Source organism: Alexandromys fortis, unplaced genomic scaffold (assembly GCF_014885135.2).
Source record: "Alexandromys fortis isolate MF-2015 unplaced genomic scaffold, M_Fortis_MF-2015_v1.1 scaffold_31, whole genome shotgun sequence".
NCBI classification, from domain to species: domain Eukaryota; kingdom Metazoa; phylum Chordata; class Mammalia; order Rodentia; family Cricetidae; genus Alexandromys; species Alexandromys fortis.
In genome coordinates, this window is record NW_026067974.1 from 11130255 (window position 1) to 11201582 (window position 71328).

The 71328-nt window shown below is 44.1% G+C and overlaps 2 protein-coding genes across 4 annotated transcripts; both read right to left on the bottom strand.

Moving 5' to 3' along the window:
- Nucleotides 1–23790: 23790 nt before the first annotated feature.
- On the bottom strand, nt 23791–43709 carry Smarce1 (SWI/SNF related, matrix associated, actin dependent regulator of chromatin, subfamily e, member 1). 3 transcript variants are annotated; one of them, XM_050156742.1, is made up of 11 exons: nt 43562–43704; nt 41648–41699; nt 41428–41471; nt 38149–38253; nt 33798–33878; nt 32746–32877; nt 32300–32471; nt 27913–28085; nt 27230–27331; nt 26075–26285; nt 23791–24073 (listed from the first exon to the last, which is right to left on the bottom strand). In XM_050156742.1, the coding sequence occupies exons 2-11, from the start codon at nt 41652–41654 to the stop codon at nt 23865–23867; spliced, it is 1236 nt and encodes a 411-aa protein (XP_050012699.1). In that variant the 5' UTR covers nt 41655–41699; nt 43562–43704; the 3' UTR covers nt 23791–23864. The 3 variants fall into 3 exon arrangements, with proteins under 3 accessions (XP_050012699.1, XP_050012702.1, XP_050012701.1); XM_050156745.1 differs by lacking the exon at nt 41648–41699 and having other exon boundaries at nt 43562–43709; XM_050156744.1 differs by lacking the exons at nt 38149–38253; nt 41428–41471; nt 41648–41699; nt 43562–43704 and adding an exon at nt 36364–38099.
- A 4610-nt stretch (nt 43710–48319) lies between these two features.
- Nucleotides 48320–55405, bottom strand: Krt222 (keratin 222). Its single transcript, XM_050156746.1, has 5 exons — nt 55000–55405; nt 52254–52474; nt 50207–50283; nt 49895–50027; nt 48320–49263 (listed from the first exon to the last, which is right to left on the bottom strand). The coding sequence occupies exons 1-5, from the start codon at nt 55249–55251 to the stop codon at nt 49035–49037; spliced, it is 912 nt and encodes a 303-aa protein (XP_050012703.1). The 5' UTR covers nt 55252–55405; the 3' UTR covers nt 48320–49034.
- Between the last annotated feature and the right edge of the window lie 15923 nt (nt 55406–71328).

Here is a 71328-nt window from a genome sequence, read left to right on the forward strand (position 1 = left end):
TACTTGTCCTGCAAGCCTGGAGACCTGAGCATGGTCTCCTGCGACTCATGGAAAGGTGGAGAGAAAATGGACCTGACTTCCACATTTATCCCATGGCGTGGGCACACCCACACTCACATATGTGCACGTGTGCATGCACACACAATAGTAACTAAAACATCTAAGAGGAAGTATAGAGAAGTTAGTTAGCTACAGTGTCATTTCTAAAACAACCCCTTCTTAAGGGAGAACGTGAGTCAGAATTACAGGCATGTCTATGGGTTCTTTTTTTAGGGATCCTGGCCACCATTTCAAAACTTATTGGAGTCTCACAACCCTTTAATTTTTTTTAAAGCCAGGCTTAGTAGTACATGTCTTTAATAGTAATATTCAGGAGGCAGAGGCAGGTAGATCTCTGTGAGTTGGAGATCATCCTGGTCTACCTAATTAGGTCTAGAGCAGCCAAGGCTATATGGGGAGACCCTGTCTCAAAAAACAAAAGCAGGATAAAAGCATTTAATTACATCTATCTATCTATCTATCTATCTATCTATCTATCTATCTATCTATTCATCTATCTTCTACCATCTACCTATTGTGTGTGTGTGCATGTGTATGTGTGTGTCTGTGTGTTTGTGTGTCTATTCTTAGGTTTGGTCTTTTCATGGTGTCCTGGATTTCCTGGCTGGTTTATGTTAGGAATTTTGTGTGTGTGTGTGTGTGTGTGTGTGTGTGTGTGTGTGTGTGTAGTTGCCATAGTGTGCTATGTGGAGGTCAGAGGACAACAAGCTTTGGAAGTCAGTTCTCTCTTTCTCCTGGATTGTCCTGAGAGCTGGAATTTACGTCCTCAGGCTTGCCAGTGATTGCCTTTCTACAATGAGCTATCTTGCTGGCCCATCACTATCCTTTTTTTGAACAAATGCATCAAAGGGAGGACAGATTTATTTTAACCAAGACTCGCTGGGAACATCGATGAATATTTACGAATCTACATATGGCCCAGAAGACCAAGATACATATGCTTCTTTACTTCTTTACTTTTTTTCCCCCTGTGGCGTGGCTCTTGTCCCCCAGCTGCGGAGAGAGAGGTCACCCTCTGTAGCCCCTTCTGTGATGCTTCAATTGATGATGGTTTGCGCTGGGGAGGCAATTTCATCAGCTGCCATTGTAAGGAAAATAGCAAGCCTGCCAAGTTCAGTTTACTGGCAGAAGAGGAGGAAGAGAAGGTGACTTATTAACCGTGCAACAAGGGCCAAGTCGTGATTTTTGTTTGATAATGCTATCCTTTGACTTTCCGGTGATTGCCGAGCTGTGATGCTTCCTTCTGGCAAGGGCTTTAACTGGCTCCCCTCCCTCAAGCTGTGGGTATGCAAAGGGTTATGTAAATGACTGCCATTTTCAGAAGGTACCAGCCACCCCCACCCCAGCTTTGGTGAGGATATTGGAAAAGTTAACTCAGGAGAGATGCAGTTCAAGCCTTTCGCCAAGCCAAGGCACGACGATCCAATTACGATCACTTGCTGTACACAATTTACCGCATTATGATTTGAAATCGGCCGCTTGCTCTTGTGTTTCAAAGCAATTGTTTTCCTTGGGATTGTACTGCATGCTCACCTCTGTAGGGAGCCACTTTGGCCAGGCTAACGCGCCTGCCTCCTTAGTCTAAGTGAGTGCTTTAGAATCTTTCATGCAGCCGTACCCTCAGTGTCTGCTGAGAGTCACGCCACCCACGAAAGCCGGGAATGCTGCCCAAAAACAGAACCCACACTCCAGGAGCCACTCAGCCTGGCAGCTCCTGGCTCCCTAATCTGTCCTCGCAAAAGGCGGTTGATGAGGACTAAATGATTCCGAGGGAAACCCAGGTAGCCAGAGCTACCAGTGAAACATATTGGGAGAGAACGGGATGCTGACACACCAAGGCTCGGTGTTGGCGAGGTACCCAGGGTGAGGGTAACTAGCTGTCAGGACATTCCTGTAGCTTTTAATTATGAAAGCTGCTCCCATTGAATACTTAAAAAAAAAATGGAGAGAGATCAGTTCTACTCAACGACAAAAGATATTGTCAAGTGATGGAGAGTGAGAATTGGGTGGGGGTGATATGAATGGGAATGACCCCCACAGGCTCATGGATTTACATTCTTGTTCGCCAGGGAGTGGCACTATTTGAAAGGCTCAGGAAGGAGATGGTGTAGGACAATTCTGTATTCTGTCAATTATGTTTTAAATAAACGCTGATTGGCCAATAGCCAGGCAGGAAGTATAGATGGGAAAACCAGACAGGAAGTAGAGGTGGGCATTGAGAACAGAAGTATTCTGGGGAGGAGGAAGTTCCTTCCTGCAGTCCTGTCCAGACACCTAAGAAGCAAAATGTAACTTACTCTGCTGCAAAAGGTACTGAGCCATGTGGCTAACATAGATAAGAACAATGGGTTATTATAAGTTATAAGAGTTAATAAGAAGCCTGAGCTAATGGGCCAATCAGTTTATAACTTATGGAGACTTCTGTGTGATTTTCTTTGGGACCTAATGACTGTGGGAACCAGGCAGGACAGAAACCCCAACAAGCAGCCCCTCATGCTGCAAGGAGGTGTGACCTTATTGAAGGAATTGTGTCACTGTGGGGTGGGCTTTGTGTTTCAAAAAGCCTATTCCAAACTCAGTATCTTTCTCTCCTTCCTGCTGCCCACGGATCCGGACTTAGACCGCTCAGTTACTTCTTCAGCATTGTGCCTGTGTGCCGTCACACTCCCCACCATGATGGTAATGGACCAGACCTCTGAAACTGTAAGCAAGTCTCAATGAAATGCTTTCATTTATAAGAGTTGCCATGGTCATGGTTATCTCTTCTCAGCAGTGGAACAGTGACCGAGACACAAGGTACAGTGTCCTTCAAATTTGCGAGGACGGCTGAAATGGTCCATTCTTCTGGTTCTGTTTTGGGGCACAAGCGTCTCTCACTGCTTCTCTTTGTGGTATGAGGATCACAATGTAGGGTCTTGCCCCAGGCACCCTGCCACTGAACTACTCCCTCCATTCCTCACTGTTGTTGAGAACACAGGAGCTTGAAAGAAACCATGTCACTAGAACTTTAAATCCTGGAGGCAGGTGGCTCAGGCTGTAACCACTTGGTTATCTACACCTATATCCACCTAACCATCCATCCCACCATCTATCTATCTATCAGCCAATCCATATATACATATATCCAACCACCCACCCACCCACCCATCCACCCATCCATATATACATATATCTACCCACCCACCCATTCACTCACCCACCCACCCATCCATATATACATATATCTACTTACCCATCCATCCACCCACCCACCCATCCACCCATCCATCTACACATATATTTACCCATCCATCCACCCACCCTTCCATATATACATATATCCACCTACGCATCCTTCCATCAGACTTCTTTGAAGATTCTGTTCTCTAAAAATGATGTATATTCATCATTGGGGACACAAGGATAGAAATCACTAAAACTTTCCCCCATCCCTGTCACGAGCCAGGTTACTGGGATGTATACTGACTCAGGTTGGGACCACATCTTTGGGTAGAAGACACAAACAGGAAACATCTCTCTGTAGTTGGAAGTAGAGGTTTGACAAAGTGTTTGGTTGTATCTCAGCATCAGGGTAACTGTCCATCAGGTTGTGGTGATTCGTATCCAGGCAGAATATCCACAGGTAACAAGGCCCAGTGTCTTTCAAAGGTGAGCTAGGGTCACCTTTCAGTTACAGCTCCACACTCATGGCCTTCACAGTCCCCCAACCCCTTGGGACACGTCCTGTCTTTCAGTTTGTTTTGCCTTGAACGCTCGCTCCCTGCTCTGCTCACCCTGGAGAATGGGTACCAAAGTAAATACGTACCATGATTGTTATGATTCACAGTAGATGGGGAATTCTTCCCTGAACTCCGTGGTACCACTCAGACCCTGTTGTAAGGGAAGCAGAGTGAGCTGGATGAGGGCATTCCTGGGCTCTCTCTGTGATTGAAATGCTAACACAGCCACACTGAGAACCAGGATGGTAAGCCTAGGGGGTTAGCATAGTTTTGGAACCAATGTCTTTATTGGGGCTGCTGGAAGAGGCTGTCACTCTCTCTCTTCCCAAGGGGCAGCTGCACTAGGGTTGTATGGTGGAGCATCAGAGAGACAGGCCTTTAGTTTTCTCCCAACAGCACAATTTCTTCTGACCCAGTGATTTTCTTTTGTTTGTTTGTTTTTGTTTCTATTTTTGTTTTTGTTTTTCTGAGATAGGACTTCTCTGGCTGTTCTTAAACTTACTCAGTAGTCTAGGCTGGCCTTGAACTCAGAGATCCACTTGCCTCTGCCTTCTGGGTGCTGGGATTAAAGGCGTGCGCTGCCACCACCCAGAGACCCAGTGATTTTTAAGACCTCCAACTAGAATCATTGGAACCCAGTTATGGGAAGGCTATCAGAAAATATTGGGGAGGGGAGAAATGCGACTATACATGTCTTGTTTAGATTATTTTACATTAGCTCCTGATCCTTAGGATTTTCCCCTTCTTGGGCCTAAGAAAAAGAAGGGGAAGTGAGAGCAAGAGGGGAGAATTCTCCCACAGTACTTCTTGCCTTGCAGACAACAACCAAAACCCCCCTTTGGGTTTGAGCAGGGCTGCGGGCTTTTCTGTAGCCTGCTCCCATTCACGGCCTTTCTTGGTTCTTGGTCCTTAGAGCTCCCCCAGGTGGGAGGCAGACTTCTGATCTGGCCCAATTTTACTTGGTGTTTTTTTTGTTTTGTTTTGTGTTTGTGTTTGGTTTTTTTGGAGGTAGGAACATTCCTAGGGCTGTAGCAAAGGGTCCAGGACAGACTGTTTGGGAAGGAGCGAATGCTGTAGTCATTCTGAGGAGACTCTTGAATTTCTGAGTTTCTGTCCTTGTCTGGGGCAGGAAGGCTCGTTAGGGCAAAGACCTCAGTCAATTCTCTTCTGGGTGGAAGGAGAAGCTGGGCTTCCTGAGCCTGAGACACCACCATCTGCTCTCATCTCCTAGCTACAGGACTCCCCTGGCTGGTGGGATGCCCCCAACCCCCAGCCCAGTGGTAGCGTCTTCCAGGAAGACAGGGGTATTGTCCCTCAGGTCCAGGGGGGAACACTTCCAGCCTTTCTGTTGTCTGGTTTGTTTGTTTGTTTTTGTTTGAGAGAGACTCTCTTGTAACAGAGAAAGCTAAAGATGACCTTCATCTTCAGATCCTCCTGCCTCCACTGTTCAAATGCTGGGATTTGAGCACGTGACACTCACTACACAGGGTTCCTACTGTCACCTTCCCAGATGTCACTGATAGTCTGGAATGTGTGTCAGGCTGGAGGAGCAGAGGATGGAGGCCACCAAGATGGAGACAGCCTTTGTCCTTCAGAGACTTCAGTTCTGGTGCAGACAGGGACGCAAACTCAACACGAGACTGAACGGCAAGAGGCCCCAACATGGAATGGAGTGCTAGGCAGGACCAGGCTAGCCTCAGAGTTGTCGGAGCTCTGGACCAACTCCAAGGACAGTCCCTTCCAGCCCAGTGCCCTTTGCTCTTGTGGAATGTTATTTTAAGACGTGTTACATTTGTTTAGGTTGTGGAACTTTTGTTTTAATGATGCAAAATGTGTTGCAGTCTTTTCTGTTGTATTTGTTTAGCTCTGTGAAGCCATGGCATTGTGCCTGTCTAAAACACCTGATTGGTCTGATAAAGAGCTGAATGGCCAATAACTGCAAGGCAGGAGCAAGGATAGGTGGGGCTGGCAGGCAGAGAGAATAAATAGGAGGAGAAATCTGGAAAGAAAAGATCGCAAGGAGCAAGAAAAGAAGGGGCCAGTCACCCAGCTATGCAGGGAGACACAGAATGAGAAGGAAAGAAAAGATATTCAGAAATAGAGAAAGGTGAAAGCCCAGAGGCAAACCGTAGATGGGATAACTTAAGAAAAGCTGACTGGAAATAAAGAAGCTAAGGCTGCATTCATAAGAAAGAATAAGCCTCCATATGTTTATTCAGGTGCTGGATGGCGGGGTGGGGGCGGGGAAGAGTAAAAGAGTGAAAAACAACAACACTTTGCCTTACAAGGCTGAGGCAGGATCAGACGGCTCAGAATGCCCGGGAGGGAAGGGACAAGTCAACAGTGGGTTTTCATACATTCCAGTGTCACTGTTTGGGAAGGACGGTGATGTGGCCTACCCGCACTGAGAGTAAGGGTCTGTGGCATGGATTGTAGATGGGACTGGCTGGGAAGGAGACAGCGGGATGGCTTTCTCTTGCTCCGGCTGGGCTTGGCCTTGGTTGGGGTTTGGAGACTAGAGACCAGAGGAGAAGCTGGAGGTCAGGGTGCCAGATGCTCTGCTGGATGGAAATGGAGTGCAGCACCATCGGGCACCCATCCAGGCTAAGGGAAGCTACAGGGGCATGGTACTCACTCAGGGTCCCTCTCCCACCCAAACTCCAAGATGGGCCCCTGGGCCTGCCAGGCAGGCTGACTGCTCGGAGGTCGGGATTCAGTCTGGGCTGAGAATCGGAACTCCCCCTCCCCCCACATCACTCCTCCTTTTCCTTTCCAGTTTAGGCTAGGCCCAGCTCCTTCTCTCAGGGCCCAGTACTACCAAAGTCTCCCCCAGCCTCCTCGCTTAAGGGTGCTCTTCCTCCTAACCCCCACCCTGGCTCACAGGTCTACACATGGAGTCTCCATCCAAGGGTCTCCACTTACTTCTTCAGTCTTCAAGATTCTTCTTCCCGAGGGTCGGGCCCATGACTCCCGCTGCTCAGGGTTTGCCCCTCCCCCCCGGCTCTGTGAAGATGTCAGCAGATCCGAAATGGATACAAGGAGAGGCAAATGCGCCATCCCTAGATCCGAGATGACAGCCGATCTGTTTTTCTGTGCTGGAGAAGAGGGAGAGCGGGGAAGGAAGTGGTGGGAGGGGGCTGTCATGGCAAACTCCTCCCAAGGGTCTGGACAGCCAAAGCCTCATAGGGTCAGGGTTATGGAGGCATCTGGTTGTTTTGGCCTTACACAAATGCTCTCGACTTCTGTGAAGTGCCATGAAAAGGTTAGTGGGGCTGTGGTGTAGGACTGGCTCTGGTTGGCACTGGGTCTGTCTTGGGTCCCTGTCCTGGTGGCCCCTCTTCCTCAGTTATCTGGGTCCCATCTGAATACTGTTGATGTGAGATTTCCCTCTGTATCCTGTGATTACCATTAAAGAATAAAGAAACTGCCTTAGCCTGTTGAGAGGGCAGAATTTAGGTAGGCGGGGAAAACTAAATGGCATGCTGGGAGAACGGAGGCAGAGTCAGAGATAAGCTGTGTAGCCCTGCCGGAGACAGATGCCAGAATTTTACCCGATAAGTCACAGCCTCGTGGCAATACACAGATTAATAGAAATGGGTTAAATTAAGATGTAAGAGTTAGCCAATAAGAAGCCAGAGCTAATGGGCCAGTGATTTAAATTAATACTGTTTCTGTGTGATTGTTTCGGGGCTAAGTGTCCTGGAACCAACAAACGGCCTCTCTCCCTCTAACATACTGTGAGGTTGCTACCTCTTTATGTAGAGGGCAGCCTGGGTTTGTGGTCCTATGATGATCTCCCCTTGGACGGACACGGCCTCTTCTTATGGGCTCAGCCAGCCCAGACACACGAAGCCTGGTCTGGAAGCTGACTCCAGGCCTCGGTGTTCTGATGCCTTCACTAGCAACAACTGGATCGGGAAAGAAACAAAATAATGGAGCTCCATGAGTCAAGCAGGATTAGTTTGCGTGGATTCCCCACCACTTGTCCCCCCCCATCCCCACCCTTGATTCTTCAAAGGACCTGCCATCTTTCCTTTTGGAAAAGGTCTAATTTATGGTAGTAGGTAAAGCATATATTTTAAATGGGCGTGGTGGCACACACCTTTAATCCCTGCACTCGGGAGGCAGAGGCAGGAGGATCTCTGTGAGTATGAGGCCAGCCTGCTCTACAGAGTGAGTCCCAGGACAGCCAAGGCTGTTATACAGAGAAACCCTGTCTCAAAAAACCAAAAAATAAACACACACACATACACAGAGAACTGTTTAAAATTGGTGTTCAATAATTACACACATGCAATGGTTTCTTTCTTTCTTTCTTTCTTTCTTTCTTTCTTTCTTTCTTTCTTTCTTTCTTATCTCTCTCTCTCTCTCTCCTGTGTGCATGAATGTGGCAGTCAGAGGAAGACATTAATACACAAAGTATGGCCAGGCGATGGTGGCACATGCCTTTAACCCCAGCACTCAGGAGGCAGAGGTAGGGGGAATCTCTGTGAGTTCAAGGCCAGCCTGGTCTACAGAGTGAGTTCCAGGACAGGCCTCAATGCTATAGAAAAAACCCGTTTTAAAAAACAACAACAACAACCACAAAACACCAAAAAAAAAAAAAAAAAAAAAAAACCCACCAAGTATGTTTAGTATCATATTTTACTTATCTATCTTTCTGTGTCTGGAATTTGATCATGCTTTAAAGCAAGCGATTTATTCTGTTTTATGGGTTATTGTGCCTGGGGCCGGGCAGAGACAGTCTTCATCTTTAGAGCTGGGTTCAAATCACTCCTCTTTGCCTTCACTCTGATTCTGGACTGACCCTTGTTGAATGTGTCCTGCTGTGGCCAAGGGCTATTGTCTAGCTCTGGCTGTCGTGGAACTCAGTACAGGCTGACCTTGAACTCAGAGATCTACCTGCCTCTGCCTCCTGAGTACTGGGATTAAAAGCTTACACCGCCACTGCCCAGCTGCCCCTGTCTTTTAAGGACATTTCTAGGGCACATCTGTGGGTGTGTTTGCCCATGGGATGGAAGTCTTATGTATAAATAGCTCTTTAAACTAGACAAAGTACAGGGACCATGTCATAATAAATCTCCTATCATTGGTCCCAAGTAAGGCCCTTGGCTGATAAAAAGATACATAGTAGCCATTTGTTGAGAACGACCAACGATTAATGGCTCGCTTGGTCCAGGCTCCACTGCAGAGGCTGACACAGCATTCTCTCCCCGCGAGACTCTGACTCAGAACTTACCCTTTTTCGCTCTCCTCATTTCAGCCATAGATTGATGAAGCGTGGGGATGATACGGGTCCCTGTCAGACTCCCCGCATACAGCTTTAGGCTCATCTTTACATAGCGTGGTGACCAATTTGTTTCAGTTAACCCTGGGGCTTTCCCAGGGTTGTGTAAAAGTCCTTCCTCAGTCTCAGGCTAAATGGAGTCCGATTTGTTCCTAGCTCCCTGATGCCAGTTCTTGTCGAGCTCCTGTAGGGGGCGCTGGAGGCCAAGCCGAGGAGGCGGTGCCAACCTGCTCAGATTGAAACTTCCAGGTGGACTGCAGGAGCGCATCACGGGCACCAGCCGCCTTAGGCTTCTGTTTTCGCTTCTCTCCTAACCTTCCCACCAGGAACTGCTGGCAGAGACGATGCTTGCTGGAAAAGACGCAGAAAACCTGATGCTAGCAACCCTCTCTCGTCCTTCTCTCTCCTTTTGTCCTTCCTTTCCTCCTCCTCCTCCTCTTTTTTTTTTTTTTTTTTTGAGACAAGCTGGCTTTGGACTTACAGCAACCTTCCAGCCTCAGCTTCCAAGTACCGGGAGCATAGATAAGAGCCAGCAAGGGGAGGCTTATTTTCCTTTCTTGATCTTAATGAATCAAATTGCTTGTAAACAAACTGAGTTGTTACAGGCTACCAGGCTTCCAAGTGTGTTCTTGCTCTAACTATCCCAATGGCGGCGCCCGTCCAGCTGCATTGACCTAGAACAACATAGATTAGAGAAGGCAGAAAAAAAGCCGATTTTGTAAGCAAGGGAATCTCCTGACCCCACCCCCTTTAACCTGTTTGGGTTCCTGTCTGGAGTTTTGTTATAAAAGACAGATTAACGAGAAAAAAAAAAAAAACATGCAAACTTTAAAATGTTTTATAGAACAATAGAACCTTGTAAGGGATGAAGACTGCGAGTTGGGGGTGCAGGACAGAAACAGTTGACATGACCACTCCTTCAAGAGAAACATTTTTAGTGAATAGGAGAGAGAAAATATTCATAGGCATCAGGAAGAGTCCAGAGCAGAGGGAAAGAGAAACAGATTGGATAGGGACAGGGCTAGAGGGCAGAGAATAAAGAGTAACGAGAGACGCGCGAGGTGTGTGTGTGTGTGGGGGGGGAAGCCTGGGAAGAGAGGGGAGAGAGCATGCAATTGTGGAGGCTTTGCCATGTGCACCAAGTACTTGTGAGAAGGGACTGAGAGGGCTGGAGGCCCGCACCGGCTTTGAGAGGCGATCACAGGTATATATCAGTGTTTGCTAGGCGATGCCAAAATGTTGGAACTCTGTCAAGCAGCGAGCCGTGTTCCTTCTGCCAGAGGCATGGAAATGACTCTTTTTGGGGATGGAAAACCTGTTTCGCAAGTTCACGAGGAAAGCCGGCTTTTGTGTAACCACCAGGAATTCTTCTTTAGTCTAGTTTGAGCTTATTTTTACACATCTGGACGGTCTGAGACCTATCAAAGACCCCAAGAAACAGTTAACTCTGAGCATGCGTGGAACAGGTGGGTGGAGAGCGCAGGTCTTCCCCGTCCCACAGGACAGAGGGGACTGAGGGGAAGAGTAGGAAAACCGGTGTGGTCAGGGGGACAGCAGGCCTGTTTAACCTCCCCTCCCCGTGTCCCTCCTGGGACAAAGATGTTCCCTGAGCCATAGGGAGGACACCTCTCAAAACAGTCTCAAGACTTGGTTCAAGAAGAATTCAGGAAGGCCTTTTCTCAGATTCCTTCCACTTAAAAAAATAGTCAGTACTTTGATGTGGGATTCCCCTCTGTATGCTGTGAATACCGTTGGTTAATAAAGAAACTGTGTTGGGCCTGCGCGGGGAATAGAAGTAGTCCGGGGAAAACTAAATGGCATGCTGGGAGAAAGGAGGCAGAGTCAGGGAGAAGCCATGTAGCCCCGCCAAAACTGAACAGAACTTTAGCCGGTAAACCACAGCCTCGTGATGATGTGCAAGATTAATAGAAATGGGTTAAATTAAGATGTAAGAGTTAGCTAATAAGCAGCTAGAGCTAATGGGCCAAGCAGTGTTTTAAATAATATAGTTTCTGTGTGATTATTCCGGTTCTGGGTGGCCGGGACGAACACGCAGCCTCATGCAACGGTCCTTTGGGGACACCATGTTTTAAAAGCTTGTTTTTGTTTTGTTTTAAAAGCTCATACGGAGCACCAATGACTCCACTTGGGTTATGATAACATTACTCAGTGGGCAAAGCAGCCCCACGCCAGGGCTGTGCCCAAACTGTGGACACTGTTGGGTTGAGTGTCCTACTCTGCATAAGCCAAAGTGGGGTCAGGTATCCCAAGCTCCTCATCTACAGGAACATCTCTCCAACGTGGGTCTGGCAGCCAAAGGCTGATGCTGCTCTGTATGGAGCGAAAGATTAAATTCTGTCTTGTGGGGCTGGAGAGATGGCTCAGTGGTTAAGAGCACTGGCTGCTCTTCCAGAGGTCCTGAGTTCAATTCCCAGCAACCACATGGTGGCTCACGACCATCTGTAATGAGATCTGGCGCCCTCTTCTGGCGCGTGGGTGTACATGGAGGCAGAATGTTGTATATGTAAAAAAATAAATAAATCTTAAAAAAAAAATCTGTCTTGTATGACAGCCGAAGACCGACCACCATCCCCCCAGGGAAATCATCGAGACCATGGGAGCCTGGGGCAACCGTCTAAGTAGAGGGCACGTCTCTGCCCTTTGAGTGGATACATAAGTCATTTTGTTTCCATCATTCATCCTTCTCAGGTCTCCGATGGTGTTGAAAGCTAACTCTGGCTTTATCAACTTAGCAGTAGCTGCCTGGTCAATGCATTTCATAGATAAAAATCAGGCCTTACTTTTCTAGAGCTATATTAGGTCACCTGGTAAAAAAAGGCAAACTCACAGACAGGTTTGCCTCACCAACAGGCTTCATATTAAAGGTCAAGTAAGTTTCAGATGTAACTTTTACTATTTAAAGGAACTTGCTTTGCAAAGACTGCTCTCCGGAATCAACCAGTTATATATATATATGTCTAATGATAAATAATTGGATAGGAAGGTTTAAGGTTTCTATAAATTATGAAAGTAAAAAATAATTTAAATGATAAACATCTACAAATACAAGTTACTCTATGCTGTTTGTTTTTTGTTACTCTTCTCGAGACAGGGTTTCTCGGTAGCTAAGGAGCCAGTCCTAGAACTAGTGCTGTGAACCAGGCTGGCCTCGAACTCACAAAGATCCACTGTCTCTGCCTCCAGAGTGCTGGAATTAAAGGTGTGTCACCTTTAATTCCAGCCCCTGTGCTACTGTTACAATAAGGTTTCAAAAATTCAAAGTTTTAACATCGCCCCATGGAGTTCTAATAAGCTGGTAAGGTTCTGACTACTCTTCCGGTCACAAGCTCAAGGTTCCGGGTTTCCTCTGGTTGTTTCTAAAAGTAGACTTAGAGATGCTTTTCATTGTACCGTAAACACCTCCCTCCAATGTACATACCTAGCCCCCTGGACAGAAAAAAATGTTGTTGACTGACAGGAGTCCATTTGACCTGTGAAAGGTGGACCCTCCGGATAAGTACTCCTGTCGGTCAACAGCCTAAGCCTCCCTTCCTTTTGTCTGTTCTTGAGGAGGAAGCTCCAAATATTAAGGCTTCCTTTATGTTCTTTAACTTTTGTCTTTAGTCTCTGTCTGTCTTGGCGGGGTTCTACTCTGTATCTGTCTTGGCAGGGTTCTACTCAGCTGGTAGACACTATTTATAAGTCAACTGTGGACTACAAACTGTTCCAAAGGTGAGCCCAGTCCCACCTGCCCGAGGTAGTCCTACAAAACCAGAAAGCCCTGGACTTGGCTGAAAGCTGATGTAAACCAGTTCAGTTGATGTGATTGTTTCAGCTGGGTCAGCTAACTGGATGCTTCTGATAATACATGTCCTAATTCCCTACCAGGCTTTGACTAATATTCTAGCCTTCCTGGGCCCTGACAATGGTGTCCTAATTTCAGCAGGAAGTAGTTACGGAGGAGAATTTGTCACCCTTTGTCCTTAACAAAGATAAAAAATGCTAGAACCCTATCAAAGATTTGATTGGGACACAGAAGACAAGGGAGGGATGAGGAACTAGCCTGCCTCTTAGGCGTAAAGGCCATCTTATAGTAAAGGCAAACTAGGCTCATTCTTGTTTGTGGTTGAACTTTTGTTTCTCAAGAATTGGGCTATGCTCCACCTGCAACCTTAACTACAAATGGTTCTGTACTGCCTGTTATAGGAAAGGCCATCATGTCTTTGCTTCAAAACCATCTTGTGCTAGGCAGTGGTGGCTCATGCCTTTAATCCCAGCACTTGGGAGGCAGAGGCAGGTGGATCGCAATGAGTTCAAGACCAGCCTGGTCTATAAAGTAAGTTCCAGGACAGCCAGGACCGTTACACAGAGAAACCCTGTCTTTAAAAACCAAAACCAAAACCAAAACAAAACAAAAGAACCCAAAGCAAAAAAACCTCAAACTATCTTATGACCTTACCTCTGTTTCAAAAGGCTGTTATGACTACCTCATTGCAGCCATGTCTTTGTTTCAGGAGGTTGTTATGATTAACTTGTTATACCTACATTCTGCTGCTGTAACCCTGCCTATTTTGGAAACCCCTGAGCTATAAAAACCTTGTTTTCCTCACATCCAAGGCTCTTGAACCTACCTTAGGGGGAGGCAGCCTGGGTACATGAATACAAAAATCTTGCTTTAATTAATTGCTTGCTTTAATTAATTTGGCCATGATAATTTGGGTCAGTGATCTTTCTCCTTATAACTTTTTGGAAGCCTGTTCTCTCCATCCTGGGTATGGGTTCTGGGAATTTGGTTCAAACCATTAGGCTTGACAATAAGCACCTTTGCTGCTGTCTTTTTTAAAAAAATTATTTATTATTATGAATGTAACATTCTGCCTCCATGTATGCCCACACACCAGAGGAGGACATCAGATCTCATTACAGATGGTTGTGAGCCACCATGTGGTTGCTGGGAATTGAACTCAGAACCTCTGGAAGAGCTGCCAGTGCTCTTAACCACTGCGCCATCTCTCCAGCCCACTGCTGTCTTATCTCAGTGAACCCACACCATGTTTTGGGGCTGATGTTTCCCAAACCCCATCAACTTTTTTTCAAATGTGTCTCTCCACCGTTTCTTCCCAGGTTTAACTACCTCACTCGGGAAGCTGAGTGGGAAACTGAGTGGGGAAAGACAAAATTTATTTTCACAGTGCATAGGAAAAGTGAAAAAAAAACTTTATAAATAATTCCAGCAGGCAAGGAGACACAGATCCTTCTTTAGGCACTGACTTGGGTTAAGTTCACAGCAGGTGAATATGACTTCTGCCAAGTGAAGATTTCTTGGGGCTTCCCACGTGTCCAACTGTTGTGTGATGTTTTGATTGCATTCTGGCAATAAAGCTATCTTTGAATCAGATGGTGGAGCTAGCTACTAGCTGACCAAAATTAACCATAGAGGTTTTGGACGACTGAGGACAGATAGTCAGGTAGTAGTAGGGCAGGGCTTAGTGAGGGTCTTGGCCCTTTTGGATGGAGGACTACAGAGATAGGAGATCACTGGTTGGCTTTTCCGCTGCTTCTCTGATCATTCAGGTTCTCACCCCATATCCAACTGGTGAGTTTTTATTATTAAAGAATAATTGGATAAATGCACCATCCACCCCCAGCTTGACTGCATATTTTGTGTGGCTCAGGTCCTCAACTGGATTGTGGGTGCTGTGGTAGATGGCCTCATGGCTGGTCTTTCGGGGCTCTTCCATTCAGCCTTCCCAGTTAAAGCCTACGTTCTGTGTAGCAATAGCAGCAGGGTTAGCTGCGAGAGTCGCTCTGTAAGGAGGACCAGGCTGGAAACGCCCACAAGATGATTTCAAAAACACACACAGCTGCTGTTTACTCCTGGAAATGTCATCTGTGTTTTTGTTTCTTCCTTTGCTAAGCTCTGGGAAGCGGCTAGGGGACAAGAGTGTCTCTTTCTGTTCGGTAAGGAGAAGTCATTTGTGAAAGCCTTTCGCTCCCTGTCATGAGAGCCCTCCCAGCCAAACAGCCTCCATCTTAGGGATTCAGCTGGGCCTCCCTTGCAAAAGCATCATCCAGCTGGGCTTGTTGACTGTTAACACTCTATCTTAGGGGTTCTATAGCTGCCAATAGAAAGAATATGCCATGATTATGGCCACACTTAGGAAAGAAAACATGTAACTGGGACTCGCTTATAGTTCGGGGGTTTAGTCCATTATCATCATGGTGGGAAGTATGGCAGCGTGCAGGCAGACCTGGTGCTGGAGAGGTAACTGAGAGTTCTGTATCTGGATCTGCAGACAGCAGGAAAAACAAGTGAGCTATTGGTCCTGGCTTGAGGTCCTGAAACCTCAGAGCCCACCCCCAGTGACATACTTCCTCCAACAAGGCCACAGTTCCTAATAGTGCCACTCTCTGAGGGTTTATGGGGGCCATTTTTATTTAAACCACCACACGCTCCCCTGTGGAGGGGTGAGGAGGGTCGTGAGTACCCAGCTGCTTCCTACAATTTGCTTTAATTGCCCCTGCTGGGAAGTCTCATCCTTGCTGGTTAAAGGCTTTCCAGGTGTGGCCTGATGTGGCCAGGAATACACACTGCTGTACGTAGCCCACTGTTCCACAGGGAAGCCCAATAAACTCAATGGTTCCTCAGAGTGAGTTTTGGGAGACTTACGTCTTATGCCTTGATTTGTTTGTTGTTGGAACCTTAGGAGAGGTGGTAGATGTTACATCTCCTCCTGGGGAAGAATTTTCACAATATACTCTTAAACTTGTTTTTTAAAGGATTAGATAGGTTATGACATGGGTTTCTAAACTATGTACATTGTTTTATTGTTTATCACTGTGTATGTACACTGTTGTTTGTGTTTGAGACAGGATCTCACTGTGTAGCCCTGGCCTGGAACTTACTATGTAGCCCAGGCTGGCCTCGACCTCACAAATTTCCACCTTCCTTTGCTGCCTGAGTACTGGGATTAAAGACATGTGCCACCTTTCTTGGACAGAGGACAACTTTGTGGAGCCATTTCTCTCCTTCCATCTTTTCATGGATTCCAGGGATTGAACTCCGGATACCAGGTTTACATGACAAGTACCTTTGCCTCTTGAGGCATCTTAATAGCCTGGTTGATGGGTTTTTGTTGACGGAGTTTCTGTCCTGCCCAGTTCCCACAATCATTAAGTCCCAAAGAAATCACACAGAGTTCTACATTAGTTATAAACTGATTGGCCCATTAGCTCAGGCTTCTTATTAACTCTTATAACTTATATTAGCCCATTATTCTTATCTGTGTTAGCCACATGGCTCAGTACCATTTTCAGCGAGGCAGTCATATCTTGCTTCTTCTGTGGCGGGCTCACAACTGCAGAGAGAATGGGCTTCCTTCTTCCCAGAATTCTCCTGTTCTCATTGACCCACCTCTACTTCCTGTCTGGTTGTCCCGCCTATACTTCCTGCCTGGCTACTGACCAATCAGTGTTTATTTAAAATATAATTGACAGAATACAGACCATGGTCCCACACCAGGTTTTGCTTGTTTGAGACAGAATGTCCTGGCCTAGAACTTACTATGTAGCCCAGGCTGGCCTCAGACTCATTACTTAGCAAAGGATAACCTTGAACTTCTTATCCTCCTGCCCCTATATTCCAAGTGCTTGACAACAGGCCTGTACCATCATGCTTGACTAGAGGTAGGATTTTGAAGAACTTCAAAGAGTTTGCTATCATTCTGAGTTTGTGTCTCCTAGGCAGACCCAGTTGAGAATTCGGCATTCAACATAAGTCTTGTGCTCTTGGTTTCTTATGACCTTGATTTCTCCATCTGCAGAATGGGAATGATACTCACAGCCCACAGCATGCTAAGGTATGGGTAGGGTTCCATGGGCTGAAGTCTGGAAAGCATTTGGGTGGAGACTAGCCCCTGCAGGGGGCCAACAGCAACGGGAAAGGGGGGGGGAGCTGACTGTCCATCCTGTTAGCCCAGTGTTGCTCAAACTTATGTGGTAGCAGATTGAGTCCCGGCTTTCAGTGGTGGCATTTAGCTGCATAGGTAGATGGCGTAGATGGTTCTCAAGGCTCTCAGGAGCTCTGTTTTGAGCTGTCACCATCAGCCGGGCAGTGGTGGTACACGCCTTTAATCCCTTTAGTCTAAAGGTGACTTTAGATGGGATCAAGTTGGCAATAAAGACAAGATAAAACACACCCATCATAACCCACAACAGCAGCAATTCCCTCTAAGGGTCCCCAGATGTCTGCTTTATTTCAGGCCACGGGCAAAGCGCTCTCTGCATCAATCATTTTCTTCTCACGGTCACACTAAGGAGCGGATCCCACAGCCATTCTTCTCTCGTGTGTACACGGGAACACTCAGAGACCTCAACTGGAACTAGAAACCATACTGAAGTCTGTGCTCTTGCCCTGACCTCCTCACTGCCCGGCCCTTATATAGCCGAGCATGGGTTACATTTTATCAGTTCTGCTCTGGAAATCTCAGAAAACTGTAGTTCCTGGGTGCTGCTTTCAACTGGTTTTGGTATCTGCGACACTGGGGAAGGAATTGTGTACCACCAGCTACTGCAAAGCAGTCGGAGAGTGTTTGGGGGAGGAAATATTGAGAAGTCCCACGTGCTGGAAGGCATCAGACTCTTGGCAAAGATCAGCATGGCCAGGTGTGAACATGTGGTTCTGGCTTTGGAGATGTTCTCGCCCCAGGAGAAGCAGCCAGATGGAACAGTTCTGGCCTTGGCTCTGAAGTAGGTGGATTTGCAATGAACCACTCAGATCTTTTCTTTGGGTATCGACTTCTCCTTTGTTAAAATGAAGGGCTTTAGTAACAGTCAACGTGCTAGGTTCCTTGGCTCCGTCCTCACCACCTTGGATGAAGTAGTTGTGGGTGGGGCCCAGGCATCTTTCCTAGAGACGTGCTGACTGACATTCAGTGTGAGAACTTGCCACAGAAACGGCCACTGGCGTTTCATGGAGGCCTCTGAGCTCCATCAGAGCTAATATCTCAAGAGATAAGGTGGAGAGAGGTCAAGGAAGGAGGCCTACCCAGAGCGTACACAGACAGGAAAGGTAGGTCATTTTTAGCTTTTACGCTTTTGTGACAGAGTCTTACTATGCAGCCCGGGTTGACCTCAGACTCCAGATCCTTCTGCCTCCCCCTCCCAAATGATGGGATTATAGGCATGTGGAACCCCACGAGTGAAGAGTCACAGGAAACCACAATAAAGGTAAACACAAACAATCCCCCACCCCCAAACCCACGAAGATAGTTCTCTGCCTTGCCCATCTTGAATTATCCCAGGCTTTCTGAGCTGCTGGCTTTCTGTTCTGTGTGTGAGCACACTTTGGCTTTGGCCGTACAGACAGCACTGGAGGGCAGGAGATTCAAAGCGGAGTTGTTTTTACCAGTGCGTCTCTCAGTTTACCAAGAGAAGCTGGTCTCTGGGTGGATTTGTTTGCCTTGAATCTTTTGAATTACTGACTCACGTGTCCTGTCACTTGGCGCCTTGTGCTACAGCCTGAGGCCATTTTTCTCTTTCTCTGGGAAATGTGATAAATATGAGTTTATTTATCAACTCAGGCCAAAGATTAAGAACATAGATTGCCTTGATAAAGTGATGCATTTTAATATTCACTTCAGGATTTAGCCATTGAGTCAAAAGGGCTGGGGAGGTGGCTCAGTGGATAACAGTGCTTACTGCACAAATGTGAGGACCTGAGTTCAAATCCCCGGAACCCTGACAAAGAGCTGGATGTGGTCTCATGCATGAGTTTGTAAACCTAGCAATGAGGTAGAGGAGGACAGACAGGGGGAGCACAGGAACATCCTGGTTGCCATTCAAGACCCGAGTTATCTGAGAGACCCCATTTCTCCTAGGGCAGAGAGTACAGGGCACGTGCCTTATATAGATACATCAAACACATACCCACATACATGTGCAGGCACACAAAGTAAACTTTCCCCCCCCCAAGACAGGGTCTCTCTGTAGCTTTGGAGCCTGTCCTGGAACTCACTCTTGTAGACCAGGCTGGCCTCAAACTCACAGAGATCCACCTGCTTCTGCCTCCTGAGTGCTGGGATTAAAGGCGTGCGCCACCACCGCCCAGCCAGAAAGCCACATTCAAAGGTCTGGACCTCAGAGGTAGGAAAGGCAGAGTTACACGGTAGGAGAAGAGGGTCGTGGGCTCAGGCTCTCAAGGAACACTTGTCCTGAAATAGTTAATCTCTTAATTGGAAGGATATCACGTTTCTGTTTTAATCCAAGGTGTATTTGTAAGAAGATTTGAAAGTATAGGCAAGCAGGTTTTAGCTTAAAGAACATTTTTGTTTTGTTTTGTTTTAATTTGGCCTTGGAGGTAATGAGCTGTCATAAGAGACAGTGGGTTATCCTAGACCAGAGGTATTTATTTAAACAGAATATGGTGCCCTTGGGGGACCTATGGACCAAGTGCTTGGCAGGAAGTGACTCCTCTGAGGTTGCCTCGCCTGAATGTCACTCTCTTGCTTTCAAAAGGTGCATCAAAAGGGGCCAATATCTGCAGATACTATCTGAGTTTTGTGTAAAGAGAAAACTGCATTTGGGAATTTCCCCTCCCTACTTAACATTTTTTACTCTTTAAGTAAATGAAGAAAAACATTGTTGATAGTGAAACCAAGTGAACCCCAACAGGTGGTTTGACTACATGGCTACTGGAGTGTGTACACCAGCAAGTTAGGACCGGAGAGATGGCTCAGCGGGTAGGAGCCCTTGCTGCACTTGCAGAAGAATCAAGTTTGGTTCCTAGTACCCACATCAGGAGGCTCACGACAGCCTGTAATCCCAGCACAGGGGATCTGATGTCCTCTTCTGGCCTCTGGTGGTAACTGCACTCCCATGCATATACCCCTGCACATGCACGGACATAACACATAATGAAGATAAAAGATCAGGATGTTCAATACCGAGTACCTTGGGATTGGAATTTTACTCTGGGTTTCCTTGAACACTAAAGCTACAAGAGAATGCACATCAGTCTGGCAAACTGCAAATGTCATTTCTTTCTCAAAACTGCAGGCAAGCAGTTGACTTGTGGGGTTAAATGTGGACTTGCTAGCAAGCAGGTGGACCTGTCATTCTGTAGACAACATGGGAAGTCAGCAGTAGTTGGCCATGCAAGGTTGCTGCGGGGTGAATTCAGAGCAACAAGATAAACTCAAAGCAGGAGAGGAAACCAGGTGGAGACTCGCTGGGGTAGCGCTTCGGGGTGGGGAGGAACTGTTTCTAAAATGAGGATTTAACAAATTATGATCTCCGCTCCAGTGCTTGTTCACATGAAAAAAACTAAAGCTTCAATTTAACTGCAGGTTACGGGCGTTTCATCCTGTCGGAGCCAACCGTCTCCTTTCCAGCGGGGGTGGAAATGGGGAGGAGCTAAGCCAAAGATCTGGAAGCAGGTTAGCTATACTCTGTAGCCATCCGTGACCCAATTCTCTTTTTGGATAGTCCTCGTATCTACTATATATTTTCCATTTGGCCTTTACATTATCGTGCCGAAATGAGATAGCGTTTTGCTTCTCCCTAATTCCTGCTTTAAAGACTGTAACTGCTTGTCAGTGGTAGCATAGGCCTTTAATCCCAGAACTTGGGAATCAGAGGGAGATGGATCTCTGAGTTAGTTCAAGGTCAGCCTGGTCTACGAACAGCCAGGGCCTGTCTCAAAATACAAAATAATTATGTACAGCTATGTATCACTTAGTAAAAGAGACATTTAAAAAAAAATCTATTGTTGGATTTTTTTCACCAAGCAGACATCATGAAGTGTCTCGTAGCTGATATGCACCCTGCTACAGATGACTACCGGGCTACAACCTGTCAAGTCTATGAATGGGGAGACAGCTCCGCATCGCTGCCTCGAAGCCTGGGTTCTCTTATCTTTCAAGAGACTTGACATCTTTGGCTTGGGCATGGCAAATAATTTCTGGAGTAGACAGTATGAAGCCGAGTAGGGCTTATTACAGTTATCTTTAAAAAGGGTTTGAGGGTTTCGCCTGCATGTATGGATGCGTACCACCTGCATGCCTGGCACCCTCAGAGGTCAGAAGGTGGCTTTTGATCCTCTGTGAGCTGCCATGTGGATGCTGGGACTCAAATCCAGATCTTCTAGAATAACTAATGCTCTTATCTTAGTCACTGAACCAGCTGTCTTCGAGGTATCTTAGTTTAGATTTCCTAAGCTGCAGTCAGAGAGGTGTTCAGAAAGAAAATCCCGAGAGCACGTGTGTGGGCTTCTCAGGGTCACATGTCATCCTTTTTACAATAGTCATATAGAGAATTTGGGGTTTTGAAGCTATTATCTTCAAAGGGTTGTGAAGGAACCCAAATGAGATCACAGGGTGGTTCCCAAGGGGCACTGACAGGATTACAAACTGTCGAGGGAGAGGCAGGAAATCATTACTGTAACAAAGTTGGTGTTAAAATTCCTAGAAAATGCCTGGGTAAAGAAGTGGGGCCCTACAAGGCTTCATTGCTCTACATCCACATCCGAAAGGCATGTTATCTCTGTTAGTGGCCTTCACGGCAAATGTCAATTGTGTTCAAGCTCTTGTTTAGTCTTCAAGAGGCTTCAACCAGAATCCTTGGTGAGCACCCCCTTTCTGCTTCCATGACCTCATGATTTTTCTTTTGTCCTGCCTCTTAATTCAGTACCAAGTATCACCATATTCAACAATATAGGCCACCATAATCCAACAGGAAGCATTTGTGCCTAAACACCTGAGAGTATGGTGGAAATTCTAACAGGCATTTCTAGCTCCTGTGTCAGTGGTGGGACCAGTCTGACACCAAGCCTTTGGCTGACAGGAATGCCTTTATGCCCAACCTAGCTGTTCCGGTCAGTTCAGTTGTCTAGAGGAAGGCCTGTAGCTTGTCTAGGCAAGCTGCAGAAAATATGAATTTCCCACTTTCTTAGAACCTAATAAAAACCCTTAAATTTAGCACTCATAAAACAAGTACAGATCATGTAAGGGTAGAGAGGCTAAAGGTATTTCTGTATCTTATAGAGTTGATTTAGGCTCCTTGTCCAAGGCCTATGGGGTGCAGGACATCAAAGGCCTGTCATAGTCTGTGTTCTCAAATACTGGTATCTACCTGCACTAGCCTAACAGAAACCTCAGTTCAATCCTTCCCCACTGAGGTTCACTTTCTGGCCAGTAACAGCAGCCTCGGTCCGGAACTCCTTACCCAGTGCTGCCCTCAGTGCAGGCGGAGATGTCTCCAGGCTCTTGGCACCGTAAGAACCTAAGACTGCATGGTTTCCGCTCCATCTCACGCACCAGAGGATTCTATCTATAGCTATCCAATTGGTCTGGAATGAGACATTCTGAATTCTTGCTCTACCAGCTCAACACCCAAAGTAGACCAGTTGGTAACAAAGTTCTTTGATTCACAAGGAACTGTGCGAAAGTTCTACGGAGAACCATGGAAACATTGACCAAAGGATGCCCTCACACATTGGTCTTCCTCTCAGGAAGCTGAATGGCGCAGACTCGGACACTAGGATGCTGTGTGCTCAACTGCAGTGAGTTACTGTAACTGAGGAGTGCAGGGGGAGTGTCCCCACATGAGCACAGGCTATATGCATTACTTAGCCACACGTCTTACATGCTATTCAGACACCCTAGATTTCTTCAGTCGGATTAACACTGAGACTCATGAGACTTATGTATGACATTCTATGATGCTCATGTATCACAGGGGTCAAATTACATGCCTGTCTTTTATCTTCTATAGTGCAATAAAAACACTGAAACCTTTATCTTCATATCTTTATTGTGTTTGGACCTTTAAGAAACATATACCATAATATATACCACTATTCAGTAAAAATCTATTCTAGGTTTTAGGAAGCACACACCACAAACTATCTTGTTTCTGGTCTCTAAGACTACCAAGGATTTATCAAAAAGGTAGGCTCTGATCTATGGAATCTCAAGCCTTGAGGTTTTCATCACTGTAAAATATGTTCAAGTGGATAAACTTTATTACTGTTTTTCTTCTGGAACAGGCTAAGTTTTAAGTTTGTAGTCCATTATAAGAATATCCCATTCCTTAAGCTCTGTTGACTATCATGTCTTTGGAAAACCAACCTGGTTTTAAAAAAGTATTTCTTTTCCCCTGTACAGTGAGGATGAATTTCCCAGAACACATCCCATATTAACCAGAATGAAAACACTACAGATAAAGTACACGTGCTGTGCTCACTCTAACAACTATTCACACCGTAACTACTCTACCACGGAAACAATCGCACCAGTCCACCCTGGAAGAGAACTCCTGGATCTGACATTAGAAATACAAAGGGTAACAAGTTAACAAACGTACTCACATGACGTTTTCAAGAGGGTCCTCTGTACAAGAACACAGGACAGGGGCTCGGAAAGCTGTGGACAGGGCTGGGAAGGGTTAAAGCTCTGGCTTTGCTGAGCACCCCCGTGAGATGAAGGAAGGCATTTGTAAGAGTAGATTCTGCAGCATCGAAGGTAATTCTCGAAAAGAGCTGGGTGTTCTCAATTAATCTCAGTTCTGAGGCTTCAGAAGTGGAGAGCTACCAACAGCATCCAAAGGAAAGCCATTTCCGAGATGCTGAGAAAGGTGCGAGCCTGACATCAGGCTGTGATGTTGATGGTTGAAAAGACTTTGGTGGTATCAATGGAAAAGGAAATAATTAATACACAGACCACATAACACCATTAAAACCAAAAAAACATTTTTTTTTTTCCATTTAAAAAAGTTTTAGGACACATAAAACAAGGCAACATTTATTCCTTCTTCTCGTCTTCGGGCATGGGGTCTGTGGGTGGCTCCTCTACCGTTGCACTGTTGCTCTCTGAGCCAGTATTGCTATCACTGGTCCCTTCGACCTCCATGCTGTCAACCCCCTCCTGCCCACTCTCCTTGTCCTCAGGAGTAGATGTGCCTTCTTCACCATTCTGCTGGCTCTCTGTTGTTTCTTCCAGGTGTGTCTCCTCTGTAAGACACATTTGCAACTGTCAGTTCCAAGACAAACATTGACTCTTAACTATGCTGATGGCATAAGACGTTCTGTCCAATATGACAGCTACTAGCCAAACACAGAGAAGCCCCTGAAATGGACCAGTATGACCCAAGAATTTTTAAGCATATTTGAGACAACTTAGAATACAAAAATCTACATTTTTAACCTATAGGTTTATGACATTTAAATATAAGCCAAACACTTGTGAGAACTGAGCTTTTCAAAGTATGAAGTGTACAAAACACACACTGGATTTTGAAGACTTGCTATGACAAAAGAATATAAGAAAGACAGTTATGGTCGTGTGTGTGCAGGTGCACACACCATGTGTAGGTTAGAAGAGTGTTGTGTTCCTCAAGAACTGTTTACCCTTTGAAGACAAGATCTCTCACTGGCCCTGAAGTCACCGAGTAGGCTAGGCTGGTTGGAGATGAGCCCTAGGAATCTGCCTGCCTCAGTCTCCACTCCTGCTGTTTACACACAGGCTCCAGTCCCACCCACTGCGCGCTCTAGCCTAGAATGTTAATAATTTAAAGATGTTGATAACATTTCAGTATTCTGAATTTACTGGGTTACATGTAACATTAAAACTAAGCCAGAGACATGGGCACCTGGTGTTTCAGCTGCTCAGAGGGCTAAGGTTAAGACTGCTTGTGCCCAGGGCTCGAGGCCATCCTGGGCAATATAGTATAGCAAGATCCTGCCTGAAACACACAAAATGAGAGCACAGAGTGAAGATGCCACGCTCGCTGTCAAATGCCAGTCCTGCTGGGTCATTTCCTTTAGGAAGTTAAGACCATAAGGTTTTTGACAACTCATTTTTCCCCCCTTCAGTTCCCCCCTCCCTTTTCTTTTCCTTAAGTTAGAAGACAAAAGTAAACACCCTGTGCTGTCTGAGTAAGAGAGATCACATTCACGGGGAAACCACTCAGGACTAAGCACAGTTGCAAGCAGAATCTGATTCTCAAGCACCCGCTATAACCACAACAATGTGTTCCAGGCTCAAATTCATGGTAAAAAAGAGGTTCACAAGAATAGAAAGAGGCCCAGAAAATGAAGATTAAACCCAGACTTGTCAGAAAAGATAATCTGCTGAGTTACACACTGCATAACCGCCTGGCAGAGGTGCTGCTGTTCATTAAACCCTGAACAGGCAGTTGCTGTTTGAGTATAAAGTATGCCACGACCTTCTATTATTTCCTGTGAACTCTACTGGCATCCCCCGACTACTTCTGGCTTACTCCTGTTCACCCACAAGGCAGGACAAATGCTGCCAGAAGTTAAGCTGCTCTCAAAATTCCAAGAATAACTAAATTTATTAGTATATTTTATCTAAACTTTACCTTAAAAAAAAAAAAACCCAAAATGCTTTTATTTAGGGAAATTAGAACATCAAAAAGCAAACTGCTCTATGGTGAGGTCAGTTATCCATAGGCCTAGATAACTGTCATTTTAGGCTTTGTGGGCCATGAAGTCTTTGTTACAAGTTCTGAAAACTCACCCCCCCCCCCGCCCCCCACGTTATCACCTCAAAGCAGCTACAGATGAGTGTGGCCATCTTCCAGTGAAACTTTACTTACAGAAAGATGGAGGCAAGATCTGGCTTACAGCTTTTACTTTGCTCAAAGCCTAGGTACCAAAGACCAAACGAATCTTCGGGACAATGGTAAAAGTTAAAATATTATTACTGCCTATTAACCCTATGTCAAATCCAGTACCAGAATGCACCCAGAGGCAGGTACTTTTCAATGAAGAAACGAGCTCAGTAAAGTCACAGTGCCAGCAATGGGGAAATGGACAGGATCCCTTTCCATCTGTCTCCAGAGCCACATGCACCCACCTGGGTTCCACTATGAAGAGACTGGAAAGTCACAGGGATTAACTAACGGGAGTGGCCGCTGCAAAGCATCCAGAGGGAAAGGTCAGAAGGTAGCTATCAGGGCCCTCACATGTTCCTGCCAAGGAGCTGGTTACCTGTCTCCATAGGGATGCTCTCTTCATCCTTCTTCTCCTCGGCTTTGTTTGTTGCTTGCTCTTCCTCAGGGGCAATGGTGCCCTGACTGCGCTCGGCTTGCTCCGCTGCTTCCTTCTCCCGCTCCTCCTGCCTTTTGCGGGCCTGCTCCTCTGCCTGTGCAATTTCGGCTGCGATTTTCTCCATGTCTACTTCCACCTTCAGACCACACAACTAGTCAAACACAAATCAGACAACTCTTAGCAATGTGGTCTTCTTCGGACCTTGGGATCAGGTAAGTTATTTCTTGGCTTAATAATGGTATTTACCGCCGGGTGGTGGCGCACGCCTTTAATCCCAGCACTCGGGAGGCAGAGGCAGAGGCAGGCAGATCAATGTGAGTTCGAGACCAGCCTGGTCTACAAGAGCTAGTTTCAGGACAGGCTCCAAAACCACAGAGAAACCCTGTCTCGAAAAACAAAAACAAAAACAAATGGTATTTACATGGGCGAGTAAAATGTATCAGTGTTTTATCCTCAAACTGCACAGGACAAAAAAGCTGCTGTAGCAGCAAACCAGACATGGCAGGGCAGGGGTTGCTGGGGCACTGCCCAGGACTGGGCTAGCCTTAGGATGCCCACTCACACGTCAGCTACCGAATACTCCATTCATTCAATCTATCTATCTATCTATCTATCTATCTATCTATCTATCTATCTATCTATCTATCATCTATCTATCTGAGACAGGGTCTATGTAGTCCTAGACTTCACTATGTAGACTAGGCTGGCCTTGAACTCACTGAGACTCTCTAACTTCTACCCGGGATCAAAGGTGTGTGCCACCACGCCCAGTTGAGATTTACTTGTTTTAATACAAAGTGCAACTGAACTACATCTAATGAATATACCCAAGAATAAATTATAATAAAGTGAAAATAATTCACAACTACAAAGATTTTAAACAAAAGCACTAAAGGGATCTATCAGCTGTGGGCCTACTACTTCAATGTATACATGACACTGCAAATTTATTGTAATTTTTCTAAAAAACGGGAATAATTTTATAAAGACAGTACGAGTTATACTGTGATGTTAGAACTGTTTCAAACATCACTTTAAGAAAAAAACCAAAGCAACAGGCACATGATAAAGGCAGTCACGGAATGGAATGGATACCCTTTTAAGTTCATTGTTAAAGGAATCCGTGCTTTCCAGGAATTTCCTCTTCTTTTCCTGGTGTCGCTCCTCTATCTGAAGAAGTTCGGCTTCCAGTTTTCGCTGCAAGGTATCAGATCAGATTATGTAGTTATACCTTCTCTCTAGAGCAGATGTAAAGCACACCAAGTGTGTCATTTTAAAAAGCTTATACTTTAATTTCGCATTTTTAATTATGTGATGTGTATGTGGGTATGTGCACAGGTGGAGGAGCCCAGGGAGGTCAAAAGAGGGTGTTGGGTGCCCAGGAGCTGGAGTTACAGACAGTTGTGAGTAACCTCAGATGGGTTCTGGGAACTGAACTCAGGTTCTCTGGAAGAGCTATATATGTTCTTAACCACTGAGCCATCTCTCCAGCCCACTAATTTTGCATTAAAAAAAAATTAGGTATAAAATCTAGCTATTTTATAGCTAGTTATATTTTTAAAAAAATGTAACATAGGGAAGGAAAGACTACCATTAACAAGATGATAAAGGGAAAATCATTTCATAGTAATGCAGCAAAGGCTGATGGGGTGCCCCAAATCCTTCAGTGTGCACCTATCTTTTCACAGGTCTACTTAGAATACACTGTCTCAGAGCCACATCATCTGGGACGTGAGGCAGAGACTCCTCTTATTAGAATGAATGCTTTCTGCCCTTACCTGATGAACCATTAAAGACTGGACCTGTCGCTTGAGGACCTGCATTCTGGCTGTTGTGACAACCGACCGCACATCAGGGACCACGCTCTCACTGAGGATCTCACTGATGAGGCGGTGGTTTCTCTGGAAACGGGCGGTAGCTGTATGCTTCATTGAAAAGCCGTCATCATAATCTAGAAGGAAAGAAATGTTCTGGGAATCAGCTGGCTAGTCACCAGCACAGTGGTAACAAGAGTCACCAAGTAAGCGCTGTCCTCAACTGTCCTAGCAAGTGGGCTTGCCCAGCATTAGGGGAGTCAGGGCAGGCCACAGTAAGAACCACATAGAGACAGGAAAAAAACAAAAACAAAAACAAAAACAAAAACAAAACAGCTGAATGTTTCCATAAAGCTAGTAGGCAGGTGTTCTCAACCCCAGGGTGGGGTACCAAATGACCCTTCCATAGAGGTCATATATCAGATATTTACATTATAATTCATAACAGTAGCAAAATTAGTTATGAAGTAGCAACAAAAATAATAATATGGTTGGAGGTCACTACAATATGAGGAACTGTATTAATAAAGGGTCACAGCATTAGGAAGATTGAGAACGACTGTACTAAGGGATAATTCATATCTGAGGTTTGGTTAAAATACAAACAACGTATGTTCACATCTCTTTAGGCCCTGGGATCCATGTGAAGCCTGCATGTGATGGCAGTACTTGAAATTCTGCCACTGTTCCACTCTCCCAGTAGCATTTGATAAATGCTGGACTGTAAATAGGAGGTATCTTTATCATAGTTGTTAATATTAATAAAAATATCCATTTGTAAAATTAACTTATCACCATCCTCTCTAGCAGTATTTAGTTTTCCAGGCAGTACGTATAGTTTATTACATTAAAAAAATGGTCAAGTCCCAAACTAATCTCACAGAGAAAAACAACTTGATTTCAAGGCTGGGAGACTGCTCACATGAGGATCTGTGAGGCAAGCACGAGGATCTAAATTTGAAAGCAGCCAGTATCAAGTAAAAGCCCGGTGTGGCAGATTCAGGAGGCTTGGCAGTCATTCGAGCTAAAATAGCAAGCTCTAGGTTCAGAGAGGTACTCTACCAAAGAATAAAGCAGAGAAGAAACTGAGGAAGGATTCTGGATGTCACCCCCGACCTCCACATGCCTGCACAGGGAAGTACAAGGGCATATACTACACCCAACCACATGACGAAAAGGTGGAGACGGAGGAAGACACTCAACACTGACACACACAAGAACATCCACTACACACTCCGAAATACTTGATTATAATTTATTTTTAATTTTTGCCAGTTTAAACATGTACATGGCTGTTATGAACATATAAAGGTGCTACCCAAATTTAGGTACATACAGCACACAACTGTGTTATTTTTGGTATGTGTGATGCATGTACGTGGGTCTGCAGTGTGCACACATGCATGTGGAGGCCAGATTATGACAGGTGTCTTCTCTTTCTGCCTTATAGACAAGGTCTCTCACTGAACCGGAAGCTCACCATTTTGACTAGACTAACAGCCCACCACGGTCCCAGAATCTGCCTGTTCCAGCTCCCCAATGCTGGAGATACGGGTAAGTGCCAGCTGTCCTATGCTTGGCCTTTTATATGTGTGCTGGAGATTTGAACTTAAAGTCCGTGTGCTTGCACAGCGAAAGCCCTCAAGCCCCAGGATGTGTGATCTTTCTGAGACAAAAATCTACCGTGTACCCCAGGCTGGCTTTGAACCCGTATCAGCCTGCCTGCCTTAGTTTCTCAAGTCTGGGATGACAAGTGTGCCCTACCACACCTAGCAGGTGTGCTTATTTCTGGAACACAAGTATCTCCTTTATCTTGCTTTATCACCTTCACCTGGGAGTCATCTGTACTAATATCTACTTTTCTTTACACTAACTCATTAAACAAAGCAAGTTTTCCTTCCAATATAGATAAAAATAAAGGTTGTCTCCGAAACAGCCACATCCTTAGTGTACAGGGGCTGTGCTTAGGAAACCCTGCTATTCATGGAAGCCCGCATGCTACACATGATGGTCTCTGAAGTCATTTAAAAAGCCTTTGCTATCTTGCGTGAATCAAGGTCTGACTTGTGGACTTTCTCAGAGTTTTCTAAGGAGTCTGCAGATGTCACCCTCATATCTTGACGTATGGCTCCCATCTCTTGGTTTTCCCGTATATTTCTACCTCTCAAGTTCTAGAGCAGTGGTTTTCAACCTGTGGGTCTTGATCTGCTGGAGCAATCAAATGACCCTTTCATGGGGTCGCATATCAGTTATCTTCAATTTCAATATTGACATCATGATTCATAACTGTACTAAATTACAGTTATGAAGTAACAATGAAATAATTTTATGGTTGGGGGGGTCACCACATGAACTGTATTAAAAGGTGACCACATTACAAAGTTGAGAAATACTGTCATAGAGGGTCACATTATATTAATATAGCTTCTTAATTATTTCCCATGCTACTGCTCATGTAAGAGTCTCTCAAGCTTTGTTCCTGCTGTTATATTTTGCTTAGGAAATATTTTATTCTCTACATATGGCTTCTAAGATGCGAACCTTTGTTTCTACTGTTTAGACACATTCACTCTCGCAGTTGTTGCAAACTTGCTCTGTGACTGTTTTAGTCATCTTTCTCTTGTATCAATCACCTCATCCGGGTAATCCAAGTCTGCGTATGGACTTTTAGCAGTACTAATAATGCTTAACGCTCAATTTCTGTTTCTAGTTCAAATTTTATTACATCCTACTGTATTTATGAGAATTTTTTGCCAGTAACACCCCAATGAATCCTTCTGAAGCTCCTTTCTGCTCCTTCATCCTACTTGGCTGAATTTATTCCTGTCTTTTGGTGTTGTTGTAACTTCCTCCACTCTTTAAATCTCTTAAAAGTTCTTAAGAACCCCTCTGGTGTGTTAAAAATGGAATCTTAAATTATGATCCTGGAATTTTTGTGGCTGGTAATTGCTGCTTCCAATCCTGTTTGTTCAGCATGGAGTAAGACACAGAGACAAATAAACATTTACACAGCATGCCAAGTGAGTGGATGAGCATGCTCCTAAAGGGAGGGGACTATCTTGGGAGCACCTTATAGTTACAGACTGCCTGGCTGCGGAGGCCAGGAGAGTAATCTGCTCATCTGCACTTGGAATCCTAACTAGGAAGCCTGGCCATCTGTGAGTAATGTATGTGTGTAATACATGATACCCTGTCTACATGGAATATATGACACACTCAGGAGTGATCTCAAGTGGTATTCTCAAATTCATAGTAAATTTTGAAAAAAGTTTTATAATGCTTCCACACACTCATTAATTTTTGCTTCCAAGAGCCTTTAATTCAGCAAATTTAGGTAATCAGTAAGATTGGGTATGGCAATTAAGAGCACGTGCAGCTCTTCCAGAAGGCGAGCACTCAGTTCCCAGCACCCATGCCAGGGAGCTCACAACTGCCTATAACTCCAGCTCCAGAGGGTTTGGTACCTTCTTCTGGCCTCCTCAGGCGCTGGACTCACATGTACAAACCTACAGGCTTGCTACACACATAATTAAAAAAAATAAAGACTGGGTTACTTCAAATTTTTAGAAAAGAAGTTTTTTTTTTTTTTGTTGTTGTTGTTTTGTTTTGTTTTGTTTTTCGAGACAGGGTTTCTCTGTGGTTTTGGAGCCTGTCCTGGAACTAGCTCTTGTAGACCAGGCTGGTCTCGAACTCACAGAGATCCGCCTGCCTCTGCCTCCCGAGTGCTGGGATTAAAGGCGTGCGCCACCACCGCCCGGCCTTTTAGAAAAGAAGTTATCTGGGTGTGGTAGCACACATCTTTGATCCCAGCATTCAAGGCAGAGGCAGGCAGATATCTGTGAATTCAAAGCCAACTTGGAGTACACAGTGAGCTCCAGGACAGCCAGGGCTATGTAGATATCCTGCTCTCAAAAAGCAAATCAAACCAAACAACAAAAAAAACAAAACTGCAGCAAAAAAACAAACCAAAAGAACTAACCAACTAACCCAAACAAAACAACCCCCAAAACAAACAAAAAAAACCTCCATAATATCACTTAGGGTGTGCCACAGAAGCCTAAAATCCAGGGTTTGGAGGCCGAGGCTGGAGAAACCAGTTCAATATAAATCTGTGCAACACAGTGAGATCCTATCTTCAAAAAACAAACAAATCCTATATTGAGTATAAAGACAGTGAAAAGTAACACATGCAGCTGTTTTTCTTTACTCACTTTCCACACTCTAAAATCCTATTATTGAAATTAACTTAAAATTACGCTTTCCATTTAATAGAATAAAAGCCTTGAATTAAGATTTATCTTCTATTTTAATTCAGAGAGAATGCACACATAAACCCCACTTCCCTCCTTACCATCTGGATCCTCAGCAGGCTGAATGCTCATATAAGGTTCTCCTTTCTCCATGCGAGACTGTCTCTGTCGACTTTCTTCCTCTAATGCAGCTTCGGCACGACTTTTTGCATTAATATATGCAAGGTATGCAGGGGAATTGTGATAGGCCTTCATAGACTCATTGTACTCTATCTGAAATTGAAAGGGGTGTTGGTGTTTTATAATGTACGTCCTACAGGCTACCATGTGTCTGCCTCAGCCATCTGAATGTGGGGCAGGAGGCAAAGCACGGTGTCCTGACAGTCACCTCTCTTTCTGAACAGAGAACACGAGGTTCAGACATTAGGTGAGTGGAGCTTGGTGGACACGACTTCAGTGCTGCCTCAGCTTTCTGGTCAAGCCTTATGTTTCTTTCACAAATAATAAAATGTTTTATTTATATTTAAATATTTTATTTATCCCATACCTTTTCGGCTTCGTATTCGTTTAAATATTCTTGTTTCTCTTCATCAGTGAGATCTCGCCACATGCCACCAATAATCTTGCCAATTTCCCACAACTTTAGGTCAGGGTTAGAAGCCTTTACTTGGTCCCAGACCTTAAAAGTCAACAGTTAAAAATTCAATATTAATGCCTAAGTATATAGTCATTTAAAAATACTCTACTATGGAACCCTTTAAATACAAACAAAGGCCGAGAAGACAGTATCAAACTAGCATGTACCAATCAGCCTGCTTCAAAACTGCCAACAGCTGGCTTATCTCATTTCATCTTTACCCTGGTGGATCTCATACACCATATCATTTTACTCAAATACTTCAAATTGATAATTTAAGAACACCATTAATCACAGTACATGCTTACAGCAAATTAAGCAAACAATTTAAATATGTCTCTAACAGTTCAAGCAAATCTAGAAGAATTAATTTGTATAATACAATGGCGTCATACTATCAAACACAGAAATAATTAGGATCAAAATAATACTTTTACTATACTTACAAATTAATTCATTTTGTGCCCTTGTGCCCTTGGAATTGATCCTAAGGGCTCTGATGGCACATGTTTTACTACTGAGCTACATCTCAGACTTATTATTATTCTTAATAAAAATAAGATATTAATATATAAGTCTTACATTCTCCTTTCTTTTTTTTTCTTCAAGAAAGGGTTTCTCTGTAGCTTTGGAGTCTGTCCTGAGACTCTCTGTTGACCAGGCTGCCTTTGACCTTAACAGAAATCTGCCTGCCTCTGCCTCCACCACCACCTGGCACATTCTCCTTTCTACTTAACATTTTCCTCGTGTCTTTCAATATTCTCTAAAACGTATTACTCATGGCTACAGACTAATCTGTTTAAAAGATTTTAGCAGTTTATTTAACCATGCTCCTCTTCGATCTGAGTTCTGGAACTCTGAAACAGAACGAACCACTTAATCCTTCCCCTATTTTGTGTAAGGACGACGCCAAGCCTGTCTGCAGTGGCATGGAAGACCATCTTCTGGTCCCCGGTACACACCTTTCTGCTGTACCTCATGTAGGGCATCAGCGGCTTATCTGGTGGCTTTGGAGGCTTTGGAATCGTGATACCAGATGACGCCTGTAAAAGAGTTAAACACATTCATTCTTCAATTGCTAGGAGCTCACCAGCACCTGAAAGAAAGCCCCTTAAAAATTCTAATGCGCCTTTCTTCTACTCGTCCATGGATACAAGATTATTATTTTCGCCAAAGAAAATAGGTATCACTGTAAATTCAGAAATGTTTATATCAAAGGAAAATGACTTTAAACACATAATATTTAATGTTTTACTTAGCAGTTTATTTCCACTGTTGGACAGCCTGGCTGCAAGAATAAAGTATTATACATAATTCATACACTGAGAATGGAATTATATGCCAAACGCCCCACACTTAGGACGTTACCTTTTATTTCCTCAGTAACTATTACGCATACAGTCAACGTTGGATATCTGCAGACTCTGAGCACTTACCATACGCACACTGCCTACAGGGGATCTCGTTATATCAGGAATGTACCCCAGACAAATAACATAAAGACCACCTCCCACGTTAAAAAAAAAAATCACCAATAAGAAATAGGAGGTAACTAGAAACCTAGCAAATACATTTAAAAAGAAAATAAAATATGTCCTTTAGAAACAGATTTATTTCTCTTAAGGTTTTACATTATCTTGTAGTTTTGTTTCATGTCTCTGTAGTCTTGGGGCAGCGGTTTTCCTACAGTGGATCAAGTCACTGTCCTTTCCTCATTAGCCGGCCACAAGGAAACAAGGAAGCGCGTTAGGCGCTGACACTGGCAGACCTTGCTCATGTTACTTTTGAGGCCCATTCCACAAAATTGCTTTTGTGGAAAGGAAATGAGGACAAGGAAGGACAGGATATAGAAAAAGGAAAATTAAAAAAAATATATTTAAAGTGATTGGTCCTGTCTATGTAAGGCACAGGCAAGGAGTCATCAGATGACTTCCAGCAGATGCCCCATATATAAAGCTGCCACTCCAAGGGCATCTAGTTCTGAACTTTTCTATCTCCTCTTCATATCTCCACACTGATGAAGGGGCCAGAATAAGAAGGAAGATGGTCTATCAGACTTGGCTCTGAGTTGCGGGGGAAGGAACCCTGACACTGACTCTCAGGTCAGAATGGGGAGAGGACTGCTTGCTTCACTCTCATCACCAACACACATACCGGCAAGTCCTTGCTGCTCGGACCCACAGACAGATGTGGTCTTAACCAGCAGTGGGAGGTGAAGTGAGACATGCAGGCAGAACTGTCACAGTGGTTAGAGTAGCCAATCAGGGACGCAGGCACCACTGCAGGAGCCCTAAGAAGTCAGAGTCCTACACGGCTAACCTTTGCATGCAAAGTCTGCTTCTCAATACAGGACATGATTAGAAAACATTTCTAACCCAGTCCCAGACAAACTTTTGGAATACAAAGTGAGTGACAAATAAACCAGAATAAAGTTGTGCCCATATTTGAAGGGACCAAAATACTGTTAACAAGTAAAAATTTTAACACATTTACATTTCAAACTTTGGGTATACATTTAAACAGCTAAAAAACAAAGTTTTAAAATATTTTCTCAAATCTTTCAAAGAATCACATTTTAGAACATTAATAGATTTGCTAATTCACCTCCTTTCCAAAAAAAGGGACCCAAACAGAATTACAAATAAAAAAAACAAAACAAAACAACACAAAACAATACTTCCCCTACTCCCTAAGAATAATAAGTGAAATTCCAGTTGGCTTGGGGACCCTAAAGAAGTTTATCATCACATATCACCAATCTGCTTAACATCTCAGACTCCTTTCTAAATGTCCCAAACATTTTTCTACTCTGCACTGAGTGCGTTATTCCGTCCTTTCTTGTTAAGAGTCAACTAGGAACAGCTACTATGTGCTTGCTGTGCTGTGAATAAGAAAAACTGCAGTCGGCCCTGCTCTTTGGCTAAGTGGCCCAGGAGCACAATTTTGGAGAGCTCAACTCTGCTGTTGATGAGGACCTTTCCTTGTTGCTATCAGGAAATCCACCTGTAGCACTGAGTCTCCACCTTTCCAATTTCTTTCTTCCCATTTGCAATGAATTGGAGGTGGAAAGCAAATACTTAGGCTTGTAAAAACTGTTCCGATCTAAGAGTTAGGTCCTGGTCAATCTGTGGAGAAAGTCCATGATTTTGTGGCCGATTCATCTTGAATAGCACAAGAGAATTTTTTGTTATTTCTCAATTCTTAGCTGTTTCTCTGGCAAGGTCTTATTTAAGAATTTTCTTCTGGAGACTGGATTTCTACTAGCAAGAAGTAGGCTACTTTTAACGCTCTATTTCAATCTGTTTACAATCCTGTATATTAGAGACTGTGAACCATCACCTGAACAAACCGATCAGGCATGGGCTGCACTCAAAGCTATCCTAAATCCTCCAAAGGTACCTAATGCTTTATTATCTGAAAACAACCCACATGTTAAGACAGCTCTTGACTGCAGTTTCACAGAATCATTTCACCAAATCACTATGGCTATTTATAGAAAACAATTTACTCAACAGGAACATTGCTCACCAAGTAGTGCATCATTGGGGTCATTCTCTACAAACTCTTTTTATAAGCATCTGAGTCCCAAAACACTAAGTCAGACATACAAGAGAATGCAAGCCCTAGGTTTCCAGCAGTCTGCTCACACGTCAGTCTGGTGGTGACAGAACAAAAGGACAATAATACAAAGAAACAACTACAGAGAAGGCACACACCAAATTTCACTCCTAACCCACTCCCTACCCTGAAGGCTAGAGCTCACTCAGCATTGAATTCTTCTACTCCCTAGGAGGGAAAGGGTTGAAAACACGTGACCAGCCTAGGTCTAGAAAGGAGTAAACTCTCCCTTTTCTAATCAGGTTTCTACTGAATGACCTTACTTTGTAACAACAGAGAGGCCTCACAGCTATCCACAAATTAAGAAATGGCTGTTTATACAAACCCAAAACCAAGTTATTCTAGGATCACAGTGACTACTGGCTCATCAGCATGGCTACCAAGAGCTTAAAGTATGGAGTGATTCAGAAATCATCATTTTTACTTAATACCCATAAATAAAATTTCTGCATTAATACAAATGATCTACAACTAATTCTGCTTACTATGTGAATTCTAATGTTCTTTTTCATCTGATAACCTTGCCACTCATTACACTTGTGAAACAACACATTTAGGCCAAAGAAAAACATACACTGCTGCACACAGAAACTGTGTGCATTGCACAATGCACACATAAACATATTTTTCAGAATCCTTTTCAGATACTGTGAAATACATATGGCACATAGAACTTGATATGCTTATGAAGTACAAATTATGCAGAAACAATGAAAAATTTAGACAAACAAAACCTATCAAGCTAAGCAACGTGCTTACCAAGATAGACACACGGTTTGATAGTGACGAGTTTTCAACTATAGCTTTACTACAGGGTGAGAGGGTTTTGTTTTGTTCTTTGAGTTACATTTCTTTTTTATGAAAACAGCAAATGAAAAGCCAGATACTAAAAAGATTACAGCCATTCTGTGTTGTATATATTCTCACCATCACCACATTCTAATGGAGGTACTTGACTTTTGGATTTATTACCTTAATTTCCTTGGAGTTTAAAATAATTTAAAAATAAAAGCTTTGAAATATCCAGTTTTGATTATCTTAGTTGGATCACTTAAATGAAACACCCCAAATTTTAGGAATCATCTTTCTCACAACAGACTGGAAACAGACTTCCAGTTGTACTTATCTGACACCAAGAATTCAAGTTTTATTCTGAAATTCCTTGAGGTGATAGTAAAATCTTTTTCTGTGTTAAACTGGAAAGAAGCGAGTCTCAGATAGGTCAATTACTAAATCCAAAAGACAAATAGCTGAGTGCGGCAGTTTGGACGGGCAGGGCAGGGCTGCCCGAAGTTTCTAATCCAGATGAAGCCAGGTCTAGTCCAAGCATTCCTTTAAGAAACTACATCCTTGAGAGTACTGCCACCAATTTACCTTAGACAACAAAAGACACTCTTCATGACATAAAGTATGTTAACCAAAAGAATTCGAGATTTGTTTACATAAATAGTATGAGCATTAAGTGTTTAAGGCTTAATCCCTATTGATCACCAAACAGAATGGATTTCTTTTCTTCCAAGTATATATCCAGACTGCACTTTTTTTTTTCCAGTGTAAGACTGTACAAAACAGTTGAAAAGTCAGGTTAAATTTTTTTTAAATGGCTGTGCTTCTGATTCAAAAGGACCTAACTCTGGAGGCATTTCTGGTCAATTCCAGTTGTTTGCCGGAGGCTGTAATAGTTGATTCTCCTACCGTGACCCGGCTGTTGGTGCCCGGGTTCCCTCCCAGCCTGTAGTTGTTGTAGGCGAGATGACTGTATGGATTGTATCCCACAAACCCTGGTGTGCTGGGCATTTGCTGATGGAAACAAATGAGACAAAAACACGAATGAGAAATGAGCTCAAACGAGGAAAACACAGAAATGAAAAATGATCTGCAATATGGCATGCAAAAGCAACCTGAATTTAAACAAGCAATGATGTGTTGTAATTGTTCTTTTTGTTATTGTTGCGGAAATTAAGTTTTTTTAAATTGAGAAACCAGCCTGCAAGTATGTATGTGCATGCATGTGCATGTGAGATTGTGTATGTTTTCTTCTCTTTCCCTCTTTTCCTTGGTGGGGGTTAAGGATGCTTGTGAGACAGAGTATGTTGTGTTTTGTTTCTGAGAAAGGCATCACACTGCAGTTTCAAACATCTATAACTACTTCATGGTCAACAGTATGAGATAAGAATTTGGCATTCTGTGATGTCTGAGATGGGAAAGCTTCAAGTATGATAAACTTTAAGTCTGAAAACACTACATGCAAACGAAACATGATTTATTGGACAGTTATGTGGATGCCACCAATGCACTCATTTACTAAAAACAAAAACAAATGGATCTGCTTTCAAAGACAGCTTTAAGTAATTTTATATGTGACAAATGAGAAGAGACTCAAATCGGGAGGCCAGGAATTGTCAGTAGGAAAGAACATATGCTGGATTCAATGGATGTCACATGCATGATTTCAAACAAGGACTTGTAAGAAATGCAGAGATTTCATACTGGGGTACTATCTGATCTTTAACCCAGTCATTCTCTCATAGGCTTTCTCTTCCATCTCTTCTTTGATCCATCTTCCATAGGTGATCATGCATTTAATTTTAATGGGAACTACGTCTTTTTAGTTGCCAGACTTGAACTTCTTTTTCATCTGATTTCCTGAAGGCTCTCAGCCTTTCCAAATACAACTGCTCGCTGCAGCGACAAAATTCTTGATTTTTGTGAATTATGTGTTGATAAAATCACAAATGGGTTCTTATGTAATTGTGGCCTTGTGGTTAATACAATGACATCCAATGTTCATAAACATCAAGACAAAATGCGTTAAAAAATGTAGTAAAGAGAAACCAAAAATGTATAGTTTACTTAGTCAAACTCAATCATAGTAAGTGATAGCAATGTCATTTTTACATGCAATTAACATAGCTCTCCTTGATTATACAAGAGTACGCTTGACACATCCCCGCTAGACTTTAGTTGTCACAAAATCAATGTCATTTCCTAAAACATGCCCTTGTACATATCCTTAGTATCCAAAGACATTCATTCAAGCAGGCAGCACATGTGATACTTTTTAGAGGAGAACAAAGTGATCAATTATAGCCCATAGTTAGAAAAGACGCAAATTAAGCATATTTAAGTAGCAAAACACAGATGAAATAGTAAAGGCACAAAAGAAGTGCATGTAACACATGGAGTGGTTCATCTGGGTGGTGGCTGTGGAGGGGTGGGTGGTGGTGATGGTGGGAAAAGCAATGGAGTAAAAAAAGAGAGAGAGAGCGGCTAACTCATTCTATATTCATTCTACTAGATGTTAGAATTCCTAGCTCCTGGATTTTGTGTGAAAATGTGAAATTATGGTACGAGGGACAAAAAAGATCCCCTTCTTTGTATGAAACTCAGGAGGAGATCCAGTTTTTAAAACATCTTTATTTCAAAAATAAATAGCAAGTTTGTTCATATAAACTACTGGAGGCACTATTTATATAAAATGATACCTCCAAACATTGCATAAAGAATGAGAGTTCAATATGAATCAATAACGTGAGCAAATAGGGGATTTAAAAAAATGAAACTAGCATATGGTAATTATACCATTTCTAAAGCTGAAGGACCTAGTTACGTCTTTGAGGCTCTTCATCGCTCAACTCAATCTTTACACAGCCATGAGCATGTGATGGAGATGGTGGGAGGAATTATTCTTTAAGAAAGAAAATAATGAAGCACAAGACTTTACAGTCTACCAAAGTAACTTTACAGACTGTATCACATGAAGTGAACTTAAGAATGTATGATACGCTTTTTAAAAAATCATCTCAGGAGAAACCAACTGCTGATAAATAAATATAACTAAAACGTTCACCTACAGGTTAGTAAATCAGTCTAGTTACCTAATGGAGAAAACAAAATGACAAAGGAACTCATTAGTAATAAAAGGAGACTAGCCTGAAATTAGTTGGTAGAGGGATGGAAGGAAGAGCTAGCAGATATAAAAGAATTAATTTGGGGCTGGGCATGCTGCTAATCCCAGCATTTGGGAGGCCGAGGCAGAAGAATCACCATTTCGAAGCCAGCCTGGGCTACATAGAGACCCTGTCTCAAAACAAAACAAAAGAAATCAAAATAACCCTGACTCTGATTTTGTAGGATATGGTTATGCTAAGTGATTTTTGTTTTTTAAATGATAAGAAAGCCATTTCAGCATATCAACAAGGGCCTGTACAGCTGCTGTGAAATCTAAATTGTGGACTGGACGATTATTTTACATGCTGATCAAGCAGGGCTAGAGCTTGCTGGGAGAAAACAGTTTCCACTATCAGACACTTTGAAACAGATCAGTAGGCCAATCGGCATAATTTATGGAGAAGAACAAAATTCAGCAGCAAGTTCTGACCCACAGGTAATGAAATTCTTACTTGAGCAGCTTGAAAATAAGACTTATGATGAGTGTTGTTATCTTCAGAACTAAAAAGTTCATTTAATGTGAAAATTTTATATATACAGACAAGAAAGTTTAATTAAAAAAATTTGTGTTGCTGGGGCTCCAACCTGGGCCTTGCACATGCTAGGCGCGTGCTCTGCACTCAGCTATGTCCCTAGCCTTAGAGGGAGAGAAAAAACGTGACAACCAGCTGAAGGTTAGGGTTAAAATCAACAACAGCAAAAGGACAAATAATGCCAGAGCGAGCATCTAATCAACGCATAGACTCTTTAACAGGGAAAACAAGGAAGACGTGTTTCATTCATTTCCCGTTAGGGAAAAAACAGAGCACAGGAGGTTGGAAGCTCACAGTATGTAATTTTAGATGTTGGGTTTGGTTCAAAGTAGGATGAAAAGAATTATTTTATTTAGTAGGAAGTGCTGATTTTTAGCTGAATTTTCTATCTTGTGGCTGTGATGACTGAGTGACTGTCACTGGAAGACATCTGGGTTTTTGTATCAAGGCCAGACTTGGCTATTACATTAACAAGAAAATTAAAACTTACTGTTGCAGGAGCTGGGGTGGGAGGTGGGGCATAAGATGGTCTTTCTGTTTGAAAGAAAATAAATAACTTCTTGTAAACAACTGAGATATAATACTATGCAACAAAACTACCAATGGTCCTGTTTTGAAGAAAAAAAGATGAGAGTAGTTTGGAATTCCCATTTGCTAGGGCATTAGTCTCGTATTAACACAGATTGATAAATATAAAAATTGAAACTTACTTGACATTTTGGAAGATTAAGTTCTCAGTTCCTTAAGAATGAATCTGAGACACTAAAATAAAAAAAAAGAAAAAAAAGAAAAAAAAAGAGAATCAAAACTCAGCAAGCATAAGAGAATGTTTTCCTAAAGAATAGGGTAGTTGGATTGGTATTTCTGAGCAGAATTACGTCACTATTATTTGCTAGTAATCAAGCCTTTTGCATATTTTTAACTAGTTCTTGTAATCATTTGGTTGATCAGAATTAAATGAAGAAAGTTACTGGGAAATTTAGAGTTGTATTAGAAATGGATCTTTGAGTTTTTGCTTATGATATTGAGCCACGTCTTGTATGGAAAACATTTTGCTGATGCCATGCAAACGTTTGCTTAGACTGGTAAAAAAAAAAAAAACAATGACAATAGAATGGGATGTATTATCAGGGTGACCCCAACAAGGCCTACCAGACGCTGACCAATCCCCAACCAGCAGCTCTGTTTTTTTTTTTTTTTTTAGGGGCCATCTTTTATTGAGACAGAGCAAAAGTCTATTTCCTGGAAACGGTGTGACAGATAATTTGGTATGATAACGACCTTTACGTTCTCTTCGGTTGGTAAACAGTTTCCTAAGCGAGGGAACACATTTTCAGAGTCTACTGGAATGACTCTTATTGGTCCTGTAGAGCCCATTTCAGAAATTACTCAGGTACTTTCCTGATAAATTATCTGGGCAGAACAACTGCATCTTCTCTGTATTCTTATCTGGTTACAAAGATCAATGGCATCTTCCCTCACACGATAGGCCAATATGGCTCGGTTTTGTCTTGAAAGAGAGGAGGGATGGTCTAATTTATTATTGTATCGCTCAAACCTAGCTCAATTCTTCACGGATTTGGTCCTAGTACTACCAGCTCACAACATGGACAGATGTGAGCCCGCTCCTTACTCAACACACACCACAAACGGTAATGATGAAAATTCACTTTTAGAAAGGTGAAGAAACTATGCTTACTGGAGTCCTTTCACCCATCGCTACGTACAACACTTTTTTTTTTTCTTCTAGTCTTCATTTTAAGAAAATGCCTCACATCATCGGGGTGGAGTTCTGATGTAGGAACTCAAGTTTCTCAGCCCAGGCCTCTCTTTTCTTCCATCAACACCCAGTAGGCCTTGCTGTGGGGAGCCCCGACAGAAACTGTAACAGGGTCCCTGGTCCCTTACACTTCAAGGCTAACAACTGATTGCTCTCCCGTAACTCGTAAGAGAGGATCTAACCCTAGTGCCTGGCATGGAACTCAGTATCTGTTGAATAATTAATCACCTTTACAAGGTAGGCTTATCACACAGTCTCGCTCACTATTCACAACGACCCTACCAGACACACACGGCTGTCCCCATTTTACAAACCAAGAAACAGTCTCAGGGCCATTAAGATAGTGACTAAAGCCGTAGGCCCAGAACTGCCAGGGGTGGGTTTAAACCCAACCCACGCCGTCTCTGAGTTCACTCCTCACTCCAGGCCACCTCGGAAGTCTTTAGGTCGCTGCCTGAACCAAAAAGGGAACCACTTTCCAGGTGGGTGAGGGCCCCCCGCTGGCCTTGCTCGGAGGGCTTCCCGAGGTCCCCACCCCCTGAGTTTGTGGCCGAGGTTGAGCTTTTCTGACAACTTCCCCGCAGGGGGGGTGTGCATCGGTGCTCGGCCAGCGTCCGAGGTCCAGCGGAAAGGGAAAAGTGGCGCCTCGGAAGAGCTGTCCCGGATGGGGCTTCCTTGTGACCCCGCCGCCGCTAGGCCTCACAGAGGCCGCATCGGCCCTAGTTCCCGCCTCGGAGCTGAGCCCGACCCCCAGCACCCCGCGGGAACTCGGGGTCCCGCCAAGCCGACACACCACGGTCCGCCACCCTCCCCGACAAGGTCGGACCCACTTGGAAACACTCACCCGCGGGCCGAAAAGGCGCCCGCAGCTCCGGCTTCGCTTCCCTTTGTCCCGCGCTCGCCCCGCCCCTCGCGCCGGAGCTTCCGCGCTCGCACTTTCCACACGCCCCGGGATTTCTCTGCGGGCCGCGGCCGGCTTTCCTCAGACGAATAGCCCTTCCCGTGAGGACGTGGCGAGGCTTAGTGCAGCCGAGGATTTTTTTTTCAGGCTCTCCAGTTTTCTCAGAACTCTTCCAATTTGGATCCTATCCCAGCCGGGCGCCGATTCGTCACGGCGAGGAGGGCGGAGAAGGCCGGGCCGCGTTGCGGGCCCTGGTTCGCGGCCGGGCGGCAGGAACTGCGCCGCCGGGAGCGCGGCAGGGATCCACCGAGGCGGTGGTGTCACCGTGTGAGACCCTCGCCGGGCGAAGGCACGCCGGAGCCTCTGCCGGGAGAGGGCGGGACGCAGCTCCCGCACCCCGGCGATCCCCTTCGCTGTGGTCCTCAGTACGCCGCCGCTGCAGGCTGGAGGATGGAGGCGGGGAGGACTCGGGTCGCCGCGTTTAGGTTCTCGCCGGCGCCCAGCGGGGCTCCCTGCCTCAGAAGCCTCAGCGAAAAGCAACACGGGAGTTTTGTAGTTTTCTAGATGCTTCTAGAGATTGAGTGATGGCGACGGGTTTCAGAGCCTAGGGTCCGCAGCTGTCAGCTCACTCTCGCCAGGTCGCATACCTGTGACAATTTACATGTCTTTCCTGGAGAACCAATTCCGATTAGCCTCACCTGCCTGCAGATAGCCAGCTCAACTGTTTGTGATGCCTTTCGGGAACTTTCCCAGGCTCTTTGTAGCCCTGTGTCTTGATACCCTCTATATGGGACTGGGCCATCTGTACTACTGGAAAGTCTTGAAAGCAAAGGTTCAGACATCCGAACTGGACAATTTCATAATTACCAGTGTTTTCTAAGGACTACTTTCATAATTAGGTGTTCAGCTAGTGTGTGTAGCGGCACCTTTCTGGACCATTCCAAGGCTCATTTTATTAATTCCAGGTACCTGGAAGATGTGGGTCATGGTGGAGAAAAAAACGATTAGATGACCCGTGGTTATCTAAGGGCAGTGTTAGCATTTAGAGAAACTGGTTGAATTCTGGGGCTACCCGCCGGCCCTGCAGAGCAGGGATAAGTGATAATACTGTCCAGTTCTTCCATCGCCCAATATTTTCATACCCATGAGTAGAAATTAATGAAATGAAAGAGCGCATCGAAAGCAAAGACTAAAGAGAGTTTGGCAGAAGAATGGGTGGCATGAGAGAATGTATCTGGAATTGGTTTTAGCATAAAAAGCATACAGAAGGTGAATGTAGGATCCACCAAGTCACATCATGGACCCAGTATCCTCTTTCTTTGATCTGCTCAGCAACTCAGGGAAGTCTTGTTACTTCCCTGCCTTAACGATTGTAGGATACAGTGGTAGAAAAGGAGGTGGGGACGCACCGTGCTGTGGTGTGTGTGTGTGTGTGTGTGTGTGTGATCACATAACTATATGAACACAACATGTTCAGGTCAGTTAGTGTTCCTGTCACGTGATCTCAGAGCTGACCTATTGGTATTGGATAACCCGTTAGGGCGTTCGTCCCTGGGAAGGACTTCCTCTTGCTCTCTCAGCATTCCGTGGTTGCCTGTCGTTCATTGTCTAGGCGTGGGGATATTTGATATCTTGAACAATGGGTGATTTATTTAGATGCTTATTATCTGTGAAATTAACGGATGATGATCTTGTTATTCCCCTTTGGTTCTTCCTCTAGATCTCAAGATTTCAAAAATGTAGAAAGGGGGCTGTCAAGATGGCTTAGCTGGTAAAGGTGCCTGCTTCATAGCTTGACGACCCGAGTTCGAGCCTCAGGATCCACCCATATGGAAGGAGAGAACCAACCCCTGCAAATTGTCCTCTGACCTCCACAAGCTCACATGCAGACAGAGAAATGCAATAACATCACATATATACAATAGATAAAAAAATCATTTTCAAATAATTTATTTTAAACTTTAATATAAAAATCATTTCTTTTTCTTTAGACATCACTTGTACTTCAAAGACTGTCATGTCAGAATGGTAAAAATTGGGTACTTTGCCAGGAAGGAATAATTTTCTGAAATAATTGAGTTTAAAATAGCTATTATGCTTTGAACTACTGCTTAATCATTGTCAGTTATGATTTTCCTCACAAATTCTTTACTTCCAGAGTCTGTTTTCATTAAGTAGAATTGTACATTTGAGTATCCTTGCCGGATACTTCAGTGTGCATATTAGTTCAAGCAGCTGTGAGGCAGGGAAGTGTACCTCGAATTCTAGTTGGTCTTAATAATAAAAGCCCAGAGTCAGATATAGGGGTTAGTGCTGAAGATCAGAGAAGCAGAGAGGCCAGTCACTGGAGAGTTCTTTTACCTGTACCAATGCTTAGACAGAAGGGCGACCCTGTCCTCAGACTGCATCTGTCTCCACCAAACCTCAGACTGCCCTGAGCTCCCTCCTGTCTCCTCCAGCCTTATATTCCTCTCACCACCCAGCCACATCACTCCACCTCTCAAGTGCTGGGGTCACTTTTATGTAAACTCTCTTTCTCTTTTAGATACATTCAATCTTGGTTAGCCCAGGGTAGCCTTGAACTAACAGAGATCTGACCGCCTCTGTCTCCTGATTCCTGGGATTAAAGATGTGTGCCTCCACTCCCTGGCCTCTAGTGACTTATTCGCTTTTCAGCTTTATTTGTTAAAACGTAAACAAAATATCACTGCAGGGAAGGCAGCACTTAGAAGCAAGCATGGTCTTCTCTTTGTCTTCAGGTGTGAACTTGAGGCCTAAGAGACAGAGAGCAAACCCTCCTCTCATCTGGTCGATTATTGGCAGAGCTGGGGCTCAGATCCTCCAATTGTCAGTAACTGGAATTACTCTTTATTTATGTATTTTGTTATGAACTAGTGCATTTGGAATATTTTCAGGAGCTGAAGGAATATTCATTTCTTTTCCCCTGGCAGAGAGGACAGGATTTAGTACAGTGGCTGTGAGGCTTGCCAATGATCTGCTGACTGCAGTGCCTGGAATCCTGCAAGAACTTTGCAAATAATGCTCTCTACTATTAGACTTTTTCCAGGGTTTTGTAATTATGGTTGTGAGAAGTGTGTGTATGCGTAGGATCTCACTAGTAGTTCAGGCTGGGCCCGGAACTAAAAGCTCTTCCTGCCTCTGCCTTTCAAGTGCTGGGATTAGAGGTGTGCGCTGTGGGCACCCTGAAGTGCTAGTTAAGCCCACCACCTGCTGTGACTGCAGTTTCCTTTCTTCTTCAAGTGAGCCAGCTTTGTTTGCCTCAGCCACGCACAGACAGCTTTGAAGTAAGAGAGCTCAAATACAAGGCAGCCTTAGAGTTCATGTTTCAATTTTTTTTATTTATAGCGGTATCATTTACTTTGGTAAATTCATATTCCGATTTTAAAATGCTTTCAAGCAAACAAAACTCATTTACAAATTCAAGTCCTGCATGTTACACACACAATAGCTGCATAGTGGGATTTCTCTAGCAAGCTGTTAATTCACAATGCCCAGTACTAACAGTACAGCTGTAGATTACCCTAAGTGTGTCGCTTTACCCTAGTCATCGTCGAATAGGACAGTAACCAGTACAACAGCTTATATGACTGCACGGCAGAGCTTTCTTTAATAAAGTTGTAGCATTTGATGATGAATGAAATTTCCCTTTTTTGTCCTGAGGTCCAGACCCAGTGCCGCCCTGCTATGCCTCTAGCCCAAAAGATACATTTTTATGTACAGGATGCAATTTTAGTTCAGATGCTTATGCAAGACTAAGCAGTTGATATGCTGCTGTGTCCTGGATAAAACCACATCATTCCTTTCTACTAAACAGAGTGAGTCAGGCTAAAAGGAACCTGAGCTAATGGAAAGAAAAAGACATGTTAAATCCCTGTATTATATTAGAAGTTACTTAACAATTGCTTTGTGGCTAAAGCCTATTTACTGGTCAAAATATATACATATATGTACACACATGTGGAGAGAGGGAGGGATGGGGGATTGATTTTGAAGGCTGCAGTAAAATGCTAGCATAGCTGTAGCCCTTAGGATTCTTCAGCTGGAAAGAGAACAGTGGTTTGTATTCCTTCTGTTGTTTAGGGGGGAAAAAAAAGCCTATAACCATCTAGTGCCTTAAAACAGGTATTTATTATCTAAGGTCTCCAATATACCTGCATTAAACAAATTATGTTGTTTTAAAAAATGTTGCAACAACTCTTCACTTATTCATAAATATGTTTTACACCTTTGTTACAGTTTGAACAGTTGAGAACAAGTCCCGCAGACACTCTTAGCCCAGCTAGCAATGCTATGCTGCTGCTTCACAGAAATGACTGTAAGAACTCTTTCTCCTAGTTCAGAGAGGACCTTCTCTAAGGCTGTAGCCAATGCTACTAACATGGCGTTTTGGATGGAAGAGTTCAGATGATGAGCGGTTGAGTGTCCTAGTAACTGGAGTAATCACCTTTTCAATTAGCTTTAGAATGATGTTTGTGCAGTCGTGTGTTTGTGTGTGTGTGTGTGTAAGAATACAACTTTTAGCTGGGCGATGGTGGCACACTCCTTTAATCCCAGCACTCGGGAGGGAGAGGCAGGCGGATCTCTGTGAGTTCGAGACCAGCCTGGTCTACAGAGGTAGTTCCAGGACAGGCTCCAAAACCACAGAGAAACCCTGTCTTGAAAAACCAAAAAAAAAAAAAAAAAAAAAAAAAAAAAAAAAGAATACAACTTTTACAGTTCTTTCAACCAAATGACTCTCCCGCAAATCAGATACTGATTCTAAAAGAATCAGGATAGGACACCCCAATTTTAATAATCATCAAAATAGCCTTGAGGTGTGCTCTATACTTCATCCAGAATTGCTCGCAGACGGACCACTTCTCCTCAATTCCCAGGGTTCAAATGATTGTCTCAAAAGGAAAAATCCTAAGAGTACGGAGTGCACTCCTTACACGTTTTTCCTACCTGCTGTCTTTTTAGAAGGACAAACCCTTTAGGTTCTGTGGTCCTGAGACCATGGAGAGTAACCCAGTGTGACTCTTGAGTATCCAGACCAGTTGTTTTATTATCCTGAGGATGCTCAGCCATGGAGGGAAGTCACAGACTTAACCAAGTCACCTTATCCTTCAAGTTTCTGATAACACTCAGCAGGATAAAGACTATTTGGATGACAAATAAAACAGAAACCACACTGAATTTCTGATTTATTTTTAAGCACTGCCCCTTCCAAAAAAAAAATATGCTCGTCTTTGGAGTCCTAGCAACTTTACCTCTTATTATATGTGTTCTCTGAAGAGATCCACAGCCCACAGCATCTTAACATTATCTGTACACATGGAATAACTTACATTCGGGGCTGGGCATTGGCATGGCCAACCTGGGTCCATCCTAGTGTCTGATAGATGCTATCTCTGGGTTAGTTGGTGGCTGGCGGGGGCTTGATGGAGGGGATGCTACATGATCTTCTCATGATGAGCCTGACTTCAATGTCTGGCAGATTATCCTGTCTGCTCTGTAAGCAGCCTTCATCGGTGGCTGCTAAGTGGAGATCAAATCGAAGAGAAACAGACTTTTTCCTCAGCCGGGGGTTATCTTTAAAGAACGAACCTTCCCACTCTTTTATAACTTCATCCACTTTCTCTGTCCTGAAATGAGAAAATAAAAACATTTTTTAATAGAAGAAGAGATAGAGACAATGCCTAGTTCATATTTATGAATAGAAATATGTGTAATATATAGGTTGCGAGATTTTAACAATTTAGATTTGTTTATGTGTATCTTTTGTCTGCATGTATGTGTACCGAGTGGTACATGCCTGGCACCCACGGAGGTCAGATTCCCTGGAACTGGAGTAGCGAATGGCTGAGAGCCACCATCTTTACCACAGCCATCTCTCCGCACCAGAACCACAAAAATATAATCTTTAATATGGAATTCTGTGGAATTTCTACACAATTATTTTTACCTTTTTTGAGACAGGGGCTTGCTGTGTAGCCCTGACTGTTCTAGAGCTCACTCTGTAGACCAGGCAGGCCTTGAACTCACAGAGACCCACCTGCCTCTTCCTCCCAGATGCTGGGACTCTATACAATTTTTATGATCTGATTTAAGTTTTAGAAAAAAAAATGAATTCTTTTCACAGTCTCCTTTGTGTTGTTCTTTGTGTCTATTCGTGTCTGCCTGAAAAAACCACAGTTTATCGAAAGTTTCTGGAAGGCTGCTGAAGTGAACGTCATCATTTTAGCACTGCTTCATAGGCCAAGCCGTTCTACTTACTGAATGGTGCCGCGAGCTCCCGCGCTCTCCTTCACGTTTCCGTTTAACACTGCCGGTTTGGTCGTGGCCTCCCCATTTTCACTCTCATACTTTTGTGAGACTTTCGTCGAAAAAGATATCTCATTTATGATGGCTGTGAAAATGTTACATTAGGTTACAAGGTTGGAAAAGAAAAGGGACATAGAGTGGAGGCGGGAAATCACAACACTGAAGTACTGAAATTCCTTCTCTTGCCGCGTTGGAGAATTGTCTGTATAACCTCCACAAACAACAGGCCGGTTTTCAGGTTAGTCTATAGTGTGGGAAACTCACCCGAGGGCAGAAGAAAGCCGACTTTACTCCTGGCAGGTTTCTCTTCCTTTCTCTCTCCTTGGATACAACCATAATATCTGAAACGGAAAGAGTCATGGAAACAACACTGCAGAAGTAAGAGACAAAAACAAGAAGAAAGTAGACGAGAGAACGGGTAAGTTGTTACGCTCACACAAGGGAAATGCTTCTTCAGCAGTGATGCGCGAGGCCATGCCGTGTCTTTGTCAGTGTGCCTTCCAGGCACAAGGAAGAGCGGAGGCCACTAGGAGCTAGTTTTATAAAGGTTAAGACAAGACACAGACCGATTTTCTACATTGTATAGATAGGCATCTATATTACCAAAAGAGCTGTGTGAGACTACTAAATATCAAATTCGGAGTTAGCAGGGTGGGTGTGGGTTAAGGTTGGGTGGGTGGGTGGGGTTGAGGGCAAAAGGGCGGAGTTTAGATTCCCAGAAAATATAACATCTTAGACTGGAGAAACTAGAAGTATGCTAACATGTAGGACCTCAAAAGTCATAGGAATACAACTCTACTACTTAATAACATTGTTCGTTATATTTTCTGGTTTTTGTGTAATAACACTGTTCATTTGTATCTGCCTGTATCTATATCAAATATAATAATACAAATTTAGAAAATTATTAAAATGTTAAAAACCAATCTGTCAATATCTCAAATGATTAGGAATTGCCAGAATTGCCATCTATGATCATTATTTAATAACATATTACATTCACACTATATATAAAATCATATATCTTTTACAAAGCACCATGTGCTAGGTAGTTCTTTTTTTTTTTTTTTTTTTGGTTTTTCGAGACAGGGTTTCTCTGTGGCTTTGGAGCCTGTCCTGGAACTAGCTCTGTAGACCAGGCTGGTCTCGAACTCACAGAACTCACAGAGATCCACCTGCCTCTGCCTCCCGAGTGCTGGGATTAAAGGCAAAGGCGTGCGCCACCATCGCCCGGCTTGCTAGGTAGTTCTTTAAGCACTTTACAGATGTTAGCTCATTAGATCCTACAGTAATCTTGTGGTGTAGATACTATTATTCTCACTTTGCTGAGGAGAAGCACAGAGAGGTTAAGTAACTTGTCCAAGGTCACTCAGCTAGTAAGTGGTATATTTTGAATTCAGTTTATGATTTTGAAGGATTTAAGAAATGCCAAGGCTTATCACAGGCTAAACTTATTCCATCTTGTTTTGCAGAAGACTCAGAATTCTGAAACAAGCAAGAAAAAAGATTTATTGTCATGGGAATATGGAGACATGGAGGTAATGCCATGTTTAAGGGTCTCAGGCCTTATAAATGGTTGTAAAATACAAAATTGAATAAATAAGAATTCCCCTTTAACTTTTTTTTTTTTAATCTCAGGGTACCTGAAGCCATTTAAATATGGCTTGGGACAGTATTGCTTTCCCTGCTTTAGCAGAATCACATTATTACTCTTTTTCATTTTTTGAGAAGGTCTCTTGGAACTCAAACTGGCCTCCAACCTCCTGACGTCCTGACCCTCCTGCCACCACCTCCCGAGTGCTGGGATTACAGGCGTGCGTGCCTGGTGCCTGGATTACATGAAGCTGGGGAAAACTCAGGGTTTCATGCATCCTGAGCAAGCCTCTCCGCTAGCTGAGTTCCACCCACCCCCTAACTATAGTAATATCATTTTGGTGTTCACTGTGGGGTGGGGGTGGGAACTCAGGGCCAGGTTGTGAGTCACCAAACTTTGGGAGTGATCTATGAAATGCAGACTAGTTCTAAAAGAGAGAACCAATGGAGAAAGTGGGAAGGCCAAGACAAACCACCTTAGTGAACAAGAGTTGTAACAGCCAACTCTGGCTATGAATGTGCTGGTGTGAGCAGGCTGGACATGGTTCTTCATGCTACCTGGAGGGTGTGCTAATCCCACTTGGCCATAGGAGCTCAGTGAACAGCTGTGGTGGCGGTGGGCTTTATTTTGGATTTGGTTTCTCTGATGGCATCAACAGTGGCTCTGTGAATGTGGCCCCATGCCGCCCTGTGCCATTAGCGATGCGGACTCAGGTACCTGAGCTCTTCCTGTTCTAGTAGGCGGCGGTAGGTGGCAATTTCCTGCTCCAGGCGCATCTTCGTGTTGAGAAGCATCTCATGCTCCTGAAGCTGCCTCTCGATGCCGCACCTCACTTCCTGCAGCTCCTTCTCTAGTCTGTCAACCACAGACTCCAGGTCTTGCAGCTGCATCTGGTAATGCTGCTCACTGGCCTGCAGAGAGTTTTCAAGGCCCCTTTCCTATGGACAGATATCAGCAGCAGTGAACCAGTGACACAGAATGGGCTTCTGAAGTCTACGTCACCTGTTCCATTCTGTCTGTCTATGTATCCATCCATCCATCCATCCATCCATCCATCCATCCATCCACCCATTATCTGTCTTTCTATTTTTATTTGTGGTTTTGGCATTAGCAATCAAAACCAGGGGCTTAAACAGGTTAAACAGGATAGGCACCAAGTCACACCTGGAGTACCACTTTTTTATTTGAAAGGTTATAACAGTTGTGTTTTACTTATGCAAGAGGACTTTTTTTTTTTGCTATTTGAATTTTCTCTTTCTTTCTTTCTTTCTTTCTTCCTTCCTTCCTTCCTTCCTTCCTTCCTTCCTTCCTTCCTTCCTTCCTTCCTTCCTTCCTTCCTTCCTTTCTTTCTTTCTTTCTTTCTTTCTTTCTTTCTTTCTTTCTTTCTTTCACTGTGGAGGCCCAAAGAGGCCAAAGGTCAGAGATTTTGGGACTTGTTTTTAGTTCTTTTGAGGTTGTACTTCCTAACTCAAAGAGTTCTGCTCTCTCAAGGCTATTGTCAACAGGTGTGGCCGGACCTGGGATCCTAAAACAGGGAAGTGCTTGGTTCCTACCTAAAACAAAAGTCTGAGGATCCAACTGAGTTCCAGTTCCGTTTATGGAAATAACTTGGGATTCCACCCAGGGAGTGGTTTGCCCACAGAGTGATTGGTCCAGGGCTTGAGTCAATGGCAGGGCGATGAATGTACCCCATGACTTTCAATTTGTATGATAATGTAGTCCTTTTGTTCTACTCCTACCTTTTGTAGTCAGGGGTATATTAACCAGTTGGAAATTAAACACAGATGAATTTTCAGTACTCACTGAAATTCCCTCCCAATACTATCCTATATATCTTTGTGTTTTATTATTTTCGTTCGCGTCTTCATATTCTTTTTTTTTTTTTGTTTTTTTGTTTTTTTGTTTTTCGAGACAGGGTTTCTCTGTGGTTTTTGGAGCCTGTCCTGGAACTAGCTCTTACAGACCATGCTGGCCTCGAACTCACAGAGATCCTCCTGCCTCTGCCTCCCGAGTATTGGGATTAAAGGCGTACGCCACCACTGCCCGGCCATATTCTTTACTCTATTTCTAAATTCCACGCCTCCACTCTGGAAGAAAGTTGTTTTTGTCGAGGCTGGCCCCTGACATTTAACATTTATTTTGTGCAAGCAAATGTGTGCACGTGGAAGTCAGAGGAGAGCTTCCAGGAATTTTTTTCTGTTCCATCATGTGAGTTGGGGAGATCAGACTCAGGGTATCAGGCTTTGTGGCAAGCACTTTTACCTGCTGAGCCATCTTGCTGGCCCCCTTCCTGCTATTTGAGACAAGGTCTCATGATGTGGCCCAGGCTGGTCTTGAACTTGGAGTTACTGGTGTGTGTAAGGAGGACTAGTTCATTCTGAAGTTCAATTTGGCCTTGCCCTATTGGCAATCCTTCTTCCTTAGCCTCTGAAATGCTGAGATTATAGACATGAGCCACTATGCCTGTCTTCCTTTTTTTTCCCCCAAAAGAAAATTATATTTAGCAACTGAACATAACGACACCCACTTGTAATCACAGCTACTCAGGAAGTGGAGGCAGGAGGAGCATCAGTTCAAGGCCCACTTAGACAACTTTGTGAGACGGTATCTCAACAACAACAACAACAACAACAACAACAACAAGAAGGAGCAGGGGCTGAGGATGTGGCTCCTGTCTCCGTGGTAAAGCACTTGTTTAGCATGCACAAGGGCCCTGAGTTTAATCTCCAGTACTGGATATTTTTTTAAAATATACATAACGAGATAGCTTTCTGTATTTCAAAATAGTGTTGTAATATTTCCTCTGGCAAGAAAAGGTTTACATTGTGATTTACCTACTGTCATTCTGAATTATTTGATTTTGTAAATTATTGAAAATATAATGAATATCAAAGGTGAAGCAGACTGCTTATAAAAGGCATGCTAGAGGCCAATGAGATGGCTCAGTGGACAGAGGTATTGTCTCAATCTGAGTTTAAAACCCTGGCCCCACATGGTGGGAGTCGTGAACTGGCTTTCACGTGTGCGCGTGCACACACACATACACACACACACACACACACACACACACACACAAACAAACGTAATAGGAAAAGGCATATTAGGAAAGAGCTTAAGTGTTTTCCCATTAGAAATCTCAATGACACCAATGCAAGAAGCCAATGTTTGGAAGGCTATAGATAACAGCAGCACACAATCCATTTTTTCCCTATCAACTGTCGGGAAGCCCCAGAGCAATGAGAAGTAAAACTGAATTTTTCTAAGTGTAAATGGAACCTCCAGTGAGTTGCTCACAGTCACAGGGCGGGAGAGAGCTAGGCTCCGGGCCAGTGCTCAGTGGCTTCTTTCCCTCCCTCTGTTATGCATGACACTCTGCCAGCAAGCTTCTTTCCCAAGGCCCCTCCGCTCCCTAAATCACTAGCCTCTGGGGTGCAGCAAGCCTGTTTCAGGTGCTCTTCCTTACCACGGCGTGGAGAGACTCTATTTCCACCTGGAGGTGGTGGCACTGGCGGCGGGCCTCCTTGAGTTCTGCCTGAGCTGCCTTCAGAGCCTCCTCATCCTTGTCCATTCTCTTCGTTATATCTTCCTCTAGCTGCAAGAGAGTCAACAATAACAACAGCCAACAACAACAACAACAAGAGCAAGAAAACAAAACCCAAGAGAAACAAAAACCCCAAAGGGCATTCTTGAGAGGGAGGTGCTTAAAAGCAACCATAGAACAATTATACAGGAATCGAATAGCATCTTCTTTTCACTATTAGATTACAAGTGTCTGCTCCAGTGTTTCATCACTAATTAATCAAATCCCCGAGCCAGTCAATTATGCTATGCTCCCAGCCCCATCACCTCTGCTGTAAAATGATCCGAAAAGTCCCTTCCCACTACAGCAGCCTGTGAAACACAGAGAAACACATCTGTTTTAACGAAGAGAACGTTTTCGAGACAATTTTGTGACCTCTGATTCTTTTACATTCCCTTATGTGTCCATATTAAAGATTGAGGGAAATTCAGTGAATATTTTTCAACTTTTTTTTTTTTCCTGTAAGCTGCTTCCTAGAGGCAGATACACATCTGTATATCCCCAAAGGGGTCAATTCTGGATGGATGGACTGGGAGGAGACACCACTAGAAAATGTATTACTATGCTAGGAAATCAGAAAATCAAGTTGTCGTAGGCGTCAAGGTTCTTAAAGTTCTGTGTTGCAAAAACCTTTTTACTTTTTTCCAAAGATCTTTTTGTTTGTTCATTTTTTTGTTTTTTCGAGACAGGGTTTCCCACTGGGACCCGGGCTTGCTGAGGAGACTAGATTGGCTGGCCAGTGAGCCCAGGGATCTGCGTGCCTGTCTCCAGATCGCATTGCCAGAATCACACGTGCATACCGCCATGTTTCCCTTTTATATGTGGAGCCTGCTGGTCAGAATCAGGTCCTCAAACTCTCACAGTAACGCTAGCTGAGCTATCCTCTAAGTCTCTCAAAAATACATCTGAAAGATTATTTTCTAAATATTCTCCTATTATAAAAACACTTAGGGGAAGGTGTGTAGCTCAGTGGTAAAATGCCTGCCTGGGCAGGCATGGGGTGGAGGGGGGGGGGAAACTTGGTATTCTCTGTTTTGCTTAAAATGTTTTCATGCTGGTGGAATTAAAAGAAAACACTAGTTAACAACGTTATCAACATTTGACCTCATTAGGAGCAATGTGTTGAGTTGATATGAAGTAAAAAAAAAAAAAGACAACGTTTTAATGTTCTTTTGAATTTGTAGACTCTGAGCCGGGCGGTGGTGGCGCATGCCTTTAATCCCAGCACTTGGGAGGCAGAGGCAGGCGGATCTCTGTGAGTTCGAGACAGACCAACATGCTTGTGAATCTTGCACAGTTCACCCACACACATGCAAACATGCACACACATACATGTAATCACCCCTTCCCCTGACCGAAAAATGGAAAAAGAAAGATGCTGGAGGTAATTTTTTCTTTCTTTCTTTCATCAGCTGATCACATGTTTAGTGTTAACTTGGCAAAGTCAAGCAACCAACAACAACTACAGGAACAACTATAAAAAAGAATGAAAAGACTTTTAGAAATGGCATAAGGCTGTGGGGACCACTGGTCTTTTGATTCCCAGTAGGAAACTGGCAGGTAAACTGGGTGTTAGCTAGATTCCCAAGATGATCCCCAGTGAATCCCCCCCTCCCCAAGTTCATGTCCTGAGTCTTGCTGTGACCAGTTGGGTCTGGTAGAGGTGACGCTGTGCCCATTCAAGGCTATGCCTTAAGAAAGCCTGGCAGCTTCCACATTATGTTTTGGGGAGCCCTGGGTCATCATTGTAGAAGAAATCCAGATACCCGGTTAGAGAGGGTCCTGTAAGGAAGCTAGGTGGAGAGGGACCAGAGACTACGTGGAGACAGAAGCTGGCTCAGGTGTTTCAAGTCAGCCTTTCGGCAAACCGCTGCCAAGGTTCCAAACACATTAGCCAATCATTTGGAGATGCCAGCCAGTAGGACCCTGAGGTGACTGCATCCTATTCCGCATCTCATATAGCACCAGCGTCTCCACAGCCCAGGCTGCTCCTCATCCCACAGAATTACAAGTCAGGATACAATAATCTAAATTTTAGCCCATTGAGTTTTTGGGGTAACTTTTTAGTGCAGCAACTATATGCTTGTTTTATTTGACTTATTTACCTCTTGGTGCTAGGGTTTGAACCCAGGGCTTTGCAATATGTTGTGGTAATAAAATAAACTGGCTTTGTGAATTACTTGGGGAAAGCATTTCTCTCAAAACCTTTATGTTATCAGATGTTGCAAACAGAACTCGCGAGAGTTTCTGCTGTTTTTCTTCGTAGTCACTCGGTTCAGCATGGGGACTTGTAAACGAAACTTAGATTTCTACTTGGTAAAATAAAGTATTCATTTGGTTTATAACTGTCAAAAGTCGTCATCTCTTAATATTTCCCCCTATCATATGAAGGCGAACAAACTTCTCCAGCATCTAAACCAGCAGCCCAGTGACCTTATTTAATCCAGGGAACTTAATCCAGGGAACTGGTCTTTCTTTTTGAACACTGAAAATGTTACCCACAAGCAAAATTTACAATGATCTTTCAGTTGCTAATGGAACGACGTCCTGTGATTTCTTGCTAACAGTTTATATATAATATATATATATATACACACATGCATAAATCTATATATTATATTTTGAATTGAGCCTTGGTCTGAGTTGGCTTTGTTTCGTTCGTCTATTTTAAATATCTTGCATTTATGTCAGAAGTAAACAGTTCTTACCGTCCAGATGCAACAATGGGTACTTTTCAGTGTTGAGTCACTACCCAGCTGGGGGAATTTTGATTGCTAGAATTTGTCTCTCTGATTCTGAAACCCGCGTTCACACACTCTGATGATTCTATTTATAGCGATGGCAATCAGCAGAAAGCTGAGTGCACGGGAAAGACGATAGAAACCTTTCAAAAAATATTTTACTTGCTTTTATCGCCTCCTCAGAATGTGCAGGCAAACAATCTCGACTATCAAGCTTCCATAATACAGATGTTTTTAAATCGCTTCTATAACTCCATAATATCTTTGAAGAGTATTTGGAATGCGTCTTTCCAGAAAAATCTAAAGAGGTCGGAGTGCACCATTTTATTGTGTGTTGACCCCGTGCTTTAGTAATGACGGTCCGTCACCTTATGATCTACATAAAATCCCAATTCATCGATCAATATTTATTGAACGGTCATTCAGCCGCGCAGACACCGGGTTTATCCCTGTCTGCCACTCCAGACCCAGTGCAGAAACACCTACATTGCCTCCCCAGTAGATGCTGCGTGGAAAAGAAATACTGTACCTCAGAGAGGCCGGGACAGGACTCGGGGAGACATGGACTGTCTCCTTATCCCGAAGGTGCCTGGCTGAATGAAATCATTACCTGCATCCGTGTGGACAGCACCGTCTCTATCTGATTTCTGGTGAGAAGCTGTTCATAGTTTGCCCTGATCTCATTGAGGAGCTGGGACAGCTCCATTCTTTTCCCATCCTCCACCTTGGCTAACTGGACCTTAGCGACGGGATGAGTCGCTGCTGCGGCAGAGCCTGCCCTGCCTGCCTGCGTCGCCGGAGCAGACAGCCCCGCGGAGCCTTAAAGATGCAGAGATCCATTTCCCCAGCAGAAGCAGGGAAACTCGCGCGGCTAGTCAATTATGCAAATGTGAGAAACTGTTCGCGCCCATTGTCGTTGGTTGGTACAGCAGAAACCTCAGAACTCCAGGGAAGAGAAGAAAATGACACCCACAGGTCACTGCTAGGGTACCCTGCACGTGTGAACGCTTGGTCTGTGGGGGGCGGGGTGTTCTATTATTTTGTGGTAGGGAATGAGTCATGACATTAAGAACACTGTTGTTAGGCAGGCATGGTGGCCAGGCATGCTAGCTACCTCAGGACTCAATCAGAAAGATCTTGGATTCAAGCCCAGTCAGGACTTCATAGCGAGGCCCTGTCTTGGGAAGGGGTGGGGAGAAAACAAAACAACAAAAATCCAAACCATCACCAAAAAAAAAAAAAAAAAAAAAAACAAAAACCCAAAACACAAAACCAAAACAACAAAAAACAAAAACAAAAAAACCTATAAAACAACAACAACCCCTCCCCAAAACCAACCAACAACAACAAAAACAAAATTTGGGAGGCAGAGGCAAGCAGATCTCTGTGAGTTTGAGGCCAGTAGTCTGGTAAACAAGAGCTGGCTCTAGGACAGGTCCCCAAACTATAGAGAAACCCTGTCTCAAAAAACAAAACAAAACAAAACAAAACCAAATTTTATTGTGTATAGATATTGTGTTATTGTGTGGGCATTAAACTGGGCTCCAAATATAATAGTTAAAATTTTTTTTAAATATTTATTTATTTATTTATTTATTTATTTATTTATTTATTTATTATGTATACAATATTCTGTCTGTATGTCAGCAGGCCAGAAGAGGACACCAGACCTCATTACAGATGGTTGTGAGCCACCATGTGGTTGCCGGGAATTGAACTCAGGACCTTTGGAAGAGCAGGCAGTGCTCTTAACCACTGAGCCATCTCTCCAGCCCCTAAAATTTTTTTTTATAGCTCTCTCTCTCTCTTTTTTTAAATCAGCATTTGGACTTTTTTTTTTTTTTTTTTTAACAGAATACAAAAGGAGAGGGGAGGAGGAGAAAAACAGAGGGTAAAAGAACCCAGGTGACCAGAAACAGACTGGAGGAAGAATCAACAGAAGGGCAAGGCTGTGGGGAATGGCAAAGGGGTTGGAATACAAAGGACGGTGACACACGTGGACGAAAACGCTGCCATGGGGCCCAGAGCTTCGTGTGTTGACTTAAAACAGTGAGGAAAACCCAAATGGTGTGGTAAGCCACCTGAACGTGTTCTCCGTCTCAAGTATTCTGACAGCTGAGTGGGGTGGATGGAAGGGAACTCCTGAAGTCATGAGTCTGGAGCAGGCGCTGGAGCGGTGTGGAAGCCGTGGGTTAGTGAATACTGCCCGTGTTGTGGAAGCGAGCCCTTGGTCCCTGTGGCGGGGCACCCTCTGAGGCTGATGTTTCTGTAAACGTGCAGAGAGCAGCACCTCACACTTAGAGACACGTCTTCAGCTCTTCCAGTAACACTGTTTGGCCCAATCTTCTCAGTTCCTGACATTTTGTAACTGTGAAGATGGAAGAACTGTGGTCAGAGGGGTTAAGTGTCCTACCCAAGCTGGCTGACAGAAGGAACAGCATCACTGAGAGAGGGACTTTGACCGCAAGCTGACTGCCCTGTCTGCTTCTTCAGTCCCTCCTCACCTGGATTCCTGTTCAAGATGGCGACCGTGTTAGATGTGACTGAAATATTTTTTGAGAACAGGCCTGTTGTTGTTTACAGAGTGAATGAGTCAGATCTTGGTTCTAAAACTCACAGGGCCTTTGATATGCCTCTTGTTTAAAAAAAAAAATGTGTGTGTGTGTGTGCACGCGCGTGCGTGAACTGCATTAAAAAAAATGGGTGTAGTGACATGCGTTCATAACACAGGCGTTTCGGAGGCAGAACAGGACCTGGTTGTCCAGTCATCCTAACTAGATTCACGAGCTCCAGGTTCAGCGACAGACCCTGCCTCAAAAATAAGGAGGTGAGGGACTGGAGAAGATACCCAACATCTATCTCTGGCTTATACACACATGTACACAGTGTATAAATACACACACACACACACGTACATACACACCAATAGTGTTCAATAGGTTGGGGATAGAGTTCATTCGTAGACGCTTGCCTAGTCTGTGCAAAGCCCCAGCACCAGAGAAAAATAAAACTCTGTGGCTCGTAGCTAGTGGGTTAGACAGTGCAAATTTGAAATTTGTTCCTCGTGCACATCAAGAAATGCTCTTCGCTGGGCTGGAGAGATGGCTCAGTGGTTAAGAGCATTGCCTGCTCTTCCAAAGGTCCTGAGTTCAATTCCCAGCAACCACATGGTGGCTCACAACCATCTGTAATGAGGTCTGGTGCCCTCTTCTGGCCTGCAGACATACACATGGACAGAATATTGTATACATAATAAATAAATATTAAAAAAAAAAAGAAATGCTCTTCGCATACTTACGCATGCGTAAAGACAACAGCACCGGGTTTGCTCCAAGGGATTAGAATTTACACATCTGTAAGCATGAGAGCGAAAAGGTTAGTCCTTTCAAGACTTCAAATTCTTTCTTTCTTTATTTTTTTTAAAGAAAGATGTAGCTACTTGTGAGAAACACTGCTCTTTATTAAGACAAGCAGTCACAGTCGTTCATCAGACGCCATTTGGGGGCTTCATGCGAGCATTAGCTAGATGCTTCAGAATGCTGTAGAATAAACAAGTGTGGCTGCCTTTCTTACAGAGATGCTCTTAGGTTCACTCTCAAAGGTGCCTGGCTCTGGCGTTCGTTGAAGAATTCACGACAGCCAAGCTGTGGGAACAAACTATGGGTAGGTTGTGGAGTAGGATGTGGGAAAGCGAAGGTCAAAAGGCACAAAGTGGCCGGTAGGTAGGATGACCAAGCCTAAAGATCTATTTTTTATTTGTTTTTTAATATTTATTTATTTATTTTATTTTGTATACAATATTCTGTCTGTGTGTATGCCTGCAGGCCATAAGAGGGCACCAGACCTCATTACAGATGGTTGTGAGCCACCATGTGGTTGCAAGGAATTGAACTCAGGACCTTTGGAAGAGCAGGCAATGCTCTTAACCAGTGAGCCATCTCTTCAGCCCTTTATTTATTTATTTATTTATTTATTTATTTATTTATTTATTTATTTATTTTTTTTATGAGAAGAAGTCTCTCTATGTAGTCCTGGCTGTCCTGGAACTCGATTTGCAGACCAAGTTGGCCTTGAACTCACAGAGATCTGCCTGATTCTGCCTTTGGACTGCAGGATTAAAGATGTGTGCCACTGCTCCCAGCAAGCCTAGAGATCTAATATACAGTTAAAATTATCTGGCTTGTGGCATTTTTATTGAGTAAATAGAGTGTAGCTGCTCCCGTCATTAAAAACATAACTGTGAGACTGTAGAGCGTTCATTCTCTTCACTACTGAAATCACTTTCCCACCCCTGTGTACACCACAACATCATGTTTCAGACTTCAAACACACACCGTGTATCCATGTAAAATTCATGTAAAAAACACCTGAAGAAAAGGAGGCGTGCCTTATTTTCAATAAGGTGCCACCACGCCTCTTTTTTCTCCATTAAAATTAAGTTAGCCTGTTTTTTGATGACTTCATATGCATATGAATGTATTCTAATCACATTTCTTCCTACCCCTTTCAAAAAAGATTTATTTATTTATTTTTGTGTTAAGGTGTTTGCTTGCCCATCATCTGTGTACCATGTGCCTGTAGTGTCTGAAGAGGCCAGAAGGGGGAGTCGGAACCCCTGGGACTAGAGTTGCAGGCTGTCCAGTCCCACATCTCCTTCTCATTCCTATCATTCCTCGCCATAGTCCCACATAATCCCTTTTCCAGATTCATGACTTCCAGCTTTGTTTTGTGAATTACTTCGTTTTACTACAGTTCTCTGTGTGAGCATCTGATCGGACCTACCCACTGGAGAACAGTGGGGTCACCAGTGGGTACATGCCTGCCTAAAAGCGATGACTCCCCCCTCTCCCTGAATCTGTTAGGAAATAGTTCAGCACAACTGTTGATGGGGCTACTCTTGTGCAGACCCAGTGTGGGCATCTAAAGCCACTTTGAGTTCATGATTGCCACGGCTGTGGCATTCCCATCCCTTCTTCTTATCCTTTGGCTCTTCCATTTTTTCTGCCCCCCCCCCCTGCAACAATGATGTTCCTGGAGCCTTAGATGGAATGCTACACCTCTCATTTAGGGGTGAGTTCCCATCTGTCACCTGCCACTTTCTCAGCCCCTTCTGCACCCACGAGTCTCGGCATTCACCACCACCCAGCATCCATTAGGAAGAAGCCTTTTGTATAATTGTTAGTTTTAAAATTTGTCTTGAGACTGAGTCTTATGTAGCCCAGGCTAGAATTGAATTTGCTATGTAGCTAAGAGCTTCCTTGATCTTGTGACCTCCCCCGCACCCTACGTCTCTAGCTCCTGAGTGCAGGGGTCACAGGCTTCTGTTACCATACTCAGTTTACAGGGTGCTGGGGAATGAACCCAGAGCTTTGGACATGCAAGGCAAGTGCCCCACCAAATGAGCTACATCTCCAAGCCAAGCCACGTGTTTTGAAGCATCCAGCCACTCTCTCCTTTGCATCTTCTCACAGGTAGGACTTGAGGATTGGTGAGCAAGGAGATAGCAGGTGGGTTGTTTGTTGGCATCTTCTGCCCAGACTCCATGTGCACCCAGAACCTATTTGGCTCTTGTTCTTTGCCTGGCTTGCAATCTACAGAGCAGGGCACAGTTCTACATATTCTCATCCCCAAACACCCCTCCGGTTTGGTGGGTTCCTAGGCTCTATGATGCAGGTGCAGGATCTGCAGCCCCCTTCTTAAGATCCAACATCAGCCCATCCCTTAATCTTATCCTCTTTCCCCTTGCTGTGGGAAGGCTGTTCTCTCAAGAGAGGGATGGGAATCCCTGTTCCCAGTGCTGGAAGCTCAGCTCCGTAGCCTGTCTGTCTGACTCATTCATCATAGCCTCCCCACCGGGCCAGGCACAGAGAAAGCAGGAAACATCTCTGTGAGGGGGAAGTGGTATTTCCACTGAACCTGTGTCTGGGTCCGAGTTCCCTTTGCTCTGAGACCAAGGCCCGGGAAACTTCTTGGTTTTGTTCAGATTTCTCCAAAGACAATGATCACAGAGTAACAATGTGATACAGGAAGAGAAAGGTCAATGGGAACATCACTTCAGCCCCCTTTTCTGTGGATGAAAAGTGCTCGGCCTTAAAAAATCTACACTATGCGATTGTAAGAGATGATAAGGATGCTCCTACCGTCTCTCTCATCAGTGTTATACAGTCTCAAGTGAGTCAAGCAGACACAGTTAGCTTCGGCTTCCACCTTGTGCCAAATGTCGGCTGGATCAGGATTTTCCACTTGTAAGTCATTGATTTGTGACTTCCACTCACACCTCTGTCTGGTATTACCTGAACGGAAATGTCCTTCTTAGAGGCGTCTTCTGTATTCCCTGTCTGCTCGAAGGAGCTGAAGGAAGTGGATTGCCAGGAGGTAGACAGGTAGCTCGGAAGCACGCCATTTCTCAGGTTCTTCCTGTTCATAAACTCGAGCACAGGAGGCAGACAGCTGGCTGTCATGCTGGCGGTTTTTTACTAAATGACACGGTAGGCGTGCGGCATTAGGTTTTGGAGAAAATGACATCCCTTTCAGCCTTCTCTTGTGAGAGCGTGTGACAATCGTGAATGGGAGTTTTGCTTTGAAGAAGGAAAAATATCGAAAGGGAAGTAACAGGTCAGTTTATTTTTATATGATTACATCGCTATATACAAGGATGATAACTTGTAATCCATTTAATACTCTGACCTGTCACAAACAAACATCTATCATCTATCTATCTATCTATCTATCTATCTATCTATCTATCTATCTATCTATCTATCTATCTATCATCTATCTATCTATCTATCTATCTATCTATCTAGCTATCTATCTGTTCACACACACACAGACACACACACACACAGAGTTAAACACGTATTTATTTGCTGGCTGTGAGTACCTGCACCATGGTGTGTGTGTGGAGGTCAGAAGATAACCTGATGGAGTTGTTCTCTTTCCACCCAGTGGGTTCTGGGAATCAAACACAAGTCATAAGATTTGACAGCCAGCCCCTTTACCTGCCCAGGCATCCTGCTGGCCTTGTACTGTTTTTACTTAAAAAAGCATCACAGATAGACTTGCTGGCAGTGCAAGTTTACACTGGTTGGCTTTTCCCTCCAGGCAGTTTGTACTTAAGCGTCTCTTTAGATAGACAGGTCAGTCCACTATCTTAATTTTGGTCAATAATCTCACAGGGCTTGGGCATTCCTTGATTTATGAAGTATAATTTCTTTAACAGCTTAAGATATTTTTAAATCAAGCTTATATTGTAATAGGATTAAAGACACATGACTAGTCAGCAAACAGAGAATTTTTTTTTAATCTTTCAGAAAACTTGCTGTGGATGAGAGGCCTTTACCGGCTTGTCCCCTTTTCTGAGATGCGGCTGGTTTCTGGTCACGGGACATAGCGTGTCTCCACACGATGCAGCTGAGCTTGTTCCGTGTGTCAGTTAGGAGCGCACTTTGATGGAGAGTTTTGCAATGGCACGTGCTTGTCTGTCAGCATTTCCCAGCAGGTTTTCATGTGGATGAGAAAGGCTTCCACGCTTGCCCATAAGTCCTGTATATGCATTTCATGTGGAGTGATCAAGCAGGGCGTATGCCACATGCTGAACTCATCCCTTGTCCCTGTCGCTCAAGATTATTTCTAACGTGAGTCTTGAGGTTCTTTCTGGCTTGTAACTAAAATGGTACTCCCGCGCACCAGATCCACACACAGGTACAGATGTTCTGTCCCGTCTCACTTCTGGCAGCGAGATCTTTGTTGGGTCCTAATGGATCAGGACAGAAAAACGAAAAATAAGGGCTAGAGAGAAGAGCCCCTTACCCTGGTGCCTGGTTGAAGTCCTGGAGAGTCACAGATTCCAGCACAATTCAATGAACGTGCTGTGGAGGTTGCTGACAGAGAGGCTACCATCCTTTTACATAACTGTTTAAAATAATGTTAAAACAGCAACATTATTATATCTCATAAAGGTATAAGTGTGTGATCAAGTGTGGCTTTCTCCTTGTCCAGATGAAAACCTGCCACTTTCTAGAATCTTCCAAGAACTTCTGTTGATGGTAAAAAGCTTGCTTTAGTCCCCTTGTGAAACCTTTGTGATCTGTGGGTTTGCCTTATGTGACTGTGTTCCTATCCAAAGCACCCCAGAAACCACCCTGAGAGCCATTTACCAAAGGGGAGTTCTTAGCAACCATTCGAGATGTAACTGGAGAGGACCCCGAAGCCCTGTATCTGGGTACTGACAAGAAACTTCCAGTGTAATTCTTGCTTTGGATGTCCATGCCCATGTTTGGGTGTGCGCTGTCCTTTCCTTTCTATTAGCCACCTACTTAAAACTATGTTTCAAAAAAAAAAATCTCTTCTCCCCGGGTGGTGGTGGTGCACGCCTTTAATCCCAGCAGTTGGGAGGTAGAGGCAGGCAGATTTCTGTGAGTTTGAGGCCAGCCTCTACAGAGGGAGTTCCAGGACAGGTTCCAAAGCTACACAAAGAAACCCTGTCTCAAAAAACAAACAAACAAACAAATCCCAAAACCAAAACTCTTCTCTTAGTGGATTTTGTATTTGTATCTATCCATATGTGTCTCTTGGTCCATGTGTGGGTTACCTGTGCTTGTGGAGGTCAGAAGTTAAAGCTTAGTGTCTTCCTCAATTCTCTCTCTCTCTCTCTCTCTCTGGTTTTTGGAGACAGGATTTCTCTGTGTAATAGTCCTGACTGGCCTTGAACTCATGGAGATCTGCTTGCCTCTGCCTCCTGAAGGCATGAGCCGCCACAGCTAGTATTCTTATTTTTTGAGACAGGATCGCCATTGAGCCTGGAGCTCACTGATTGGGTGAGGCTGGCTGGCCAATGAGCCTCAAGGATCCTCCTGTCTCCACCTCCCCAGGTTGGGACTTTGGTCCAGCTCTTTATGTAGGGGCTGTGGATCTGAATCTAGGACCTTGTGCTTCTTAAGTCAGTGCTTCACGGACTGGAGTTTGATTCTATAGAAGCTGCTCTGTTTTAAGGTAGGAAGTAGGAAGTGTCACAAGAACAGTCCTTGGAAGGGCTGACAATTGCTTTGTACTGGAAATTGAAACTAGGATCTTACCATGTTTAGCGTGTGCATCTGTCACCAAGGTAACCCTGACTACATAGTTTCTGTCTATCTGTGTATCATGTATAATCTATGAATCTATTATTTATCTATTGTCTCTCAGTCTATCATCTATTTATTTACATTTTAAAAAAAGACTAAAAAAGGGTAAAAAAAATTTAAAATAAGTCTTTTTTCTTCCTGTTAAAAATGAGGAAAGAAGGGGCTGGAGAGATGGCTCAGTGGTTAAGAGCATTGCCTGCTCTTCCAAAGGTCCTGAGTTCAATTCCCGGCAACCACATGGCAGCTCACAACCATCTGTAATGAAGTCTGGTGCCCTCTTCTGGCCTGTAGACATACACACAGACAGAATATTGTATATATAATAAAATATTTTTAAAAAATGAGGGAAGAATAGTCCCTTTAACTCCCAGAACACACACACACATACACAATCTAATAACAAGGGAAGGAATGGGCATGGTGGTACATGCCTGTAATCCCAGGAGCACTTGGAAAGCTGAGGCAAGGAGGCTCTTGTCTGAAGGTTATTAAAGTCAACGCATAGCAAGACCTTCTCTCAAAACAAAATCAGGGAAGAGCCGTCTCCTTCATTCCTTTTAATGTGATCTTTTATGCATGCTTTTGCAAATTCTTTCTTTAGCTTTCAAGTGTTAGTCTTTCAAAAAGACAAACGAAGGGTGGGGAGACGACTCGGTGGGCAAAGTTGTTGTTTGATTTTTTTCCCTCTTTTGGTTTTTTGAGGGTCCCACCACTCAGCTTTCAAATAAGTCACACACTTAGGGATGCTGGGCTTTAACTTGGCTTGTTTCTAAGCCAGTTTTTCTAACTTAAACTATCCCATCTACCTTCTGCCCCTGGGCTTTTCCCTTCTGTATCTCACTTTCACTCTTACTCGGAGGCTGGCTGGGTGGCTGGCCTCTGACGTCCTCCTCCCCTTGTTCTCTCATTGCTCTTCCTCTGTCCTCGTTTCTCCGCCCCTTTATTCTCTCTGCCTGCGAGCCCGCCTATTCTTGCAATCGTTTTATAGTGATATTTTTAATGCAAATTAACTGTATAAATGAATAAGACATATCAGTCCATTACGCACCCATCCATCTACACATCCATGCGTTCATCTACCCACATATATATCATACCTTGATCATGTCCATCCTTCCTGTACCCTCTTTTCTTCCCTTTCCTCTTCCCTAATAGTTCTCCTATTTTCAGGTTAGAATAGAGAATCTTCTTTCTTTCTTTCCTTCCTTCCTTCCTTCCTTCCTTCCTTCCTTCCTTCCTTCCTTCCTCTTTTCTTTTCTTTTGTTTTTTTCTTTTCTTTTCTTTTCTTTACTTTGCTTTTCTTTTCTTTCTAAAGGACCTCATCTATCCCTGGCTGGTCTCAAACTTGGCTGTCTTGTGGAGGATGATCTTGAACTTCTGATCTTCCATCCTCTTCTCCCCCCCAACTCTTGTGCTGTGATCACAGGAATGTGTCCAAACTATGGCTCTACAGCAGACATTTTTTTTTATTGAATTTCCTCTATACCTTGTCCTAAGGGGTTATTGTTAAACCCATAGTGCACATTTTATGTTCTGCAAATGCTCACTGGAAGGTTCGAGTTTGTTTCAGTTTTCTGGTTGTGTGTGTGTGACCAGGAGAAGTTGTTCACTTAGGCATTGCGGTTGTATAATTAGAGTGGAATGATAATCTTCCCCTCTTGGGTGTGAGACCAGATTAAAGGCATCAATACACCACACCAGCAATTACCCAGTCTAAAGAAGCTTAATTTCACCAACAGACCATCACGTTCGGCACAAATAGCATGTTTGTGTTCCTGTCAATGATTTTGAGCATTTGGAGAAAATGTTGGGGTGTTAGTTTTTTAACTCTCAAAAGCTATTGTCTCCAGGACCTCCCTAAAACAGCCATAGGACAAGCATCTCCTGCAAGGAACAAGAATATTGGAAGTCAGCACCGTGAGGATCAGGGAAAGCGCTTTCCTTCTTCCTGTCAAATCCCTTGTGAACAAAGCAGGTGGCTCCCCTTTCCAGATGCTTGATCCTATAAAGAGCCTTTGATAGATCAGCCCTCTGAGGTTGCAGTGACACCTTTAATTAGTAGGCAGTAGGCTTTGATCTCTCCGGAGGGAGAGGTGTGGCAGTCTAGCCGTAAACTGAAGGCGTGCACGTCACTCACCTGATGGCCAGCTGACCCTTCCTGGCTATCTCGGCCCAGCACAAGCCACTCTGAGTTCCTGCAGCAGTTGCTGCTCCCTGAAATGCTCCGTAGCCTGAAAAACTCCTCTTGATGACACAAAGAACCTTCAAGGGGCTGCAAGATTACAAGAATTTACATCCTTGTAATTTTGCAACCTCTTGGTTGGACTTTTCTTTTCTTTTCTTTTTTTTCTTTTCTTTTCTTTCCTGATTTTGTTTATTTAGATTCTCAGTCCTGGCAGCCATAATTCTTTATTTTACTTTATTTTTTTACATTTTATTTAATTTGTCCATGTGTGCATGTGTATGTGTGTGTGTGTGTGTGTGCGCACGCGCGTGTGTGTGTGTGTGTATGACAGAATGTGTGGAGGTCAGCTTGCTTTATTTATTATGTGGGTCCTAGGCATGAAACAGAGGTTATCAAGCTTCATGACAGACACCTTACCTGTCAAGGCCATCTCCCAGCCCTGACTTTTATATTTCGATGACCTCTTTATATTATGGGTCCAATTAAGAAAAAGAAAAAGAGTACAATGCATTTTCAAACGCCATTTGCCCTCAACTGCAAGCTTTTCCATTGGGAAAGTGCAGCTGTCACACCAGCCCTTCTGATCCGATCCGAGTCCAGCTGATAGAAAAGCAAAGCCCTTGGTGGGACAAGCTGAGTGGATTAGAGTGCACACTCGGCCACACCCTTCACAGGTATCTTTCACGCCGTGGCCAGGAGAAAAAAAAAAATCCATTAATTGCGTGGATCCACCGAGCCTCAGCTCTGCCCTAATTGTTTTTCTCACATTTCATAACTTGCTCGTGGCTCGGCACCATCTGTCACCGCTGACTCCAGACTGGAGGCTGGAGGATTTGTTGGCCTACAGGTGCCACAAGCTTGGTCACCTTCAAAACTCATTATCTCTGAGATGGCTGCGGGTTGCTGCCCTGCCCTGCTGATGCCTTCGCTGCACGAGATGCTCACCGAAGTTGCTGTGCGTCTTTTGAATTGGGGGCTTGTTCCCTAAGGAAAGGGAGCACCGCCTGGTGTTAAGAGCAGGTGCTCTGGGGACACACGGCACGGGCTGGAAACTGGTAGAGATCACTTGGCAGCTGTGATCAAGCTCTTTAGTGTCTCAGTTTTCCCATGGGAAAGGAATACTCCATCTCTTAGGGCCATAGAGACTCAGCCGATGCATAGGAGCTGCTGAGGGCAGAGGCCAGTGCAATTGCTGACTCAGAGAGGAAGTGGGGGTTGGTAAGTATGGGGTCAGAGGAAAGGCCAGCCTGTGGCGGGAAGTTAGGGCGCATGTGCAGCAGGGCCCGGAGGCGCCATGAGAGAAGCATCATCAGGTTAAGTAGGTTGGCGCCTGAAGGTGAGGACGCGCGGCATGAAGCACGAGGCTGTGGGAAGAAGAGGGAGGGTGAAGCTGAACTGAGGAGGTGTGGCAGCGGTGTGGACGATGGCCTGATGCAAGAGGCGGCAGAGTGCAAGAAAAACACTTGCAATTCCCTAAGTTCTGTTTCTTTTGCTGTGCTAAAACACCGTGACCAGGGTAACTTCTAGAAGGAGGGGTTTATTTGGGCTTCCTGTTCCAGAGGGATTAGAGCGTATCATGGAAGTGGATGGTGGATTTAGGCTGCAGACGTCGTGACTGGAACAGCCGAGAGCTCACTTCTCAAACCACAGGCAGGAACCAGAGAGAACACGCTGAAAATGGCGCGAGGCTTTTGAAACCTCCAAGCCTACCCCCAGTGGCATTCTTCCTCCACCAAGGCCACAGCTCCTAACCCTACACAAACCTGGCTATCAACTTGGCGGCGTCTGAGCCCATGGGGGACGCTCTCATTCAAACCACTACACAGGTATACCAGTGAAACGACCTTTGTGAGATGGTATGGGTGGACAGCATCTCCCCAGGGTGGGCTTGAGCTCGCATCCTCCTGCCATTTCCTCTTCAGTGCTGTGGTAACAGGGATGCAATCATATACCTAACTAATGTCTGGGCTGTTAATTATATGTGAAATAATACTTGTTTTACTTATTAAAATTTAAAACTTTTTTGATGTTTGTGTGTGTCATATGTGTGTGGATGTAGGGGGTACATGCAGGAAACAGCATAAGACAACTTGCTGGAGTCAGTTCTCTCCACTCACAGTGTGGGTCCCAGGGCCTGAACGCAGGTCGTTAGTCTTGGTGG

Coding starts and splice junctions, on each gene's coding strand:
- Smarce1 (XM_050156742.1), bottom strand. Junction 32,878..33,797: donor ACATGAGGTACAGCAGAAAG/GTGTGTACCGGG, acceptor TTGACTTTTAAG/GTCTGGGACCAAGTAAAGGC. Junction 28,086..32,299: donor GCCTGCTGAGGATCCAGATG/GTAAGGAGGGAA, acceptor CTTTCCTTCTAG/ATTATGATGACGGCTTTTCA.
- Krt222 (XM_050156746.1), bottom strand. CDS start 55,251: ATGGTTGCTTTTAAGCACCTCCCTCTCAAGAATGCCCTTTGGGGTTTT. Junction 52,475..54,999: donor TAGAGTCTCTCCACGCCGTG/GTAAGGAAGAGC, acceptor ATCTGTCCATAG/GAAAGGGGCCTTGAAAACTC. Junction 49,264..49,894: donor GGAGCTCGCGGCACCATTCA/GTAAGTAGAACG, acceptor TTCTCATTTCAG/GACAGAGAAAGTGGATGAAG.